At 35.7% G+C, this 72,089-nt stretch overlaps 3 protein-coding genes across 6 annotated transcripts; 2 read left to right on the plus strand and 1 right to left on the minus strand.

Annotated features, from left to right (window-relative positions):
- The first annotated feature begins 7,847 nt into the window (after positions 1 to 7,847).
- LOC141690975 (uncharacterized) lies at positions 7,848 to 9,333 on the plus strand. Its single transcript, XM_074495727.1, has 2 exons — positions 7,848 to 7,964; positions 8,074 to 9,333. Exons 1-2 carry the CDS (start codon positions 7,848 to 7,850, stop codon positions 9,331 to 9,333), a joined length of 1,377 nt encoding a protein of 458 aa, XP_074351828.1.
- Positions 9,334 to 29,011: 19,678 nt separating this feature from the next.
- Positions 29,012 to 31,994, plus strand: LOC141692278 (UPF0481 protein At3g47200-like). Of its 4 annotated transcripts, none has more exons than XM_074497031.1 (3): positions 29,012 to 29,203; positions 30,019 to 30,112; positions 30,338 to 31,994. In XM_074497031.1, exon 3 carries the CDS (start codon positions 30,414 to 30,416, stop codon positions 31,878 to 31,880), a length of 1,467 nt encoding a protein of 488 aa, XP_074353132.1. In that variant the 5' UTR covers positions 29,012 to 29,203; positions 30,019 to 30,112; positions 30,338 to 30,413; the 3' UTR covers positions 31,881 to 31,994. The 4 variants fall into 4 exon arrangements, with proteins under 4 accessions (XP_074353132.1, XP_074353131.1, XP_074353134.1 ...); XM_074497030.1 differs by having other exon boundaries at positions 30,398 to 31,994; XM_074497033.1 differs by lacking the exon at positions 30,019 to 30,112 and having other exon boundaries at positions 30,398 to 31,994.
- Positions 31,995 to 33,158: 1,164 nt separating this feature from the next.
- LOC141690977 (secreted RxLR effector protein 161-like) lies at positions 33,159 to 33,569 on the minus strand. Its single transcript, XM_074495729.1, has one exon. It carries the CDS (start codon positions 33,567 to 33,569, stop codon positions 33,159 to 33,161), a length of 411 nt encoding a protein of 136 aa, XP_074351830.1.
- Positions 33,570 to 72,089: the final 38,520 nt, after the last annotated feature.

The raw sequence follows: 72,089 nt of genomic DNA on the forward strand, positions 1-72,089 counted from the left end.
ACCTTTACTAGGTTGGTAAGTGAGTTAGGTGTTCTTAATTATTCCTAAATTGTTTTGATGTCTAAGCAATTTGTAATGCAACGAAAATCAAATTTGATTTCTCCATAAAGATTAAATTTTGGCTAAGTCAAAATTTACATCTCGACGGATGTTCATTATCCATCGAAAATGAATATCCGTTAAATTTCATTATCTGTTGAAAAATCAAATATTATTCTGGGTACTTTTTATCTCGACGGATATCTGTTTAATCTTCATCCATCAAATTGCTATAATCATAGCCATTAATTCTATTTCTTATCCGTCGAATTTACTTACAGTCTGTAAGTATATCTCGATGGATAACCTTTAGAATTTCTACAGTTTATTTTATTTTTAAATGGCTATTTTGGGCAAATTTCATTGGGTACTTTATTTTACTTTTTACTTGTCTATTTCTGAGAAAATATAAAAGCCCCATTTTATTTTCTATTTTACTTTTTATCTTTCTCAAAGCATTCTAACCCTCTTCGTCTCCAAAGCAAAAATCCTTTTTTCTGTAACTACTTTCAATTACAGCAATGTCACCAGTAGTCAAAATCATGCCTCGAACTGGGTTTGTATATGAAAAGAACAACTTTGTAGCATTGGTCAACAAGGAGATTGCTGCCTCTGAGGACTATTACAAAATGATGGACTTCATTCGTAGCTGCAAACTGAGTTATGCTATGCTTGAATCTCCGGTCATCTATTGTGAAGTTGTTGAGGAAATTTGGACTACTGTAGTGTTCAACTCAAAAGATAAGACCATTGCATTCTCTCTCAAAGGTAAGGACCACTGCATTAACTGTGATACACTACAAGAATTCTTTAAACTGCCTGAAAATAACACTCTTATTCCATACACAGACATACAGGTGAGTAATATGCTTACTTCTTTGGGTTATTCTCTCAAACCCACCAAATTAGGTAAGGTTAGGAGAATGGGCATTAGGAAAGAGTGGAGCTTTCTCTGTGATTCTTTTGTTAAAGCATTTTATGGCAAGATTAGTAATTTTGATGTTGTTAGCTATTATATTGTTAACATGCTTTACATGCTGCTGAGTGATAAGTATTTTAATTTCAGTAATTCTGTAATGTATGAGCTAGGGTACAAATTAGGAGACATTAAGAAAAGGTCTAAGAACATATATTATGCTAGATTCTTTATGTTGCTAGCTAATTTTATTTTTGAAGATCTTGTAATTGAGAACCCAACTGACAAGCTTGATTGTTGGGTTCAAGAGAGGAGAGTTATTGCTGACTTAAACAGGGAAAATCACCACAGTGAGGTTTCCCTCATTTACTTGCCAATCAGGAACCTCAGGTAAGTGAGGTAAACACTTCTGTCTCTACTACTTTCCAACCACCAGTTTCTTTGCAAACTTCTGTGGTAATGGCACCTTTGACAGTGACCAAACAGGTGTCTACCCAAGTCACAAAATTAAATATTTCAAAATTCAAGTCTAAGAAACCCCACTCTAGTTCCTCTCAAAAGGGACTAGTTTCAAAAACTACTAAATCCAAAAAGGGGAGTGTGAAGGGAAGTAAGATTAGTGAGGGACATGGTGAACATCAAAGAAACCCTAAGAATAAGGAGAGTGAGGTGTGTGTAACCCAACCTAGCCACACCGCAGTTTTCCAACAGACTATAGTGCTTAATAAGGATTCTAGCTCATTACTAGTTTCATCCTCCCAAAAGGATGTCACTATTGAAACAAGCTCTCAACCAAGAGTACAGGACAAAAGGGTTAGAGACACAGACCAACCTCAAACTTACATTAGAAAGAAGAAATCTAAAATAATTGGGGATATAGAGGGTGCACACAAAGTGCCAACTGCAGTCAAAGACTCAGTTAATGCACCATCTCAAAGTCAGATTGATGTGACTCCAATAAATGTGGAGTCACAGCCAAAATTTCTTATAATTGAAACACCTCAAACACAAAGTTCTCCCACAAACTCATTGGATGTCAACATGATACACACATCAATTCCTGATTCTTCATCTTTAACTCTCATTGAGGAGCTAAAATCTCAAGCAAATGAGCATCATATTTTTGTTGATATGTTGGATCACTTGCCATTTCTTTCGGATTCTACTGAGAAATCTGTGCATAATCTCAAATCAATCACCACAGATTCTACAGTAGTTTCAACTCCAAACTCTATCATTTTTACTCCCTCGACGGATATTCTTCATCCGTCGACTAGTGATTGTCTCTCGACGGATGTGCTTAACAGCAATTATCCATTGAATTTCTCAACTACTATCTCGACGGATGTCTCTCATCCGTTGAATGTCACTGCACCACTTGAAATTTCCACAATTGTTACAAGTGTAGATGACTTAGTAGTAGTTCAATCACTACTAGATTGAGGGAATGGAGTGAACTGAGTGAGAGGCTGAGTTGCTCTCAGGCAAAAGGAAAGGAAATGAGTGATAAAATGTATGCTATTTCTTCCAGCATGACAATAGTGAGTGAGAGGAGTCCCACCTTAGATGGTGAATGTGAGGGTGTGAGGGTGGGAAGCCAAGGGGAGCCCTTGATGCAACAAAAGAGAGATAATGAGAGAAATGCAGGTACGGATGAAGAATGGAAAGATCCCATTGTTAGTGAGTTAAAGGATGTCAATGAGGCTGAAAAGAAGCAGCTATTTCAGCAAGAATATCAAGCTATTTTAGACTCTGATTCTTTTGAGGCTGAGGCATTTACTCATCCTGTTCCAGCTTATCAAATTCTAGCTGAACAGGGCAATGAGGCTGCTGAGAGGACATTAAACTTGGTACATACAACAGCTTCTATGCTAAGCGCCAATGAGGCAATTAACTCTCTTCCACCTACAGCTGGTGATGATTTTGAGTTAGATTCTAGTGGTACATTTGGACAGCTTCCAATGAGGAAGATGATGGCATGGGTTTAGGGGGAGATGCAGGTCCTAGCCCAAGCACAAACACTCCAGGCTGGATGTTTAGCAAAGACTGCAGTGACCATCATTTCAAATCAACTTTTTTCAAGCTTATCCATCAAACTCAGACAGCTCTTCGAGCCACTAAAGATGCCAACACCAAAAGTATTCTCCAAACCCATCTTGAATCTCTATAATTGCACAAGATTTAATCTCTCAAACAGAGTCAAGATTTAGATGAAATCAAGAACACCATTGGGCAAGTCAAGAAAGATATCAATGAAAGAATGGAGTATAAACTTCCAGAGTCCACTATGAAAGACATTCAACAAAAGCTTAGGAAGGATTCTGACTTGAGTAGCAAAATTGACTTTATGAACACTAGGTTGACAACACTGGAAAATTTAATCACAAAGATTAATGTCAACCAAGTTCACCAAACACTCCTTCTTCCAAAACCGGTGGCTGTTCAAACTTCAACCTCTGCTATACTTGATGATAACAAAAAGGGGGAGACATATGTTATTGTTCAATCAAGTGAGGGGGAGAAGGATGTGCAAATTCTAGTCAACAAAGTAATTGTTCCAGAAATTACTTTCCCTAAGCAACCAGCTCTAGATAGCATTGACTTAATTAATATTGCAGCAGCTGAGCTCAGGCTGAATGAACAAATGAAGCAAATTGATGAAAAAATTGTTTAGGTTTCTGGTCCAATTGTAAAGCAAGATAAATCTGTGAAATACTTCACACAATTGAGACAAATTCCTATCAGTGAAATGAGCTTGATGAATATGGAGAGAGGTTAAATCTTTACTAGAAGAAAGCCAAAGGCCAATGTGATCTTGAAGCCCAAGAAACTTACATCAAAATATTCTATCAAGAAACCTTTGGACCTAGTCTATGCAACTCCTCAGCCTGATGAAAATAAGCTGCTTGGAAACTTCATTGCAAACATCAAAGATCCCAAAGACTCAGTTTTAAAGAAAAGGATAGAAAAAGTCTACATGCATGGAAAAGAGATTTATGTGATGGTTGGACATCCACCATTTGCAGAAGCCAAGAGAGAAGAAAAGTTGAGCTTAAGAATCAGAAAAAGCAGGCTGCCTTAGAAGCTAAGAAAAAGGATGAAAAGGTTTCTACCAAATCAGAAGCCGAGGAGCCTACTACTATCTCTGAAACTGAGAAATTGGAGGAATCAAAGCAGAAAATTGGAAAAAGAATGACAAAGGAAACAACCAAAAGGAAGCTGGATTTTGGAGAAGAAGAAGAGAAAGAAGATGAACCTGAGCCTACCCAGTCTATTACCTCAAATTACCCAACCTTGCCCACAATGGAGCAAGCTGAATTCCAGGTCAATCCTGAGATGAATTTTCATGGCGAACCAATAATTCCTAAGGAGAACCAATAGACTGGGAAAGCCTCCCAATTCCTGATCTTAATCTCCCAATTCCAACCTCCTCCAAGAAAAGAAAGAACATTTCAAGCACGCCAGTCAAATCTGTCCCATCTAAATCCAAAAATCTACCCAAACCCAAACCTACTGTCAACAAAGGAGATCAAATATTCATTTGTGATATTAAGGAATTCTCTGACATCAATCTTTACTTGGATGAGCTAGATGATGTTAGGGCTATTGATGCTTACAAAAGACTTCCAGAAAGATTGGTGTTCAAGTACAAGGGTGGCAGGGAAATCACCTGGCCTATTCATAGGATTCTCAATGAAGGCTTTTCTGTCTTAGTGAAGATTTTCTCCTCAATCAAGAAAAATTTTGGTTTTGACATTGCTTCCAAGAAACAGATACTCAACCAGATTGAAAGAATAAGACAAAGCTGCAAAGACCCAAATGCACTCCCAAGAGTCTTAACTATTCCTTACACTGCGGATAAAGTGTATTTGAGGTCATATTGGTTAATGGAGTTCAAGGATGAAAAGAATATCAGATAATTTTTCATACTAGAAGATCAACTAACGATTTCAAGCAATGAAACTCTCAAGAGAATGAAAGAGATGCAGGATCAATCTAATGAATATGAATCTGAATTTTACAGACAACTCCAACACCAGATTGAAGAGAACAGTGAAAGGCTGGGAAAGAAGATTAGACAATCAAGGACTAAAGACTAATCTGCTCACACTAGAGGAGAATCTTGAAAAATGGCTTGTGAGATTTCGATATTCTAAGTCATGTTGGCTAGTAGATTGATATGCAAAATATGTTGGCTAATTATAAATATTAGATGCCTTGTAATCTTGCATAAGTGAAATAGAGTTAACTGCTATGAAGATACTCTCAACGGATGTTCCCCAAGGTTTTGACGGATGATCAACTAGAGTTTCAACAGATGATCAACCAGACTCTCAACGGATGATTCAACAAAGTCTCAACGGATGATCCAACAGAGTTCCAACAGATGATCAAATTCAAAAAGCAGTTGATAGTGACTTGACAGTCACATGGGTTGATTGTATGTAAATGGAATGTGGCAGCCTATTTACAGGTTTAGAGAAAAAATAAGCATTTCCATTTCCATGCTTACTTGAAGAAAATCAAAGATACTGGATGGAAAAATGAAGAAGCATGTGATTAGACAAAGACACATTTTTTTTATTAGTTTATCTTATTCACTTGTAACTTGGTAATATATAAACCAAGAGTAGCTAGTAGAAAAATAAGCAATCAACTAGAGAAATAGAAAAAGCTGTATCTGTGAATAATTTCTCTGTTCTTTGTGATTCTACTTGTAAGCAGCTGTGTACAATCTTTGCATCACAAAGTTCTCGAAATATATATAGCTCCGTTGGATAAATTCAATCCACCAGAAAGTTTTTAAATACTTGTGTTTAAATTCCTTTGTGTTTTGAATACATCAATACTTTCATTCCGCACTTTTGCATATTCAAACACTATTATGTATATTTGTTAGAGAAGTTCTTAAAATCAAGAAGAAACCAAGAATTACATTCAACCCCCCCCCCCCCTTTTGTAATTCAACTGTTAGATTGTCTGGGATTAACATTATCGCACATGTACATACCTGTAGTTAAATTGCACATTATCTACTTACCATATCGAAATAATACATTATATTTATAATATCTTGAAATAATAAAAATATAATATTTTTAAAATATAATCAATCATTATGGCCAACTCCATCGAAGTAAATCAGCTAACAGGTTCAACAAATTTTACATAATCACTATTTTATGTCATTTGACAATCACTTTAGCCAATACCTTTGGAGATGCTCTAAGACTAATTAGTAAAAAAACATCAAATAATTATCTAAAATTAACTTAAGAATCTTTAAGTATAATAATTATCTAAATAAATATCCTTCACCCACATAATTTATTAACTTTAGAATCTTTAAATTAAATTTTTTTAAAAGGAAAGTAATATAATAATAAAAATTCATATAACATGTACATATATAATCAAAATTGAACAAACGTATAATCTTGAATTCTTCTTTTTTTAAATAAATTGAACAAAATTGGATAGGCAAACGAATGAAGAGATATGTACATTTGTTTTAATCCTGCAATTATTATTTTGAGTAATTGACCATATATGTATTACCATGAAAACTCTTGATATGCTTAAAATTTTATTGACACATACTCTGTTTAATTAATTTATTTGTATTCTCTAATTATATCATAATTCATAATATATATTAATAATTATATTATATAAAATATAAGGAGGAAGTAGATATAATATAAAAAAGTAATAACTGACCAATAAAAATAGGGGGCATGTTAGGGGACACACAGAGGGAACAGAAGATCCGGACTCTTTAAAAAAACGGGAGTATTTATAAATATCTTAAAGATAAAAATACTAATCATTTGAAATGTCATACGTTGGAAATTAACAAAACTGACATATTTCGTCAAAAAAAAACAAAACTGACATATTTTGCTTGTGAGCCCAAAAAAAGGCCGAAGCCCATAACAACAATATAAGGCTCAAACTCGTGGGATATAAAAAACAAACTCTGGCTAGACTGACTAGCCGCCTGTCGACAACATAAATTTTTATGCATCATCGTTGTTAATTTGTTATCGTCTTCTTCGTCTTCAGCTTTCATCATCTCTGCACACGTTTATGTAGGTATATGTCTTTTTATATATATCCCACCTTTTTTTCCATTTAAATTAATTGACATGCATATCATTTTTCATCTCTTTAAACTGATTATGCATGTTGTTTATGACATTTTAATAAATCCGGTTCATGATCAAGCATTGCTTTTGATGACTTTACTCACAGGCGCATGTATTTATCGATTGCGAAATTATTGTTTCCATTCCACGAATCGTAAAATCTTAAAAACCAACTAACTGGAGAAGAGAATTTGACCAATTACAATCTTAATCAAAAGTTCTGGCCTAAAATAGTGGATTTTAATTACAACCTTAGGGTTTAAGGCTATAGTAGAAGCCACTGAATGATTCATATATGAATAACTCCACTTGTCTTCACTCGTAAATCTTGTTAAAAATAAATAATATATTTTTGAATATTAAAATAATAGAATTATGTGGGAGTCTCTAGAATAATCTTGGTACATATATTAGTATTTTTCTATGTTCAATGTATTGGTGTAGGTACATGTAATCTCTAGATACATGTATCTTGGTCAAGTGATGTCTATTGGAATTTAAGAGTTATCTAGATCTTTCTATGGAGTCCTATATAAAGCCTTGTACCAAGTCATTTGAAATCAAGTAATTTTTCAAGTAATAAATTTCTTCCCCTAAATTGTCTTGTGTAAGTTTGAGTGAGATCCTTTCTTCCAACAAAGTGGTATCAAGAGCCAAAGGTTCTACTTCTAATTGTCTTCAAAGAAGGCTTGTGTGGTGTAAAGAAGAAGGAGATCATGGCAAATGGAATGTCTCAATGACAAATGCCAAAGTTCACCAAAGATAATTATGAGAATTGGTGCATTCGTATGAAGGCGATCCTTGGAGCAAATGATGTGTGGGAAATTGTGGAGAAAGGATTGGAGGTGCCCGAAAATGAAGTAAATTTGAATCAAGTTCAAAAAGATCAACTTCAAGCCCAAAGAAAGAAGGATCAAAAGGCGATCATGATCATTCATCAATGTTTGGATGATTCTATGTTACAAAAAGTGGCTTCCGCAACAACGTCAAAGAAAGTTTGGCGATGCTAAAGTAAAGAGAGTTCGGCTACAAACACTTCGTGGCGCGTTTGAGGCTTTGCGAATGAAGGAATCCGAATCAATCTCGGATTATTTTTCAAGGGTCTTGACCGTTGTCAATCAAATGAAAAGCAATGGAGAAGAGGTAAGTGATTTTCGTGTTATTGAAAAAGTTCTTCGTTCACTTGACTCTAATTTTGATTACAAAGTTGTGGAAATTGAGGAGGCTAAAGTTATAGATGAAATGACAATTGATGAGCTTATGGGATCATTACAAGCCCATGAAGAAAAAATGTTAAAGAAGGAGCCAATTGAACAAGCCTTACAATCAAAGTTATCTTTTAAAGATAATAATGGAAGGTATATGAGGAGCCAAAGAGGTCTTGGACAAGGACGTGGAAGAGGATTTCTATATGGACAAGGAAGAGGTCGTGACCAACAAAGGGAGAAAAGTCAAAAGTATGAAAGATTGTACGAGACAAGAAATTCAAGAGGCCGTGAAAGAGGAAGAGTTACACCAAGGTATGGCAAGTCAAATGTTAAATGCTATAATTGTCAAAAATTTGGTCACTATGCTTCCGAGTGTCACGCTTCAAAAAATCAAGTGGAGGAGAAAGCTAATTTTGTTGAAGATAAAGGCAATGTTAATGAGCCCACTTTGCTTCTAGCGCATAAAGGAGAAGTAAATTGTGAAGATAATTTGTGGTATCTTGATAGCGGCGCAAGTTATCATATGTGTGGCAATAAAAATTTGTTCGTGGATCTTGAGGAGAAAGTAAATGGAAAAGTCACTTTTGGAGACTTTTCGGGAGTTCCCATCAAAGGCAAAGGTAACATCTTAATTCGCTTGAAAAATGGAGATCATAATTTTATTTCAAGTGTTTATTATGTGCCTAGCATGAAAAATAATATCTTGAGTTTGGGGCAACTAATGGAGAAAGGCTATACCATCACCATCAAAGATGGATTTCTCAATTTGAGAGATTCTAATGATAATTTAATTGCAAAGGTGCCTATGACCAAGAATCGTATGTTTATTCTCAAAATTCAAAATGATGTTGCAAAATGTCTTAAGGCTTGTGTTGGAGATTCTTCTTGGCTTTGGCATCTTAGGTTTGGGCACTTGAACTTTAATGGACTACATTCACTATCAAAGAAGCATATGGTGAATGGATTGCCTCACATCAACCATCCAAACCAAATTTATGAAGGATGTCCTTTCGGAAAATAATCAAGAAAGAGCTTTCCAAAGGAATCTATGTCAAGAGCAAATGAGCCACTTGAACTCATTTACTCTGATGTATGTGGGCCTTTTAATCCTCCATCTTTTAGTAAGAATTGCTATTTCTTGTTATTAATTGATGATTTTAGCCGCAAGACATGGGTGTACTTTCTCAAAGAGAAGTCTCAAGTTTTTGAATGCTTCAAAAAGTTCAAAGCCCAAGTTGAAAAAGAGATCAAGTATCAAATAAAAGCCATTCGTTCGGATCGAGGAGGTGAATTCAATTCAAAGAAGTTCTTGTAATTTTGTGAAGCTCATGGTATTAGACGACCCGCAACGGTTCCAAGATCACCGCAACAAAATGGAGTCACCGAAAGAAAAAATAGGAGCATTCTTAACATGGCTCGAAGCATGCTAAAGAGCAAGCATATGCCTAAGGAATTTTGGGCCGAAGTGGTAGATTGTGTCGTCTACTTGTCAAATAGATGTCCCACGAGAAGTGTTAAAGACATAACTCCGCAACAAGCATGGAAAGGAAAGAGACCATCTATTGCTCACTTAAGTATTTTTGGAAGCATAGCTTATGCACACGTCGATGATGAGCTAAGAACAAAGTTGGATTAAAAAAGTGAAAAGTATGTGTTTGTTGGCTATGATGCAAGAGCAAAGGGGTACAAACTTTACAACCCCATCATTGGAAAGATTGTTATTAGTCGAGATGTTGTATTTGACGAAGAGAGCTCATGGGATTGGAGCAACACACAAGAAGATTATAATTTCTTCCCATTTGTTGATGAAGAAAGTGAAGAAAATATCGCTCCTCCCACATCACCACGAGCAACAAGTGATGGACAAACTCCTTTATCTTCTTCAACTGATGATGACGAGACACCACCAAGACGTTATAGAAGTCTTAGAGAAATATACGATGAAACAGAAGAGGTTCCCGCTATTTCCGACTTAACACTTCTTTGTTTTCAAGCGGAAACCGAACCAACAAGCTTCAAAGAAGCCGTGCAAGATAAAAGGTGGAAGAAAGTAATGGACGACGAGATTGAGTCTATAAAGAAGAATGACACATGGGAGTTAGCAACACTTCCAAAAGGACAAAAAGCTATTGGTGTAAAGTGGATTTATAAGGTGAAGAAGAATGCCCAAGGTAAGGTGGAAATATATAAGGCAAGATTGGTGGCCAAAGGCTATAATCAAAGACATGGAGTTGATTATAATGAAGTTTTTTGCCCCGGTTGCAAGAATGGAGACTATAAGGCTAATCATCTCATTAGCGGCTCAAAATGGATGGAAAATTCATCAAATGGATGTGAAGTCCGCTTTCTTGAATGGTGTTCTTGAAGAAACCGTGTATGTGGAGCAACCATTGGGATACATCGTAAAAGGACAAGAATGAAAAGTGTTAAAGTTAAAGAAGGCCTTGTACGGATTGAAACAAGTGCCGAGGGCTTGGAATAGTAGACTTGACAAATACTTTCAAGCTTAAGGATTTTACAAGTGTCCTCATGAACATGCTCTATATGCCAAGATTGCTAAAAATGAAGAATTTCTTCTTGCGTGCTTGTATGTGGATGATTTAATATTCATGGGAAATAGTCCAAGTATGTTTGAGAAATTTAAACAAGACATGATAAGAGAATTTGAGATGACCGATATTGGGCTTATGTCATATTATCTTGGCATTGAAGTAAAGCAAATGGATGATGGAATACTAATATCACAAGAAAGCTATACAAGGGAGATTTTAAAGAAATTCAAGATGGAAAATTGTCAAGCCGTAAGCACCCCCATTGAATGTGGAACAAAGTTGTCGAAATTTGAAGAATGTGAGAAGGTGGATCCTACATATTTCAAAAGTCTTGTGGGAAGTTTGAGATATTTGATATGCACGAGGACCGACATACTATATAGTGTTGGACTTATTAGTCGCTATATGGAGGCTCCAACAACAACACACATGAAGGCGGCCAAGAGAATTCTTCGTTATCTCAAAGGAACAATGGATTATGGATTGTTGTATCATTACTCAAATGAGTTCAAACTTGTTGGTTATTGTGATAGTGATTGGGCCGGTGACATTGATGATCGAAAGAGTACCACCGGATATGTATTCTTTATTGGTGACACATCTTTTTCATGGAGTTCAAAGAAATAACCCATTGTTACCCTGTCCACTTATGAGGCGGAGTATGTGGCGGCGTGTTCTTGTGTTTGTCAAGCTATATGGGTAAGGAGAGTTTTGGAAGAGCTCCACATGCCACAAAATGAGTCCACAGAAGTATTGGTTGATAACAAGTCGACAACAGCTTTGGCCAAAAATCCGGTGTTTCATGAACGGAGCAAGCACATTGATACAAAATATCACTTTATTCGGGAATGCATCGAAAGGCGTGAAGTGGAGTTGAATTATGTGAAGTCCCAAGATCAAATTAGTGACATATTTACAAAGCCTCTCAAAAGTGACGCCTTCAACAAATTCCGAAGTCTACTTGGGATAGTCAAAATTAGGGGGGTGTTAAAAATAAATAATATATTTTTAACTATTAAAATAATAGAATTGTGTGGGAGTCTCTAGAATAATCTTGGTACATGTATTAGTATTTTTCTATGTTCAATGTATTGGTGTAGGTACATGTAATCTCTAGATACATGTATCTTGGTCAAGTGATGTCTATTGGAGTCTAAGAGTTATCTAGATCTTTCTAAGGAGTCCTATATAAAGCCTTGTACCAAGTCATTTGAAATCAAGTAATTTTTCGAGTAATACATTTCTTTTCCTAAATTGTCTTGTGTGAGTTTGAGTGAGATCCTTTCTTCCAACAAATCTCGTGTTTGTGTTGTATGTTAAGATAATCCCAAACCCAAGAAAATATAAACCCAAGAAAATATAATTTTCTTGTTAAAACCTTTGGAATCCCTGCTGAAGCCAACTCAGTCACATCACCTCACCTGCATCAGATTCCAAGTTTGCTAAAGTTCCTAGTGATTTTGACACAATTCCTCGTGGATTCAGCCCTTCAATGAGGGGTTGGTGGTATTGTGTGAAAGAATAGCAGACCTAGATAGTTTTACAAAGCTTCGAATTTAATCATAAAAATGCTCATATTTTTATAGCTGGTTGTTGATTGTTTGATCATACTGTGCGATGGCATGTATAATAATGTTTTTGTTGTTGGATGGTCTTAAATCCAATGAGTGGACTCATGGTATGTTGCACGTATTTTAAAATGCTTGAAATTTTTAAAGACGGCGGGGATTTAAAAGACTTGGTGGTTGTTTGGGATATAACTACATTTCCCTTGAATGATATAAAAACAGCTTTCTAGTACTTACCTTGTGTTGGGTAATTAATAAAATGATCTTATTTTCTTCTTTTATGAGCATAAGCAGGATGTTGGAGGGAGTGTACTTTACTACTTTCCCCGTTTCATCCGTCATGCCTTATTTTTCCATGCTAAGAAGTGATTAAAAAATTAAGGAACCTGTATCCTTAAATTCCTATGCACACGTGTATCTATCTCTGTTAGTAACAGGTATTTTAACGTGTTTTTTCAATTTTTAGCTCACCATCTTGCAAAATTTTGTTTATTTAATAAAAAATTATGAATTAAAATTGTTATATACAAAAAAATGGCCCTAAGTACCTGTTTATGAGATTTACCCGAGTACATAGTATATTTCAATGGAAGATTTGTAATTTTTTTAAATAAATTATGTCATTACAACAATACACTCGTGTATTTAATTATATTAAAAAAATTTGTGATCGCCTAAGTTATATGAGTACGTACTTAGGAGTATTAAATCCTATATAACATGACAAAAAATTGTTATATATAAAACAATGTCTTCAAAAATTATTAATGACATTTGAAATTTATATTTCAATTTTAAGCATAAAAATTATAACTTATAAGTTATTATTTACCAAACACGTTATCAACTTATAAAAATAATTTATATATAAATTTATCCAAATACCTAAAAAATTTATAAGTTATGATATTTATATCACTTATACAATACTTTTCAATTTTAACATTTTATAAGAAATCTTAAATATCTTACTGAGACTTGTAACTGATTGATGCACGTGATTTTTATTTACTGATTTAAAGGTAATGCTGATAAACTAGTGGAATAATATGCATCAATCTGTCAGTACTGGCCTTTTAAAGAACTCAAATCAAATCTTTTAAATCTCTTTATCTTTAAGATTTTCGAGAAAGAAATATTTAAGAATACGTGCAACATAAGATAACTCAATTCATTTGGACCTAGGACCAACCCATAACCAAAATATTATTGTCCATGGGGGGTTCTGTTTTTGTTAGAATTAATGTGTTTTTAAAGACGTAGTTATCCTATATAAATCTGCTTTTAATATGCAGGAAAATGAAACACTTCTTTCCCTGGTGGTTATGTAACTCAACAGCCACAACCTTGTAGTATATAAGGTTGTTATTTAATGAAATAACACATACTCTTCCAGTACCTTTTTTTCTCTTATATAATTCATAATATGTTTAACAAATTGGTATCAGAGCTAGATTCGATTAGAAACTGGGCGTAAAGAACAGCAGTAGGCGGAAACAACACGTCAACAATGGCTGCAACAAATCAAGGTGTGAATATTCAACAACCTACAATGCCCATTTTTAATGGTGAAAACTATGATTATTGGAGTTTGAAGATGAAAACACTTTTCCAATCTCAAGACTTGTGGGATTTAGTGGAAAGTGGATATGATGAATCAGCAAATTTAACAAATGCTCAGAAGGAGGCCTTAAAGGAGACTAAAAAGAAAGATGCAAAAGCCCTCTTCTTTATTCAACAAGCTATATCAGAGAGCTTGTTTCCCAGAATTATGAGGGTTGCAACGACAAAAGAAGCTTGGGAAGTTTTGCAAGAAGAATTCCAAGGAAATTCCAAGGTAAGATCTATTAAGCTACAATCCCTCAGGAGAGATTTTGAGAACTTGAAGATGAATGAGTCTGAAAGTTTGAAGGATTATTATTCAAAAATAAATGAAATTGTCAATCAAATGGCTTTGTACGGTGAAGTGGTTACCAATAAGAAAGTTGTTGAAAAAATTCTGATTAGCTTGACTGATAAATATGATGCTATGGTGTCCATTATTGAAGAAACCAAAGATATTAACACATTAAAATCTGGTGAGTTGATGGCATCATTACAGTCCCATGAACAAAGATTGATGAGACACTCTGAAAAATCCATTGAAAGTGCTTTGCAATGTAAGCTCAACTTAAACAAAAAGGAATCACCGTCTCAGAGTTATAATGGAGGAGTATCATCAAGAGGTGGAATGTTCAATAGAGGAAGAGGAAGAGGCCAAAGAGGAAGAGGAAAAAGTAATTATAACAGATGTTTAGGTGATGCAAGTCAATCAAACAAGTGTGAAATATGCAAACGAAGTAGCCATACGGAGAAGGATTGCTGGTTCAAAGGGAAGCCTCAATGTCATCATTGTAAGAAATTTGGACATTTGCAAAAAGATTGCAGGTTCAAAAATCAGCAGCAAGTGAATGTATCTGAAGAAAAAGAAGATGGATATGCAGTCTTTTATGCAAATTGTCAGGTCACAAATGAGAAAAGTAGCACTACTTGGTTATTGGACAGCGGGTGTAGCAATCACATGACCGGAGACAGCACAATATTTACAAAGATTGATAAAAGTATTACCGCTGAAGTGAAAATGGGAAATGGCATATTGGTTCAGGCAAGAGGCAAAGGTACGATATGTATTCAAACAAAAGATGGCATACGATACATTAATGATGTTTTATTAGTCCCTGATTTAGATCAGAAACTACTTAGTGTCGGTCAGCTCATAAAAAATGGATATGCTGCTTATTTTGAGGATGGTACTTGCACAATTTTTGACAAAAATAAAGGCAGAAAATTGGTTGCAAAAATACAGATGAAAAGGGGCAGAAGTTTTCAGCTAATGTTCAATTATGATGCTGATTTGGCCTTAAAAGCACACCTGAAAGATGAATCCTTGCTTTGGCATAAAAGGCTTGGACACATACATTCTCAAGGGCTGAAGGAACTGAAAAATATGGTGTATGGGCTGCCTCAAGTTGAAGATAATAATGAAGTGTGTGAAGGTTGTGCCATGGGAAAGCACCATAGAAATTCTTTTCCAAAAGGAGGATCGTGGAGAGCTGGGGGACTGCTGGAGCTTGTTCACACTGACGTGTGTGGACCAATAAGGACTCCTTCACTTGCTGAAAATAGGTACTTTGTTTTATTTATTGATGATTACTCAAGAATGACGTGGGTTTATTTTATGAAATATAAGTCTGAGGTCTTTAGCATTTTCAAAAAATTCAAGAAATTTGTAGAAAAAAAAGTGGTTGTTACATAAAAGTTTTGAGAAGTGATAGGGGTAAAGAATATACCTCTAGAGAGTTTGATAAATTTTGTGAAGATGAAGGAATTGATAGACAACTCACGGTTGGTTACTCACCTCAACAAAATGGAGTTTCTGAAAGAAAGAACCAAACTGTAGTGAATATGGCCAAATCAATGTTAAAGGAGAAAGGGTTGCCAAATTCATTCTGGGCTGAAGCAATTCATACTGCTGTGTACTTAATTAACAGATGTCCAACTAAGGCAGTTAAAGAAATGACTCCATTAGAAGCATGGTGCAGAAAGAAGCCTTCGGTAAGCCATTTAAAGATATTTGGTTACATTTGCTATGCACATATTCCGAAAGAAAAAAGACATAAACTGGAAGACACGAGTGAAACATGCATTCTTCTTGGTAACAGCTCAAAATCAAAAGGATATAGGTTGTATAGTTTAAAGAAGAAATCAATAATCATAAGTAGAGATGTGTTGTTTGATGAAGGAGCTAGCTGGAATTGGGAGAAAGAAGCATCTCAAAATCAAACTATTACATTTGAAGCAGAAGCTCAAAATAAAGACAAAAATAATGATCAGTCATCACCAGCATCATCACCATCTGATCCATCTTCACCTACTGATCCGTCATCACCTTCAAGTGATAGTGCAAGATCGTCAAGTTCAGGAAGTACTCCGCTGAAAATGAGGTCTCTTGCTGATATTTATGAGTCGTGTAATTTTTGCATGACTGAACCAACGAGTTTTGAGGAGGCAATTAGAGAAGATGTTTGGAAGAAGGCAACGGAAGAGGAGTTTCACATGATTGAAAAAAATAAGACATGGCAACTCGTTGAAAGACCGAAAAATAAAGAGGTTGTGGGTGTGAAGTGGATTTATAGAATAAAGCACAAGTCAGATGGTTCTTGGTTAAAAAATAAAGCGCGTCTAGTGGCCAAAGGATATTCACAACATAAAGGAGTTGATTACCTCGAAACATTTGCACCAGTAGCTCGAAAAGACACAATCAGAACCCTCATTGCTCTTGCAGCTCAAAAAGGATGGAAATTATATCAACTTGACGTGAAATCAGCCTTCTTGAATGGAGATTTAGAAGAGGAAATATATGTAGATCAACCAGATGGTTTTGTCATTAAAGGACAAGAAGGAAAAGTTTACAAGTTGAAAAAGGCGTTGTACGGGTTAAAGCAGGCACCTCGTCAATGGTATACCCATATCGACAACTACTTCCTGGAAAATGGATTTGTCAAAAGTAAGAGTGAGCCAACTCTCTATGTGAAGAAGCAAGGTATATCAATTCTTATCGTTGCAATTTATGTTGATGATCTGATTTTTACTAGCAATGATGAGCATATGATAAATCAGTTCAAAAGTGATATGATGAAGAAGTATGAAATGAGTGATATGGGACTGCTACACCATTTTCTTGGGATTGAGATCCACCAACAAGGTGATGGAGTGTTTATTTGTCAGCACAAATACGCTGAAATGATGTTAAAAAGGTTTAATATGTATGGTTGCAAAGCAATGGCAACACCTCTTGCAGAAAATGAAAAATTGATGAAAGATGACGGTGGAAGAAAAGTAGACAGGACTTTGTATAGAAGCATTGTTGGAAGTTTAATGTATCTTACGACAACTAGGCCGGACATTATGTTTGCTTCTAGTTTGTTGTCCAGATATATGCAAGATCCTAGCGAGGTTCACCTTGGAGCAGCCAAACGAGTTCTTCGTTACATAAAAGGAACTGTGGCATATGGAATCAAATATTTTAAAGGTGAAGAGCTAAAATTAATTGGTTTTTGTGACAGTGATTGGGCAGGTTCCAGAGATGACATGAAGAGCACAACAGGCTTTGTGTTTTCATTTGATTCAGGAGCATTTTCATGGCAATCAAAGAAGCAAGATTCAGTTGCACAGTCATCCGCAGAAGCTGAGTACATAGCTGCTGCCCCGGCAACATCACAAGCTATTTGGTTGAGAAGAATTCTGGAGGATATTGATGAAAGGCAAAGAAACGCAACAGAGATGCTATGTGACAATAAGTCAGCCATATCTATGGCAAAGAATCCTATCTACAATAGTCGTACAAGGCACATTGCTGTGAAACATCACTTCATTCGTGAGAAGATCGAGGAAAATGAGATAAAATTAGTCTACTGCAAGTCTGAGGAGCAAGTTGCTGATATATTCACAAAGGCACTTCCAAAAGAGAAGTTTCAAATGCTGCGTAATCTGCTGGGAGTTCAGGAACAACACATTAGGAGGGAGTGTTAGAATTAATGTGTTTTTAAAGACGTAGTTATCCTATATAAATCTGCTTTTAATATGCAGGAAAATGAAACACTTCTTTCCCTGGTGGTTATGTAACTCAACAGCCACAACCTTGTAGTATATAAGGTCGTTATTTAATGAAATAACACATACTCTTCCAGTACCTTTTTTTCTCTTATATAATTCATAATATGTTTAACAGTTTTCATCACACAGTATAATCAAAAAATGAAGAACCAGCTATAAATTTGAACATTTCTATGATTAAATTCGGAGTTTTGTATAACTATCTAGCTAGGTCGACTCTTCTTTCACAGGTGACAAACCCCTCATTGAAGAGCTGAATCCAGCCTGAACATTGTAGTTGTCCGGATCACTAGGAACTTTAGCTGAATCAGAATTAGAATTTGATGTAGGTGATGTGATTATGTTGGCTCCAGAGGAGATTCCAAAGGTTGGCATAGATGACTGCTTCGGAGTAACATCAAATGTTCCTACTATTTCTCTGCCTACCATGTCAACTTCCATGATGACATCGTCATTAATATCCCTGTCTTACACCATAGTTCTTTCTACCACAATATATTCAAGCTTTCATGAGGACGTCGAAATATTCCCCAGAAAAAGCCATGCTTGTATAAAAGTCAGATGTCAAAACAAAAAGATTCATTATAATCAAGTGCATGTTAATAAAGAAGGTATATATATATATGATCCAATACATCAGCAAAGAAAGTTTTCCTCTTTATATCTTCCCCGACCACGTAAGGCGGCGATACAACTGATATGAATATATGATGGCTAATAGATAGAAATGGACGACTTGCCGCCTCTTAATTTCTTCGATATACTTTTGCTCATTTTATATATATTATTCGAAAACATATTTACATTGCATATACTTTAAAAGTAAGCTAAACAAATAAACATATCAAAAAGGTTATTATAGATCTCACTAAAGGACTTATTTTGGCACAGGAAACTATTGTATTTGAATAATTTCTGACTATATAATGTTAGAATATAGCTGCCTTCTTGAACAAATGACTACTAGGGTTAACTCAACGCTATTTTGGATAATATTTTTCATATATATTTAATTTACTTAACTCTTAGTATAAGTTTCGGCAGGGTGGCCACTAACAACTGGAGGCTCAATCCAAGATGAGAAGAAAGCATGAAAGTGGGAGATTCGAGGTGTCCTATGCAAGCACATCACGCCAAGTATGTGAATCTCAGTTTACTCAATGTTTTTAAGGTCATCAAATTATGTGCATTGTTGTTTATGATTCTTCTACTCATATTTGGGATTAGATAATTTGGTCTCCTGAGCAATTAGTACCATCCCTATAAACCTAATATCTGATTTGGTTTCTGATATTGGATATACTTTTTCGTATTGTTAGTTTTGTTCATAGTCATCTTTTATTTCAGGTTGACATAGCAGAAGTTTTATTTCAGGTTGACATAGCAGAAGTTTGTTCATAGTCATATTCCGATGCGCAAGAATAAAGATGTAAGTCCTTATGAAATATGGAAGAAAAAGAAACCAAGTTACCAACACCTGAAAGTGTGGGGGTGCCTTGTAAAGGTACTGATCCCTACACCGAAGAAGGTGAAGATAGGTCCTAAGACTGTGGATTGTATTTTCATCGGATATCCTCCACATAGTACTGCATATCGGTTTCTTGTTCATGAATCCAAGATTCCTGATATTCAAAAGAATACCATTATGGAATCAAGGAATGCCTCATTCTTTGAGCCGATGTTTCCCTGTAATCCAGAAAACCAACAACCTACGACGTCTAAATGATCTCATGAGTCTGTAGATGACAATAATGAGAGTGACGAAAGTGAAGACGAAAATGTGGGGTAGTGAGAAGGAGCAAAAGACAACGAACAGAGAAATCCTATGGGTCTGATTTTATGACCTATTTGGTCGAAGAAGGTGACCCAAAAACCTATAAGGAGGCAGTTACCTCACCTGATGGACCTATGTGGAAAGAGGCCATCAAGAATGAAGTTGATTCAATTATGCAGAATCATACTTGGGAACTAGTGGACTTTCCAACTCGTTGCAAACCATTAGGTAGCAAGTGGGTTTTCAAGAAGAAGTTGAAAACTGATGGCACTATTGATAAGTATAAGGCCAGACTTGTGATTAAAGGATACAAGCAACAAAAAGGCCTTGATTATTTTGATACATATTCTCCTGTAACGAGAATAACGTCCATAAGGATGATGTTTGCTATTGCTGCAATGCGTAATCTAACTGTACATCAAATGGATGTGAAAACAGCCTTCCTAAATGGGGACATAGATGAGGAAATCTATATAGAACAACCCGAAGGGTTTGTTGTCCCAGGACAAGAAAGGAAAGTTTGTAGATTGGTGAAATCATTATATGGTTTGAAGCAAACGCCTATGAAATGACATGAAAAATTTGACGAGGTCGTGCTGGCTAATGGCTTCAAAATCAATGAATGTGATAGCTGCGCCTATTACAAGGATAACGAGAGTGGCTATGTCATGATGACGCTATATGTAGATGATCTACTTATTTCCAGAAACAATGATAAAGTGATCAAATCTACCAAGGACATGTTGAAATCAAGATTCGACATGAAAGACATGGGACTAGCAAATGTAATTCTGGGAATTCAAATTTCTAGAACATCAGAGGGTCTCGTATTAAGTCAACCACATTATATTGAAAAGATCCTTGAGAAGTTTCTTAAGGATGACTTTGAGAAAGCTAGGACACCTGTGGATATGACTTTGCACCTATCCAAGAACAAAGGTGTAACTGTTTCCCAATTGGAATACTCGAGGATAATTGGTAGTCTGATGTACCTCATGAGTTGTACAAGACCAGACATTGCATACTCAATTAGCAAGTTGAGTAGGTTTACGAGTAATCCGGGAGCTGATCACTGGAAAGCGATCATAAGGGTACTAAGGTACTTGAGGGGAACTCGAGACTATGGACTGCACTATGGCAGATACCCAGCAGTATTAGAAGGATATACTGACGCAAATTGGATATCTAGCAAGAAAGCACTTAAGTCTACGAGCGGCTATGTGTTTACATTAGCTGGAGCGGCAATATCATGGAAATTCTCAAAACAAACGGTGATAACTCATTCCACGATGGAAGCTAAGTTTGTGGCACTAGATAAATGCGCCGAAGAGGCTGAATATCTACGTCAGTTTCTGGAGGATATTCCAAGATGGCCAAAGCCTGTAACTGCAATAGGGATTCATTGTGATAGTCAATCCGCTATTGGCAGAGCGCAGAACACGATGTATAATGGAAAGTCTCGTCATATACGACGACGACACAGTTCCATTAGACAATTGATCTCAACCGGAATTATTACTATTGACTATATATCGTCAAAAGATAATATCGCGGATCCACTAACCAAAGGGTTATCAAAAGAAGTGGTTGAGAAATCATCGAGAGGGATGGGCCTTAAGCCTATTGCTTAACGGCATCATGGTGGACACCCAACCATTGCTGACTGGAGATCCCAAGAACTTGGTTCAATGGGACAACTAAATCATGATGACCAAATCACTGTGGGGGTAACCCTTGGCCTGTTCCTATGATGAACTCAACAGTGAGACCCGTAAGGTACGAGGTTAAGTTTTGAGCTTTTAATGATCTTTGATGAATACATGGAGTTCAGGAGTGAACGCATGGAATTCAGTTGAGTAAACGCGGGTTACTCTATAAGATAAAGATCACCTATGTGGGAGAGAAGTGGGGCCGCTTCAAAGGAGAATTGCGAGGCACAATTCTTTAAAAACTCCTGCAGAACCAGGACGATGTTCCATGGCCAAAATGGACATAATCATGAGAACTGAATGAGTCAGGAAATATATAGTGATGAGTATATCATCGTTTACACAAACGGTCGAACAGTTCAAGGACATCGCGTCATACTGTCTACCAGTAAAGTCGATATACTTATTCGAGCGAAGGTTCAAGGAGCATTCTCTACCTATCGTATGCTATATCTGACCGCCGAAACTATCACCAAGTCAAGTTCCGCGTCTGTCTGTCTATGTGGTGCGTGCTACTGGACCATCAATCTCATTTGTGGGGGATTGTTGGACAAACTTAGTATTTTAGACTAAGTTGTGAATCATTTTGAGACTCTATATGAGCGAGACACATTATGTGTTAGTGGTGTGTATTTATTGGAACGTATTCTCCTCTTCGAGGGGATTCCAATGCATATTTACACGCTCAAAATGAGTAAAAGGTGAATGAGAACTGATGTTCCAAAATTTTACCTTTTAATATGAAAAGTGGTTTTGTACCACATCGAGAGTAGCACAAACCTATTTCTTAGTTTTTCTTATAAATACCATGTACCACATCGAAAAGAAAAACAAGCCCTTTCAAGCCTCTCTTTATAAATAGAGTCTTAGGGCATCAGTTTTATCAAGTCAAGAGAATAAGAGTCCTCTCTTTCATTCTCGGTCTCTTTAGTCTTAAATTTTCCAATACTCCGATGATAGTTCTCAGGCTTAGTTCGCTGAGAGTATATTCGATATATCGATTATACTAGTATCTCATTTTATCCTGGGAGGCTATCGACTCGCACATACGGTGAGAGGCGAAATAGCTTTAAGAAGACAGTTTCAACTGGACTCGAGGTTTTCCATTTGGTTATATTCTGCCTTTCTCTGTTTGATTTTGTTTACTCACGCACACACTTATTTGATTTATATGTATTAATCGCATATTGTATTCATAATCTTAAAGCTATTTATTTTATATACATCTGTGACTGATACATCTGTATCTGCTTGTTTTGTTGAGTAATAGATCGATGGAGAACCAAACTGTGAACGATTCGATGAACATGACGGCTGATCCCAACGCACAGATCACTGGATCTGATGGGGTTCACCAGCAGCCGATTAACCCTAACGCACGGATCGTACGATCTGATGGGGGTCAAACGCCTGCTGGACATGTGCCTTCGGGATATGTGTCTGTGGGACACACTGTCATTGGACAGTTTAGTGTTCCTCTTGGACAGATATCGGCAGGATTCACTCCTCCGATCATACCTGCGGTGCCTACTGGTGTGCATACACCTGTAGTACAGACGCACGTACCATCTGTTCCACCTGTGGTGCCTGCTCCACCTGTTATGCCAATTGTGCCTGCTGCACATGCTAAAAAACCTGAGAAATTCAACGGAACGAACTTCAAACGTTGGCAACAAAAGATGCACTTTTATCTGACCACGTTGCATATGGATCGCTTCCTTAAGGAAGAACCACCGTTGCTCACTGCTGAGAGTAACATGTAGACTGTGTATGCTGCTGATGCTTGGAAGCACTCCGACTACATCTGTCAGAACTATGTGTTAAATTGTTTGTCTGACTCGTTGTATAACGTATACAGCGCGAAGCCAACAGCTAAGGTCTTATGGGAGTCACTTGACCATAAGTATAAAACCGAGGACGCTGGGGCAAAGAAGTGGATTGTTGGCCGCTTTCTTGATTATAAGATGGCAGACTCTAAGACTGTGGTCAGTCAGGTGCAGGAACTGCAGGTGATTATTCATGACATTCATGCTGAGGGAATGGTCATAAGTGAGTCTTTCCAAGTTGCTGCTGTTATTGAAAAGCTTCCACCTGGATGGAAAGATTTTAAGAACTACCTTAAGCATAAGCGAAAGAAGATGTCTATGGAGGATCTTATTGTTAGACTTCGTATTGAAGAAGACAACAGAGGGTCCAAGAAGAAAGTTAATGTTGCCACTGAGAAGGCAAACATGGTGGAGCACGCTCAAAGCTCCAAGCCCAAGAAGACTAATTCTAGTAAATGGGCAAAGCTGGCACCCAAAGGAGGGATTTCGAAGTCGAAATTTCAGGGGAAGTGCTACAACTGTGATAAAGTTGGTCATAGGTCTTCTGACTGCAAGAAGCCCAAGAAGCCCAACAAGAAGAAAGAAGCAAACATGGTAGAGAATATCTCCAAGGATATGGGTGATATAGACCTCTGTGCTACGGTCTCTGAAGTGAACCTGGTCGGTTCTAATCCACGTGAATGGTGGATTGATACTGGTGCTACTAGGCATGTTTGCTCAGACAAGGCGATTTTCTCTAGCCTCAAAGCTTCTGATGCTGGTGAGAAGCTCTACATGGGGAATTCAGCAACTTCTACCATTGAGGGTGAAGGCACGGTGATCCTGAAGATGACCTCTGGGAAGAATCTGACTTTGAAGAATGTACTTTATGTGCCTGATATTCGCAAGAACCTTGTGTCTGGTTCTCTGTTGAGTAAGCATGGCTTTCGCATTGTAATAGAGTCAGATAAAGTAATTTTGTCTAAGAGTGGTATGTTTGTAGGCAAGGGTTATTTAACCGATGGGCTTTTTAAGCTCAATGTAATGTCCGTTAAGGACGATAATGTAATGAAGAATTCTTCTGCTTACTTGCTTGAGTCTCCTAATTTATGGCATGCTAGATTAGGACATGTAAATTATGACACTTTACGATGTTTAAGTGCAAAAGAATACATACCTAAACTTACTATCGATTCAAAACATAAGTGTGAGACTTGTGTTGAGGTAAAATTAATGAGATCATCATTTAAACATGTGGAAAGGAACACCAAAGTGCTAGACCTAATACATAGCGACATATGTGATTTAAAATTCGCTCCAACAAGAGGAGGAAACAAGTATTTTATTACATTCATTGATGATTGTACAAAATACTGCTATGTATATTTGTTGAAAAGCAAAGACGAAGCTATAGATAAATTTAAAATCTATAAGGAAGAAGTTGAGACACAACAGACTTAGAAAATCAAAACGATACGAAGTGATCGTGGAGGTGAATATGTTGAACCATTTGGAGAATTCTGTTCACAACATGGTATAATCCATGAGGTCACTGCACCTTACTCCTCTCAGTCAAATGGTGTGGCTGAAAGGAAGAATCGCACTCTGAAAGAAATGATGAATGTGATGTTGTTAAGCTCTAGACTTCCACAATCGATGTGGGGAGAAACCATCTTAAGCGCAAATAATATTTTAAATATTCCGATGCGCAAGAATAAAGATGTAAGTCCTTATGAAATATGGAAGAAAAAGAAACCAAGTTACTAACACCTGAAAGTGTGGGGGTGCCTTGTAAAGGTACTGATCCCTACACCGAAGAAGGTGAAGATAGGTCCTAAGACTGTGGATTGTATTTTCATCGGATATCCTCCACATAGTACTGCATATCGGTTTCTTGTTCATGAATCCAAGATTCCTGATATTCAAAAGAATACCATTATGGAATCAAGGAATGCCTCATTCTTTGAGCCGATGTTTCCCTGTAATCCAGAAAACCAACAACCTACGACGTCTAAATGATCTCATGAGTCTGTAGATGACGATAATGAGAGTGACGAAAGTGAAGACGAAAATGTGGGGTAGTGAGAAGGAGCAAAAGACAACGAACAGAGAAATCCTATGGGTCTGATTTTATGACCTATTTGCTCGAAGAAGGTGACCCAAAAACCTATAAGGAGGCAGTTACCTCACCTGATGGACCTATGTGGAAAGAGGCCATCAAGAATGAAGTTGATTCAATTATGCAGAATCATACTTGGGAACTAGTGGACTTGCCAACTCGTTGCAAACCATTAGGTAGCAAGTGGGTTTTCAAGAAGAAGTTGAAAACTGATGGCACTATTGATAAGTATAAGGCCAGACTTGTGATTAAAGGATACAAGCAACAAAAAGGCCTTGATTATTTTGATACATATTCTCCTGTAACGAGAATAACGTCCATAAGGATGATGTTTGCTATTGCTGCAATGCGTAATCTAACTGTACATCAAATGGATGTGAAAATAGCCTTCCTAAATGGGGACATAGATGAGGAAATCTATATGGAACAACCCGAAGGGTTTGTTGTCCCAGGACAAGAAAGGAAAGTTTGTAGATTGGTGAAATCATTATATGGTTTGAAGCAAGCGCCTATGAAATGACATGAAAAATTTGACGAGGTCGTGCTGGCTAATGGCTTCAAAATCAATGAATGTGATAGCTGCGCCTATTACAAGGATAACGAGAGTGGCTATGTCATGATGACGCTATATGTAGATGATCTACTTATTGCCGGAAGCAATGATAAAGTGATCAAATCTAGCAAGGACATGTTAAAATCAAGATTCGACATGAAAGACATGGGACTAGCAAATGTAATTCTGGGAATTCAAATTTCTAGAACATCAGAGGGTCTCGCATTAAGTCAACCACATTATATTGACAAGATCCTTGAGAAGTTTCTTAAGGATGACTTTGAGAAAGCTAGGACACCTGTGGATATGACTTTGCACCTATCCAAGAACAAAGGTGTAGCTGTTTCCCAATTGGAATACTCGAGGATAATTGGTAGTCTGATGTACCTCATGAGCTGTACAAGACCAGACATTGCATACTCAATTAGCAAGTTGAGTAGGTTTACGAGTAATCCGGGAGCTGATCACTGGAAAGCGATCATAAGGGTACTAAGGTACTTGAGGGGAACTCGAGACTATGGACTGCACTATGGCAGATACCCAGCAGTATTAGAAGGATATACTGACGTAAATTGGATATCTAGCAAGAAAGCACTTAAGTCTACGAGCGGCTATGTGTTTACATTAGCTGGAGCGGCAATATCATGGAAATTCTCAAAACAAACGGTGATAACTCATTCCACGATGGAAGCTAAGTTTGTGGCACTAGATAAATGCGCCGAAGAGGCTGAATATCTACGTCAATTTCTGGAAGATATTCCAAGATGGCCAAAGCCTGTAACTGCAATAGGGATTCATTGTGATAGTCAATCCGCTATTGGCAGAGCGCAGAACACGATGTATAATGGAAAGTCTCGTCATATACGACGACGAAACAGTTCCATTAGACAATTGATCTCAACTGGAATTATTACTATTGACTATATATCGTCAAAAGATAATATCGCAGATCCACTAACCAAAGGGTTATCAAAAGAAGTGGTTGAGAAATCATCGAGAGGGATGGGCCTTAAGCCTATTGCTTAACGGCATCATGGTGGACACCCAACCATTGCTGACTGGAGATCCCAAGAACTTGGTTCAATGGGACAACTAAATCATGATGACCAAATCACTGTGGGGGTAACCCCTGGCCTGTTCCTATGATGAAGAAACAGTGAGACCCGTAAGGTACGAGGTTAAGTTTTGAGCTTTTAATGATCTTTGATGAATACATGGAGTTCAGGAGTGAACGCATGGAATTCAGTTGAGTAAACGCGGGTTACTCTATAAGATAAAGATCACCTATGTGGGAGAGAAGTGGGGCCGCTTCAAAGGAGAATTGCGAGGCACAATTCTTTAAAAACTCCTGCAGAACCAGGACGATGTTCCATGGCCAAAATGGACATAATCATGAGAACTGAATGAGTCAGGAAAGATATAGTGATGAGTATCTCATCGTTTACACAAACGGTCGAACAGTTCAAGGACATCGCGTCATACTGTCTACCAGTAAAGTCGATATACTTATTCGAGCGAAGGTTCAAGGAGCATTCTCTACCTATCGTATGCTATATCTGACCGCCGGAACTATCACCAAGTCAAGCTCCACGTCTGTCTGTCTATGTGATGCGTGCTACTGGACCATCAATTTCATTTGTGGGGGATTGTTGGATAAACTTAGTATTTTAGACTAAGTTGTGAATCATTTTGAGACTCTATATGAGTGAGACACATTATGTGTTAGTGGTGTGTATTTATTGGAACGTATTCTCCTCTTCGAGGGGATTCCAACGCATATTTACACGCTCAAAATGAGTAAAAGGTGAATGAGAACTGATGTTCCAAAGTTTACCTTTTAATATGAAAAGTGGTTTTGTACCACATCGAGAGTAGCACAAACCTATTCCTTAGTTTTTCTTATAAATACCATGTACCACATCGAAAAGAAAAACAAGTCCTTTCAAGCCTCTCTTTATAAATAGAGTCTTAGGGCATCAGTTTTATCAAGTCAAGGGAATAAGAGTACTCTCTTTCATTCTCGGTCTCTTTAGTTTTAAATTTTCCAATACTCCGGTGATAGTTCTCGGGCTTAGTTCATGTTCGCTGAGAGTATATTCGATCTATCGATTATACTAGTATCTCGTTTTATCCTGGGAGGCTATCGACTCGCACATACGGTGAGAGGCGAAATAGCTTTAAGGAGACAGTTTCAACTGTACTCGAGGTTTTCCATTTGGTTATATTCTTTCTTTCTCTGTTTGATTTCGTTTACTCACGCGCACACTTATTTGATTTATATGTATTAATCGCAGATTGTATTAACAAAATGTTGGGGGTGTTCTAATAAGCTCCGACTGGTTTTATATTTTACTGACAGGTCCAAAGACTATACCACGTAATCCCGATGATATAATAATTGATGCAATGCAGGGAAAGGACCCTCCTCAGTCCTTGTGAATTGCAACTTGCAAGTAGACATGATACCATTGAACCAAAGTTCCTTTATTGCGCATATTACAGGATGTTTGCATCAATCCCATCCATACTTTTTCAATCGGATGGTATTAGAATTAATTTAATGATCCATAACGCTTCCCTTGAAGATGAATTTCAAATTTGATTTCATGTAATTCCCTCTTAAGCATTTTTTACTTTTTAATATCATTTATTCTACCTAAAACATTTTTGTCTGTATTCATCATTTCTGCATAGGGTTAGTTATCAAAGTCTATCATTTAATATAACTAAAAATCTGAAATTCACCACTCAACTAAAACTGATTTAAGTCGATTCACCAATCTTACTTCGTTAAAAATTTAACGGATCTTTTTAAAATATTATGATGAAAATGTTATCTTTTTGAAGGATGAAAATTTTAGTGAGAATGATGAGTTTACTGGTACTAGTTTTAGTTGGACGGTGAATTTGGGACATTTAGTTATACGGAGAGGCGACTTTAATAATGAACCCTTTCTGCTTTAATAATAAACTCTTTATGCATGTGGCTTGAGTTTGGACATTTTTGGGCATAGGGAAGTTAATTAGACTTTAAGAACATACTAAAATCTTGTATATGTGCTTGCAGTTGCAGAGAGGAAGCTAACTTCATGTGTTGATATCATATAGATATAAGCCAAGCATATTTGCTCACTCCCCTTACTCTCAAGTTAAGAGGTAAAATTTGGATCTCAAACTTTGATACTTTCTGTTTCTTGTATATTTACATAATAACTCTCTGCTCTCTTAGACACTTCAAAGTTTATATAGGACATTGCGTACGATATCTGTACAGTGTCCGAGTGTCTTGTTCATAATATAATTCAGTATGTTTACATGGTTAAAAATTAGTCTAATTTGCAGCACATTCACATGATTCCGTGTATTTTAACACTCACATGCATGATCCGTTATATTTCGGACCCTCACATCTGCTACTCGGACTAATGTTTGATTTCTTTTTGGTAGCAACTACTGTTTGTTTAAAAAATGGATGTGCCTGCAAAATTTTTGTCTGTATTTCCTATATCTTAGATCAACTGTCTCTTAGATCGATGATAGGATAAAGAAGAAGAAGAAAGGACCAACCGACAGATGTGTTTGGACATTCCATTGTCCAGGTTCATTAGTTAGGCATATCCACATGTTTTACACCACAAATATCCATACACCACAGTTCACAAATATCCATATTTATGTCAGATCTGTTATTTAAAAATTTACTGTATTGCATAGAAATGTTACTACACTTCCCCCATCATTTACATTGTATATTTCAATAAACCGAATGATTTGCCTTATATTTCTTAAAATGATAATTAAATTAGTATAAATGACATTTATTAATTTACATAAAATTAATTAAATATTTTAAATTATGCTGTGTCCTCGTACCCCTGTTCAAAATTCAGACAAGGTTCCCGGGTCCTAATTTTTCAAAATTATCGAATTCGACACTCGGATATGTGTCGTATCCGACACTCTTAATACAGATTCAAATGGAGATCATGAAGCCTCGTAGATACATGCCAAGTTCATAAGAACGAAATTTAGCTTGACAATACCAACTCGTCAGTTAACTAACAGGTACTAATTCTCTCTCATAAACTTTAAGATAGTGGGTTCTTAATTTTTTTAATAATGAGCTTTGCTGATCTGTATAATCTGTTTATAGAAGTTACAAGCGCTGTAAATAACTAAATATGCATAAATTGTCTGTGTATTTGTTGCTTTTTTATTTTTTATTTTTGAAATTTGACGAAGGAAGTTTATAATATTTGTTTGTGTGCATTGCTGTCCTTGTGCCGTTAGAGATATGATTCGCAAATTTAGAAATTAGAAGTACAAATGCATTAAACGAGCGTAGTGCAGGATACAAAGAATTGAGATGGAGCCATCACCCGAATTCAGAGTGCGGATTGCACAGAATTACTCATCAACTGATATTGACAACTATGGGAAATGGATTCGATCTGTTGATTCTACGCTAAATCTACTAGGGATACCCAAGGACTCGTGTAATTATCGAGTACCGAGTAAACTTCGAGCAGTAATGCCAGAAGCGTACACACCTCAAGTGGTATCCGTGGGTCCTTTCCATCGAAACAAGCCTGAGCTGCGAGGTATGGAGGAGTTTAAATGGAGATACATGTTATCTTTTCTTGATGGACTAGTAGAAACAGATATTGGAAACATGCACATCAACGTGTCACAAGGCGAATCTAGTGAAAACTCACCTCGATTTTTGGCTTTGGATAAGTGTTGCAGAGTTATATCAGAACTGGAAGCAGAAGCTCGAGCATTCTATGCTGAAGAAATCAATTTAGACAAGCATCAGCTAATGGAAATGTTACTTGTTGATTCTTGTTTTATCCTGGAACACATTAGAAGGATGAATACAAAATTAATACCTTCGGAGGAAACAGTTCCAATTGATTTGCCAGCTGGTAATCTAATGATGAGGTTGGCTTTATGTCAAGATTTCCTGCTACTCGAAAACCAAATTCCATACATCATTCTGCAAAAGCTTTTTGAGTTAGTACCGAGTTCAAGGAAAATATGTAATGCAAGTGGTGAAATGTCGCTTCAAGAGTTCATTTATACCTTGTTCCGTCATATTCCAATGTTGAGGTTAAATATACCAGTCGCTACACCCATTCCGGATGCCACCTTCAGTAATATACTGGATATGTTGTACCGAGTTTCGGTCACTGCCCCTGAGAAGTTACCAAATCTTAGTAATATCCCTTTAAAGTGGGGACTCAAAAGCTGTGCAGCAGAACTTATAAAATCTGGTATTCGAATTTCTTTACATAGCAGTAGGGTGAGCGCAGTGGACATAAAGTTCTACGAAGGAGAACTTATCCTTCCAATTTTCACAATGAATACATATAGTATTACATTATTAAGGAATCTCATTGCCATGGAGCAGACCAGGAATATCAGACATGTTATTATCTCATATGTAGTACTTATGAGCTCATTGGTTCGTTCTAGAGAAGATGTTTATTTCCTGGAGCGGGCAGGTATCATATTAAAAGTTCAGAGAGAGTTTGAATATGGTGAAAATTATTTTCAAACTTTAAGCAAGGAAGCTAATTGTGCGGATTTTGTCTTCAGAGGTTTGTGCGAAGAGGTTGATAATTATAAATTAACTATGTGGAGGTGGGACAGAGTAAAAGGATTTACAATTGTCACGTGGCACAGATGGATAGAATCAATCAAGGATTTGAAACGAGATTATTTTAAAAATAGGTGGAGTTTTATAACCTTCTTCGCTGCATCTTTTATCATCCTCCTCACTGTAGTACAGACTTTTTATACCATTCGTGCTTATTATCCTCCTTATCACTGAAACTTGGTTCTGTTTACTTGGTGTAATTTCTTTATATATGTATTTGCACTTTTCCTTTCAATAGTGTAAAAAAAAGAATATCAAAGTATGACGATTGAATCAAGTTTTGTGTGACCAGCGTTTTATGCATTTCAATCTTTTTAACCTTGATATCATATATTGAACTCAAGTCATGGTTTGTGTAATATGTAATTCCTTCATTATTTAATTTTTAGTTTGAGTTATGCATTTCATACATAAACATTTCGGACACAAACTCGGTATCCACTTTTAACATTAGTATATTCAAGTTTAAAATTTTATATTTAACTTTAGAACTTAGAACTTTAGATAAATCGAAATATATCAGTTGTCGTGTAAAAATATGATGATTGTTGTAAATAATGTATTGTAAATCTTGAATTACTTGATTATGAATAACTTAACAATTGCACATATAAAGAGAATAAAAGTTAAAGTGAGAATTGTGTTTTAATATGTTTCAGTATATCTGATTTCAATAACTGAAGGTCATATTTATAGAGGCTGGTTGACAAGTTTTAAGTAAGCTATCTAAGTCTTCTTTGAAAGTATCGTAGTTCTTTACTAGTAAGTTTCGTAAGTCTTGCTTAATAAGCTTTACAATTCTTCCTTACTAAGTTTCTTCTCTAAGAAGCTGCGCAAGTCTTCCTCGATAAGTTTTGAGAATCTTGCTCGATAAATTTTATTAGTCTTCTTGATTAAGTTTTGACGATCATTATTATATCATATTATAACACTCCCCTTGATTGTCAAATGCGAGTTTACTACAGAGATTAACTGCCTCGTTAAAATCTTGTAAGGGAAAACCCAGTGGGATAAAAATCTTGACGAAGGAAAAAGAGTACAACCTTTCCCTAGATAACACGTCTCATGATTTGGTATCTTGTTGTAGCAATGATTTCAGCCTTCGCATTCCAATATTATTTCGCAGCTTTTCAAAAGTTGAGTTGGGTAGTGATTTTGTGAGCAAATCAGCCAGATTATCACATGAGCGCACTTGTTGTACATCAATATCACCATTCTCTTGTAGTTCATGTGTGTAGAAGAATTTTGGCAAGATGTGCTTGGTTCGGTCCTCTTTAATATATCCTTCCTTTAATTGTCTAAATACAAGCTGTATTACCTTCAAACAAAACTGTACGACTATCTGAAATATTTGATAATCCACATGATTTTTCGAATTTGTTGGATAACAGTCCTTAGCCAAATACATTCCCTGCTTACTTCATGAATTTCCAATAATTCTACATGGTTTGATTAAATTGTCGTCATAGTCTGTTTTATATATTTCCAAGACATAACAGTGCCACAATATGTGAATAGATAACTTGTTTGTGATTGTCCAAAATGAGCATCTGACATATACCCAACATCTGCATATCCAACTAGCTGCGATGTTGAACTGTTTGGAAAAAATAGTCCAGTATCAATTGTCCCATGAAGATATCTGAATATATGTTTGATCCCATCCCAATGTCTTTTAGTAGGATCAGAACTAAATCTTGCCAAAAAGTTCACATCAAAAGCAATATCAGGTATTGTGTTATTTGCAAGATACATTAGAGCTCTAATAGCACTATGATATGGAACTTCAGACCCAATTGAATCTTCATCTTCTTTTCTAGGTTGTAATGAATCCTTTTCAACTTTGAGTGATCGAACAACCATTCATGTCGTTAGTGGATGAGCTTTGTCCATGTATAACCGATCAAGAATCTTTTCTGTATAAGTGGAATGATGAACAAGTAAACTTGAAGATAAGTGTTCCATCTTTATGCCTAAACAAAATCTTGCCTTTCCCAGATCTTTCATTTCAAACTCAGTTTTCAAATAAGCAACAACATTAGTAATATCCTCGGAAGTACCTATAATATTCAAATCATCCACATATATAGTAATAATAATAAAACCAATTGATGGCCTTTTTAATAAACACACATGGACCCACTTGATTATTAACATACCCATCATTTAAGTCTTCTTTAATAAGTTTTACAATTCTTCCTTACTAAGTTTCTTCTCTAAGAAGCTGCGCAAGTCTTTCTCGAGTTTTGAGAGACTTCCCTATAAGTTTTATGAGTCTTCTTGATTAAGTTTTGACAATCATTATTATATCATATTATAACACTCCACCTTGATTGTCAAATGCGAGTTTACTACATAGATTAACTGCCTCGTTCAAACCTTGCAAGGAAAAATCCAGTGGGATAAAAACCTTGACGAAGGAAAAAGAGTACAGCCTCCCCCTGAATAAAAACATCTCATGATTTGGTATCTTGTTGTAGGAATGATTTCAGCCTTCGCATTCCCATATTATTTCGGAGCTTTTCAAAAGTTGAGTTGGGTAGTGATTTTGTGAGCAAATCAGCCAGATTATCATATGAGCGCACTTGTTGTACATCAATGTCACCATTCTCTTGTAGTTCATGTGTGTAGAAGAATTTTGGCAAGATGTGCTTGGTTCAGTCCCCTGTAATACATCCTTCCTTTAATTATCTAATACAAGTTGTATTACCTTCAAACAAAACTGTAGGACTATCTGAAATGTTTGATAATCGACATAATTCTTGAATGTGTTGGATAACAGTCCTTAGCCAAATACATTCCCTGCTTGCTTCATGAATTGCCAATAATTCTACATGGTTTGATTAAGTTGCCGTTATAGTTTGTTTTGTAGATTTTCAAGAGATAGCAGTGCCACAATATGTGAATAGATAACCTGTTTGTGTTTGTCTAAAATGAGGATCTGACATATACCCAACCTCTGCATATCCAACTAGTTGCGATGTTGAACTATTTGGAAAAAATAGTCCAATATCAATTGTCCGACGAAGACATCTGAATATATATTTGATCCCATCCCAATGTCTTTTAGTAGGATCAGAACTAAATCTCGCCAAAAAGTTCACAGCAAAAGCAATATCAGGTATTGTGTTATTTGCAAGATACATTAGAGCTCCAATAGCACTAAAATATGGAACTTCAGACCCAATTGAATCTTCATCTTCTTTTCTAGGTTAGAATGGATCCTTTTCAACTTCGAATGATCGAAAATCCATTGGCGTCGTTAATGGATGAGCTTTGTCCATGTAGAACCGATCAAAAATATTTTCTGTATAAGTGGACTGATGAATAAGTAAACCTGAAGATAAGTGTTCCACCTGTATGCCTAAAGAAAATTTTATCTTTCCAAGATCTTTCATTTCAAACTTAGTTTTCAAATAAGCAGCAGCGTTATTTAATATCCTCGGAAGTACCTATAATATTCAAATCATTCACATATACAGTAATAATAATAAAACCAATTGATGACCTTTTTAATAAACACACATGGACACACTTGATTATTAACATACCCATTATTTAAGTCTTCTTTAATAAGCTTTACAATTCTTTGTTATTCCTAAACAATCTAACAATAGAATTACAAAAGGGGGGGTTGAATGTAATTCTAGTTTTGTTTTGAAATTTAAGAAACTACTTTATCAAAATATATCAGTGTTTGAATATGCAAGTGTGCGGAATGAAATATGAATGTATTCAAAACACAAAGTTACTAAACACAAAGATTTAAAACTTTCTGGTGGATTGAACTTTCCACCAGAGATATATATCTTGCTTGAGAATTCTGTGATGCAAGAATGCACACAGCTGCTTACAAGTAAATTTACAAGGAGAGAACTAAAAAATTCTTAACATATTATGCCTTATCTATTTCTCAGTTCTTTTGATCGATTTATCTACTTGTTACTCTTGGTTTATATATCACCAAGTTACATGTGAGAAATACAAACTAATAAAACAAAAATATCTAAGTCTAATCACATGCTTCTTCATTTCTCCATCCAGCATCTTTGTATTTCTTAAAGTAAGCATGGAAATGAAAATGCTTCTTTGTTCTCAAAATCCTGCTTATAGGCTGCCACATTTCTTTTGTATACAATCAACCCATGTGACTGTCAAGTCACTATCAACTCCTGTTTGAATTTGTTGTCCGTCGAGACCCTGTTGGATCATCCGTCGAGACTCTGTTGGATCATCCGTTGAATGAGACTTCGGTCATCCGTCGAAGCCTTGTAAAAACATCCGTTGAAAGTATTTCCATAGCAGTTGGATCAATTTTAATTATGCAAAATTACAAGGCATCTAATATATATAATTAACCAACCTATTTTATATATCATTCTTGTAGTCAACATGACTTAGAATATTCTACAACTTCTAGTTCTCTAATGCATTACAGTACACATGTGTGCTACAATATATTTCTACTAAGGTGTTTTGGTAAAATATCAACAAGCCTACAACATATTTCTAACAATCTCCCCCAATTTATGTCTCCTAGAGTTGCAGGCATAAATTTAGAAGGGCTTGATGATAACAAAACACCCTATACAAAAAGATCGTTTAATAATAGATAAAATGACAAGTGCTGCAAATTTTATTGGAAGTTGATAAAAGAAAGTTCATACAAGTTTTACAAGATTTGTTCAAGGTGCTCCTCTAGTCTGAGCAAATTAATCTTTTCTCCTTGAGTTTCTAATCTTCTTTCCCAGTATTTTATTGTTCTCTTCTGTATGGTGTTAGAGTTGTCTGTAGAACTCAGATTCATCTTCATTAGATTGATCCAGCATCTCCTGCATTTCCTTGAGAGTTTCATTGCTTGAAATCTTCAGCTAGTCTTCTAATCTGAAAAATCTTCTGGTTTTATTTTCATCCTTGAACTCCATTAACCAATATGGCCTCAAGTGCACTCTATTCCCAGTGTAAGAAATGGTTAAGACTCTTTGTAGTGCACTTAGGTCTCTCCGGCTTTGTCTTCTTTGTTCAATTTTGTTGAGTATCTCCTTTTTAGCCACCATGGTGAATCCAAAATATTTCTTGATTGCAGAGAATACTTTAACTAAGACAGAGTAGCCTTCATTGAGAATTCTATGAAGAGGCCAAGTAAATTCTTTTTCACCCTTGTATTTACACACTAATCTTTCTGGGAGTCTGTTGTGGGCATCAATAGCTCTCACTTCATCAATCTCATCCATGTAAAGATTTATGTCTGAAAACTCCTTTATGTCACAAATAAAGAGCTAATCTCCTTTGTTGACTGATGGCTTGGGTTTAGATAAGGTTTTGGATTTAAATGGGATAGACTTGACTGGCTTGCTTGGTATGTTCTTTCTTCTTTTAGAGTTGGTTGGTATTGGGATATTCAGCTCAGGAATATGTAGGCTTTCCCAGTCTATTGGTTCATCCTTGGGAATGATTGTTTCTACATGAAAATTCACACCAGGATGGACATTGATTTCAATTTGCTCCAATGTGGGCAAAGTTGGTTGATTTGTAGTAGTATATTGAGTTGGCTTTTGTTCTTCCTCTTCTTCTTCAAATACTAGCTTCCTTTTTGCTCTTTCCTTCCTATAACCCTTTCCTGATTCCTGCTTTGGTTCCTCCAGTTTCTCAGTTTCAGTTAAGATAACAGGCTTCTCACTTTCTGACTTGGTGACAGGCTTCTCAGCTTTTTTCTTTGCTTCTAAGGCAACCTGTCTTTTATGATGCTTGAGACTCAATTTTTCTTCTTTCTTGGCTTCTCCAAATTGAGGATGTCCAGCCATCACACAAATTAGTTTTCCATGCCTGTAGATTTTAGCTATTCTTTTCTTCAAGACTGAGTCTCTTGGATCTTTATGATTGGAAATGGAGTGTCCAAGCAGTTTCTTTTCATTAGGTTGAGGAATTGCATAGACTAGGTCCAAAGGATTCTTGTTTGAATATTTTGATGAATGATTCTTGGGCTTCAAAATCACAGTGACCTTTTGATGTCTTGTAGTTAGGTTTGACCTATTTCCATATTCTTCAAGCTCATTTCACTTATTAGAATCTATCTCAATTGTGTGAAGTGCTTCACATATTTGTTTTGATTTTCAATTGGACCAAATACCTTTTCAATTTTCTCATCAATTTTCTTCATTTGATCTTTTAGCTTGAGTTCAGCTGCTGCAATGTTGATCAAGTCAATGTTGTCTAAAACTGGTGGATTTGAGAAAGTAATGGTTGAAACAATTAATTTGCTGACTTGAATGTGCACATCCTTCTCCCCCTCACTAACTTGGACAACTGCATCCTTCTCCCCCATTTTATTATCATCAAGTAATGCAGGGGTTGAAGTTTGAGAAACCACCAATTTTTTAGAAGGAGTGTCTGATGGACTTGGTTGACAAGCACCTTGGTAATAGAATTCTCCACTGCTGTTAGCCTAGAGTCCAAAGAATCAATTTTGCTACTCAAGTCATAGTCCTTCCTTATTTTCTGGAGGATGTCTTTCATTGTTGATTCAAGAAGTTTATACTCCATTCTGTCATTGATATCCTTCTTGACTTGCTCAATATTGGTCTTGATGTCATCCACATCTTGACTCTGTTTGAGAGATTGAATCTTATGCAGTTGTAGAGATTCTAGATGGGCTTGGAGAAGACATTTGGTATTGGCATCTGTAGTGGCTTGAAGAGCTGATTGAGTTTGATGGATAAGCTTGAATATAGTAGATTTAAAATGATGATCAGTGTAGTCCTTGTTAAACATCCAGGCTGGAGTGCTTGTGATTGAGCTAGGTCCTGCATCTCCCCCTATGTTCATGCCATCATCTTCCTCATTAGAAGCATCTCCAAGAGAGCCACTATAATCTAACTCAAGATCATCACCAGCTGTAGGTGGAAGAGAGTTGATTGCATCCTTGGCTCTTAGCATAGAAGTTGTTTTGTACACCAAGTTTAAAGTCCTCTCAGCAGCCTCATTATCCTGTCCATCTAAAATTTGATATGCTGGAACACAATGACTAAATGTCTCAGCATCAAAAGAAACAAAATCTAAAACAGTTTGATATTCTTGCTGAAATAGCTGCTTCTTTTTTCCATCACTGACATCCTTTAACTCATTAGCAGTGGGCTCTTCCCATTCTTTTGTTCTACCTGCTTTTCTCTTATTATCTCTCTTTTCTTGCATCAAGGGCTCCCCTTGGCTTCCCACCCTCACACCCTCACCTTCACCATCTAAGGTGGGACTCCTCTCACTCACTTTTGCCATGCTGGAAGAAATAACATGCATTTGATCACTCTTTTCCTCTCCTTTTTCCTGAGAGCAACTCAGCCTCTCACTCAGTTCACTCCCTTCCCTCGATCCTAAGAGTGATTGAACAACCATAAAGTTATCTACACTAGTAACATGTTTGGAAATTTCAAGTTGTGTAGAAACTTCCAAAGGATGAGAAACATCCGTCGAAATAGTAGTTGTGAATGTCGACGAATAATTGATGTGAAGCTTATCCGTCGAGAGATAATCACTAGTCGACGGATGAGGAATATCCATTGAGAGAGTAAAAATGATAGAGGTAAGTGTAATATCCGGGATATATCGTGTAATTATTTTTGATATTATTATGTGTGCCCAGTATCTATTCTGTGAGTTAATTGTTAAGTGTTATCTGTACTTGAATATTCAAAAATAATATTAATTGAGTATTTTAATTTTTATATGTCCAAAATAAAATATAGATAATTGTCATATCTTCCTAATTATTTTTATGTTGATTTATGGATTTATAAGAATCATATGAAATTTCTAAAATCTTTTTCCGGGTAATTAAAATCTATTTTATAAAAACAGGAACCAACCGACGTCAACCGTTGTTACGTTTTTGGAACCCGAAACTCTTTCGAGAACTCCTTCCTACCCTAATTGTAATATTCCGAGCATATTCCATGTTTCGACTTTTTCGATCCGGCGTACGGGTTGTCCTGCGTGGGTCCCGGCGCAATATTTTCGATACAATATTCGTTTCGGTAAATCAATAAAACCCGTATTTTCGATAAACGGGAGCTTTTTATTAAACTATCCCAATTATCACTTCGTAATACGTGTAACCAGGCGCTGAGACCAAGACCGCAGTACAAATTGTACTAATTTGGATAATTATCCCGAAAACCGATACCGTTTGGATCAGTTTTTACAAATAAACGTACCGTTTTATATCCGGAATGATCCAACGGGATACTAATTTTCCATAATTATAAATAGCCTTTTACCGTATTTTATTTCGTATCAAAATCATTTGCAGATAGTTAATTATATAATTTTCAGAGAAAAACCCTAATTACATAAACTGTTCTAAGAATCAAACAGCAAAACGAAGGCGTTACCAATCTCTGTTTTTAAAGCTTGAGTAACCAAAACGAAGGATTTGAGGTGTTCTATCAGATTCTGAGCTTTGTTTCACTGCAGAAATTAAGGTTATTTTTCTAAAAATTTAATTATTTTCGAATTTATTTTATTAAAAATATGAATTTTTGTTCGGATGATTGTTTGTATGATTTGATGATTTCATGTTGTAGAGCTTGTTTTCTTGATGATTTTCATATGTCATACGTCTGATTTGGAGTTCAATAACATGTTCAAATTTGAGTTTAATTTTCGAATTTCAAAATTAGGGTTTATAACCCGTATGAATGTTTTCAATTGAAATTTGGGGGTTTTTGATTCTGGGGTTATTAGCTGTTGATTTATAGTGGGTTGTGTTCCTTATAAAATTTGCAATCGATTGATATATAGCTCGTTAACAGAGGATGCTTGAATCGAAGGGAGTTGTGTTTTAAAGATTTGCGATGTTCGCCGGAAACCGGCGATGTTCCTGGCCAATTTCCGGCCAGAACAGGGATGATTAGAATATTTTGAATGCATGAACAAGTTCCTGGTGTTGTGTAGTGTTGATCTGGAGGTGTTGGTGGGGTGAGGACGCCGGGAACGTGTTCTCCGGCCACCCCCGACTTTTTCCGGCGACTGGACTGCAAAATTTCAGTTTGGTCCCTACAGTTTTGAAAACGATACAGTTAGGTCCCTGAAGTTTCCAGACTTTGCAAATTTAGGATTCCTTTTTATAAAATGTTTAAAAATCATATTTCCTATTTATTTTTATTATAAAAATTCATTTTTAATATCTAAAAATTCTGAAAATTATTATTTTAATTCAAAAATAAATCTGAATTAATTAGTTAATTAATTTCAGTTAATTAATTTCAGTTAATTTTTAATTGATTAATTAGTCAATTAATTCGAAAATTAATTGATTAATTGATTTAATTAATTATTAATTGATTTTAATTAGTTATTTAATTATTTAAAAATGATTTAAAAATTCCGAAAAATAGTTTCGAGCTTTAAAATATTATTCTAAATTATTTCCAAGGCTCGATAATTATTCTAAAATTGTTTCGGAGCCAGAATGGGCCAACCGAACCCTGTTTATTAACCCGAAATTGATCCAACGACCCGTTTTAATTCCGAAAAATGTTTTAAAAATCATTTTAAATACCCGAAAGCATATTTATGACCCGAGACTTCTTTATAGATGATATGTCAATGATTACGTGATGTATTATGTGTTATACGTGACCTGTTGTTTGACTATCGGTCTATATATTCGGTGTTTACTTGGTTATTGCATAGATTTCAATCCGTTAATCGGATTTGGGTAAAACGAAGGGTAGATAGAAGTATGTGTTGAATAGAATCCTGTGAGTTGATGATTGATAGATGCTTATGATATGTGAGTAGAAGAGGCAAGGCGTAGGAAAGGGAAACAGGTAGTTGAGGAGTAAGACGATTGTGATTGAAAGCAAGTGCATGATAATAAGCTAATATCAGGCAAGTGTTCTGAACTTTCTCGAGATATTGTAATTCTTGATAATCTTGTTGACATTACAAGTGCTTTGAAGAATGGAAACCTAAATCCTGATTTCAGTTATTGTTCTTGAGCTATGAACCATATTCTTTCTAAGCCATTGATTATTGTATACCCAAACACGAACCACAAATCTACGATACTACTCCACAAATACATATAAACTAAATATCAGACACTGAACTGAATTATTATATACTCAATCCATGATATCTTATGCTTTGAAAGCCCAAATCTTTGAAACCTTGAAACGTTGATTCCTTTGTTATCCAATTCTTTCATTACCCAGCATTCAAGCTTTGAAAGTACCTTGTTGATCCTTACAAGGATTGAAACCCTTTCATTGTTAAACATTTATTATTGTTAATGATTTCGGTTATTGTTTATTATTGCATATTCTGTTATTATGTTAGAATTAGATTGTTTTTATAAAATTGTGGACCAGATTCGTGGTCAGACCATATAATGGTCAAGTTAGGCCAATGTGTGCCTTGGATCCAGTAGTTAGAGCAATGCTGTGTGCCTTGCTCGGGGTTAGTGCGTGACTGATCAGCAGCCTAACCTTGGTTTTAAATTAAAAGTATAATATCCAATTCTAAATCATAATCCATTGTTCACTTGATATCATAACCATATTCACCTGATGATCATTATTCTCAGTTTTGTCATTATGACTTGCTGAGCTAGTTAGCTCATTTGTGCGATGTTGTTTATATTCTTTCCAGTTAAAAAGGAACCAGTTGGTAAAAAGGATCCCCAGTCCAGCGCGAGAGCTAGGGGTTCAGGTTGAGAAAGCTGAGTTAGTAGGCTTCTTTTGGAATAATTTAAGTTTGTAGAAAGTTGTAATAATGTTTAATACTCAATTTGAGTTTGAAATAGTTGGGATTTGAACGGTTTATAATATATTAGTGTGTTTGGCTTGTGTGCATACTTTAACCTGTTGCGGTCCGTGATGGTTGGTAAGTAGGGTCATTGCATATATTATTATTATCTTTATTATTGTTATAAGTAGGTTATAATTAAGGTGTGTGTGTGGACCCCAAACATCTGACCCGGGTTTGGAGGGCGTCACAGTAAGAGTTGAAACTACTGTAAAATCTGTGATGATTGATTTAAAATTATGCATAGATTTCTCAGTAGAATCAGAAAGAAATGGCAAGTGAGCCAACAAATCATCTATAAGATGATACTCACTTGCTTTGGATTTTGGCTCCTCCATGAGTTTCAAAGATGGAGAATTAGAAATTGATGTGTTAATCATGTCCACAGCCCGCGAGTTTGTGGGATAATTGTGTGGGTGGGGTGTTTCAATTGTTAGAGATTTTGGCTGTGACTCCACATTTATTGGAGGCAAATCAACTTGACTTTATGATGGCGCAATAACTGAGTCTTGGACTACAGTTGGCACTCTGTGTGTGCCCTGTGACTCCCCTATAGGTTTAGATTTCGTCTTTCTTATATAAGTTTAAGGTTGGTCTCTGTCCCTTCCCCTTTGGCCTGTGCTCTTGGTTGAGATCTTGTTTCAATAGTCACATCCTTTTGGGAGCATGTAACTAATAATGATCTTAATTCCTTATTAAGAACTACAGTTTGTTGGGAGACTGCAGTGAGGCTGGTTTGGGTCACACAAACCTTACTCTCCTTATCCTTAGGGTTTTTTTGATTTCACACTGTCCCTCACCTTCTTTACCACCCTTCACACCCCCCTCTTGTTCTTTGGTAGTTTTTAAAACTAGTTTCTTTTGAGAGGAACTAGAGTGGAGTTTCCTTGACTTGGATTTAGAAATTTTGGATTTTGTGTCTTGGGTTGGCATCTGTTTGGTCACTGTCACAGAAGCAATAGCCATAGTTGTTTGCAAAGAAACTTGAGGTTTGGAAATAGTAGAGACAGAAACATTTACCTCACTTACGTGAGGTGCCTCCATGATTGGAAAGTAGTTGAGAGGTACCTCATTGTGGAGATTATTCCTGTTAAGATCGGCAAGTACCCTCTTTTTTTGGACCCAACAATCAAGCTTATTTGTTGGGTTCTCAATCAAGAGGTCCTTAGACACATGGTTTTCTAGCATCATAATAAACCTAGCATAGTATATGTTTTTAGACCTCTTCTTAATGTCTCCTAACTTATACCCTAGTTCATACATGACAAAACTACTGAAATTGAAGTACTTGTCACTTAAAAGCATGTAAAGCATGTTAAACATAGAGTAATTAACTGCATCAAAATTGCTAATCTTTCCTAAAAATGCTTTAATAAAAGAGTCAAAGAGAAAGCTCCACTCTTTCCTAAGGCCCATTCTCCCAACCTCGCCTAATTTGGCAGGATTTAGAGAATAACCCATAGACACAAGCATAGTGCTCACATTTGTGTCTGTGTGTGGAACAAGTGTGTTGTTTTCAGGTAAATGAAAACATGCTTGAATTTCATCACAATTAATGCAATAGCCATTACCTTTGAGAGAGAAGGTAATGGCCTTATCTTTAGAGTTGAACACTACAATAATCCAAATCTCCTCCACAACTTCACAGTGGATAACTGGAGATTCAAGCATCGCATAGCTTAGTTTGCAACTTTGAATGAAGTCCATCATCTTGTGATAATCCTCATAAGAAGCAATATCTTTGTTCACCAGTGCTACGAAGTTATTATTTTCATAAACAAATCCAGATTGGGACATAATTTTGACTACAAGTGCCATTTTTGTGATTGAAAGCAGTTACAGAGAAAAGGGGTTTTGTTTTGGAGACGAAGAGAGTAAAATGCTTTGAGAAAGATAAAAGTAAAATGAGAAATGAAAGGGGGCTTTTATACTTTCTCATAAATAAACAAGTAAAAATTGAAAAGTACAATAAAGTACCCAAATAAATTTTCCCAAAATAGCCGTTTAAAAAAGAAATAAACTATATAAATTCTAGAGATTATCCATCGACATATACTTACATACTGTAAGTAAATTTGAAGGATAAGGTATAGAATTAACGGTCATAATTAGAGCAATTCAACGAATATAGATTAAACAGATATCTGTCGAGATAAAAAGTACCCACAAAAATATTTTTATTTTTAACAGATGATAAAATTCAACGAATATTCAATTTCAACGGATAATGAACATCCGTCGAGATATAAATTTTGACTTATCCAGGACACTAACTTATTTCCTTGAAATTGACAGGTTCCTGTTGTACTTTTTCTATCTATTTTACAACCTGCATAATCTGCATCTGAATAACCAATTAGATCAAAACCAGAATCTCTAGGATACCAAATGCCAAGTTTTGGTGTTCCTTTGAGATATATAAAAATTCTATTAATAGCTACTAAATGTGATTCTCTAGGATCAGCTTGAAATCTAGCACAAAGACAAATATTAAAAATTATATCCGGCCTACTAGCAATTAAATATCAAAGTGAGCCAACCATGCCTCAATAAATTGAAATGTCCACAAACTTTTCAGTAGTGTTCAATTAGTTTAGTGGCAGTGGCCATAGGAGTTTTTGCAGATGTGCAATCCATTAAGTCAAACTTCTTTAAAAGATCATAAATATATTTGGTTTGACTAATGAATATTCCATCACTAACTTGCTTAACTTGTAAACCAAGAAAGTAAGTTAGTTCTCCCATCATGCTCATTTCATATTTACTTTGCATCAATTTGGCAAACATTTTGCAAAGTTTCTCATCTGTAGAGTCAAATATAATATCATGTACATAAATCTGAATACGTATACTAGAGCCATTAACATTCCTAACGAAAAGAGTTTTGTCAACAATACCTCTTGTGAAATGATTTTCTTAAAGAAACCTTGACAAGGTGTCATACCAGGCTTTAGGTGATTGCTTCGAACCATACAGTGCTTTCAAAAGATGGTTGATATAATCAGGAAAGTTGGCGTCTTCAAAACTAGGAGACTGACTGACATAGACTTCCTCCTCCAAATCTTCATTCAGAAATGCACTTTTTGAAAGATATATGTCCTAAGTCCAATCATGTATGAGGATTTAGGAATAACTTTTATGTAATCTGTTTTAATTTCATTGATATTAATAAAAGACTTGTTTTGTTTTTATTGCAGGCTCTATCAATTTTAAGTGTTTAAATAAAATATAACACAGTTTAGAGTAAAGCTTTTCATGGATTGTGATGAGATCATAATAATGAGACCTAAAAGATGATAACTCTAAACTTAAATAGTTCCTGGTCATAGGATTACTAACTGGTAATTAATAATCTGCAAAGATCGGTACATACTATGTTTGCTTCATTATGAAGGATGTCTGTTCTCATAGACATTTGTGTGGTGACACTATAGCTAGTATGTAGGTGCTTATTATAGAATAAGTTCACTGAACATGACTCACACAGCTGAACAACTGATGGAGTTCACTCGCGTGTCAGCAGTTGTTCACATAGTGATAGTTGTACAAGTATCCTTAGACTTGAGGTCATCATAGTCATCTTATGTACACTGAACTATGCTTTGGTTTAGTTCTTAGTCTCTAGGGACAATTATAAGGGCTCTATTGGGTATAGGAATTTGTACACGAAGATAGTGTATGATCAATAAAGGATCTACCCCTTCCAGTGAAGGAAGAGAATGTTCAATGCTGATCCACTTATGCTAGTTCAGGAATCTCTGGCCAGAGTGAATGAAATTAGAAAGGAGTTTCTAATTTACATTAAATAGAACTAAGCATAGTGAATGGGAAAGCAAGTGATTAAATAAGATAGGCTTGACACAAGTTCCATGCCTTATATTTAATCGTGACATTGCAGGGTAGAAGGAATTGATTGTACAGTAACTACTCATTGAATAGGTTCTTGGTATTCTAAACAGTGAATTCGTATTATCCGGATAGCCGCGATATGCTCAGAAGTATCCCTCACGATGTAGAATAAATATGATTAATTAATTAATCATATTTAATGAATTAGAGAATTTATATAAATAATGATAAAATAGTTTTATTATTATTTATTTCTACTACCGGCTTAATATTGAACCTACAGGGTCACACCATAAAAGAGAATGATTTAATGATGGAGGAATTAATTAATAATGGCTGATAATTATTTATTTATGAAATAAATAATTAATTGGCAAATTTAATAATTGATTAAATGAGATTTAATTGATTATAAATTAATTAAGAAAAAGTTCTTAATATTATTAATTAAGAATTTAATTTTTGGAAATTAAATCGAGAGAATTATTTCTAAAGTGTTTTAATTATTAGTGAGAATAATAAAGGGTTAATAATAATAATAATAATATTTTATGGGAAAATTTTCACCTGAAAATTTTGCGTATAAATATACTATTATAAACCCTATTTTTGCCTCAACCTAAAAAATTACAAAACCCTAATTCTCTCCACCTCCTCCTCCTTCATTACATCGATTTCTTGGTGGATACCGGTGGAGTGCTTCACACTTGAGGAGCAGCTGCTAGGGATCTCCGCTCGTTGTTCTTGGATCACTTTAAATGTTAGAAATCGATCCCCTATATTTTAATCACGATTTGTATGCTTTTATTTGGATTTTATAGCAAGAAAATTATTTTACCATGCTTCTGTGATAGATAAAATCCTACAATGGTATCAGAGCATAGGTTGTATGCATATAGATCTGTGATAAAAATTTCAGAATTTTATATGTTTGTATGAATTAATTATGATTTTTACAAGTTATATCACGGATTAATTATGACTGATTAGAAATTGTTTCTCAGAATTATTTTGACTGTAGATCTGGGTTCTACAAGTGTTGTAGATCGTCTGGGTATTTTTTTTATAATTTTGTGATGTATGGATTAATTGTTATGAATTTTTGAAGTTGTTTTAATTAAATTTGTAATTAAATAAATATATATATATATATAATCTGTAAAGTGTATATATATGGTTTCTTGGTGCTGTGGCTTTTAAAGCTTTAATGGTGGCACGGAAAGAGAGAAGGCAGCACATTTTTCTATGCGAAACTAGAACAGCGGCTTTAATGGTGTCAGACACGCGCAGGTCAATGGTCAGCGTAGTGCTGACGTCATGCTGACATCATCAGATGACGTCATGCTGACATCAGCTCAGGGTTTTGGGCGCGTGCGGTGCATGTGCTCGTGGAGGCGCGTGGACGACAGTCTGACACGCGCCCGATAGCGCGTGTTGGCGTGGCGGCGTGTGGGTTTTCTTCTCGGGGCGCGTGTGGCGCGTGCTTGGTCAGAATGAGGCGTGCTTGGTGCCGTTGGATTCGTCTTTTCGAGACGCATCTAATGGTATATTATATGATATTTTCTGAAATTATTTCGAACTGTTTATAGCTAACCGTAGTGTTATAAAGCTATTTTTGACTGTTTTAATTGCTTTTAAATGCCTCATGTGATACATAGAGATGTATAATGCTTAGACCAATATGCTACATGATGTAACATGCCTACCTTTACATTTATTCATGCTTATATATGTGATATATGCTTAGTTTATCATGCGATGATAGATTTAGGTGAACTTAATTAACATAAGGCGTTTATTAGATAATCTAGTATAGTGAAATTGTTTCATGACCTTAATATAAATATTATGAATACGATCATGAGATTCTTGTGTTTATGAAACACGTAATTGAATATGAATTTTCAATATTTAGAGAAAGGATGATTCTGTCAACAACAGATTTCTATCTGTAAGAAAGGGTTATTAAGTGACGCCTCTTGACAATGCTCCACCCGATCTGGGAATCATCTGATTATCGATTATTGATTTGAAATATTTAATTTAAAAGGAAGAATCTCTTTATAATATGATTATGATTGTAACGTAATATAATCCCTTTAAAATTAAATAATATCAAGTAGTAAATGGCCAATGACACAACGAGCTTGTGTCGGTCATAGCCTTCCAACATGATAGAAAGTGGTTCTTATTTTTAAATCATTGTCGTTTCGTGCTACAGCCGAGGGCTTTGATTTCGAAATAAGAAATACTTGTCTATTACATAGAGATGTGTACATTGAATTAAGATCTAAAGGTCGTTACGTGCTACAGCTGTGGGCCGTTGGAGACTGATTCAATTGTATGAAATGTTGGGTTAAACTTGACTTAGAATATTGAGTTTATCGTGCCACAACCGTGACTCAATTATTCAAGAGGCTAAAGTTATATTAGGGAATAACATAAGATGTAATTGACAAGGGTTGTCTGCCTATTGAACATCACATGATGTTTCGTGCTACAACCGAGGTTGTGTGATGGAATGTAGGATCCCTATTCCCGCTAGCATTATGAATGCTTAATTTTCACTTAGGGGTTGAATAAATTAGATAAACTAGTGGGAGACACTTATGAATAAAGACCCGATTCATATATTGTTTTGAAATAAAATTGAATATTTGCTAAGTGTTGTTATATGTTTATCATTTACAAATTTACTATATTCGTCATGTCTTCTGCACTATCACTCCTGAGCATACTAGATGCTCACAAGTTGATTGGTCCTAATTTAGCTGTTTGCTTTTACTGTAACAAGTTAGGGCACTGGAAGAGGAACTGTAAGGTTTACCTTGCAGAATTGAAGAAGAAGAAGGGTAGTGAGACTACCGCTTCTGATTCAGGCATGTTCATGATCGAAGTTAATATGTCACTAGGTCAAATTTCTACTTGGGTACTAGATACCGCCTGTGGTTCTCATATTTGCAATTCGTTGCAAGGACTAAAGGGAAGTAAGACTCTTGAAAAAGATGAGGTGATTCTACGTATGGGCAATGGAGCAAGGGTTGCGGCCATATCTGTAGGATCATTTAGTTTACATATGCCTACGGGCAAGACTATTATTCTGAATAATTGTTATTACGTTCCCTCTATTGTGAGGAATATTATTTCTATTCCTATGTTGGATTTGGATGGTTTTTCATTTATTATTAAGAATAATGAATGTTCTATTCTTAGAAATAATGTTCTTTATGGACGTGGTATTTTAAATAATGGTATGTATGTATGTGACGTAGAGCATGATTTACTTCAGATTGAACAAACTAACAAAAGAAAACGAGATGATGAAAATCTGACCTATTTATGGCACTGTAGGCTAGGTCATATTAGTGAAAATAGACTTCAGACATTGCATAAGGAAGGGTTACTTGACCCCTTTGATTTTGAATCATATCCTACATGCGAGTCTTGTCTATTGGGTAAAATGACCAAATCTCCATTTAATGGACATGGAGAGAGGGCTGCAGATTTGCTAGGATTGGTACACACAGATGTATGTGGACCAATGTCTACGCAAGCCATGGGTGGATTTTCATACTTCATTACTTTCATAAATGATAGATCTAGATTCGGATATGTGTATTTGATGAAACACAAGTTTGAAGCCTTTGAAAAGTTCAAAGAATATATACATGAAGTGGAGAAACAAACCAAACATTGTATTATAACTCTTCGATCAGATCGAGGTGGTGAATACTTGAATGGAGAGTTTCTAGATTATCTCAAAAAATGGTATAGTCTCCCAGTGGACTCCTCCATATACTCCACAGTTGAATGGGGTATCTGAAAGGAGAAATCGAACTTTGTTAGACATGGTTCGGTCCATGATGAGCTATGCGAATCTTCCAGTATTCCTATGGGGTTATGCATTGGAAACCTCAGCATATTTACTGAATAAGATGCCTTCCAAATCTGTTCCTCAAACTCCATATGAGATATGGAAAGAAAGGAAACCGAGTCTTAAACACGTTAAGATTTGGGGATGTCCAACTTATGTCAAGAAAGTTGACCCAGATAAGCTGGAATCTCGATCCGTAAAATGTAATTTTGTGGGATATCCTAAAGAGACTTTGGGGTATTACTTTTACACCGATCATCGGGTGTTTGTCTCCAGACATGCTACCTTCTTGGAAAAGTAGTTTGTCCTTGAAGGAAACAGTGGGAGCAAAATTGAACTTGATGAAGTTCAAGAAGCACAAACTATTACGAATCAAGTGGAAACACCTGTTCAGACTGAACAACCTTCTGTGGAACAGCCTATTCGTAGGACAGGGAGAGTGTCTCACCAATTTGAAAGGTATTATGGCATTGTCATTGAGAATGGCAATGAGTTGTCAATCATTGATGATGACGACCCTGTGTTTTATAATGAGGCTATGAGTAGTGTTGACTCAGAGAAATGGCATAGTGCCATGAAATCCGAGATGGAATCTATGTATACCAACCAAGTATGGACTCTGGTTGAGGCGCCTGGAGGTGTTAAGCCTATTGGGTGCAAGTGGGTATACAAAAGAAAGATTGGAGCAGATGGCCAGGTGGAGACCTATAAGGCCAGACTCATGACAAAAGGATTCAAACAAAGGCAAGGGATTGACTTTGATGAAACTTTTTCGCCTGTAGCCCTGTTAAAATTAATTCGGATTTTGCTTGCGATTGCTGCTTACTATGACTATGAGATCTGGCAAATGGACGTGAAAACGGCCTTCCTCAATGGGGAACTTGAGGAGGAATTGTGTATGACACAACCGGAGGGTTTTCTTTCCAAGAGAAATGAACACCTAGTGTGTAGGCTGCTGCGAACCATATATGGTTTAAGGCAAGCTTCTCATAGATGGAACATCCGTTTTGATGAGACAATCAAAGAGTTTAGTTTTATAAAAAACATAGATGAACCATGTGTCTACAAGAAGGTTAGTGGGAGCACGGTAACATTTCTTGTATTGTATGTAGATGACATACTTCTTATAGGAAATGATATACCGATGCTGCAATCAGTCAAAGTATGGCTATCAAAGAACTTCACCATGAAGGACTTGGGAGAAGCATCCTACATTCTCGGTATGAAGATCTATAAAGATAGATCTAGAGGAATTGTAGGTCTTATTCAGGGTACATACATCCAGAAAGTGCTTAAAAGGTTTAGCATGGAAAACTCCAAAAGAGGTCTCATACCGATGAGCCATGGAGTGTCCCTTTCCGAGAAAATGTCTCCTAAGACACCTGAGGAAAGAGAGCGTATGAGTATGATTCCTTATGCTTCAGCAATAGGATCTATCATGTACACGATATTGTATACTAGGCTTGATGTTGCTTATTCAATTAGTGTGACGAGCAGATATCAGTCCAATCCAGGTGAAGACCACTGGAAAGCAGTGAAAAACATCCTTAAGTACTTGCGAATGACTCATGACATTTTTCTTGTTTTTAGTGGTGAATCTGAGTTGAAAATAGAGGGTTATACTAACTCTAGTTTTCAATCAGAAAGTGATAGCAAATCCATGTCAGGGTACGTGTTTACTCTGAATGGTGGTGTGATTAGTTGGAAGAGTTCCAAACAGTCTACAACGGCTGACTTCACAGCGGAAGCAGAATATATAGCTGCAAGTGAGGCTGCAAAAGAAGCCGTTTGGATGAGGAAATTTGTTTCTGAGTTGGGAGTTGTTCCTAGCATTGAAGAGCCTATTGTGTTGTATTGTGATAACAACGCAGCAATAGCACAAGCCAAGGAACCTAGGTCTCATAAAAATTCCAAACATGTCTTGCGGCGCTTTCATCTGATTAGGGAGATTGTTGAAAGAGGAGATGTCAACGTCGAGAGAGTTGACACACAAAACAACATAACAGACCCTTTAACAAAGCCACTTTCTCAAAGTCACTTTGATCGTCATAAAGACAAGATGGGTATTAGATACCACAGTGATTGGCTTTAGTACAAGTGGGAGATTGAAAGAGATATGTCCTAAGTCCAATCATGTATGAGGATTTAGGAATAACTTTTATGTAATCTGTTTTGATTTCATTGATATTAATAAAAGACTTGTTTTGTTTTTATTGCGGGCTCTATCTATTTTAAGTGTTTAAATAAGATATACCACAGTTTAGAGTAAAGCTTTTTATGGATTGTGATGGGATCATAATAATGAGACCTAAAAGATGATAACTCTAAACTTAAATAGTTCCTGGTCGTAGGATTACTAACTAGTAATTAATAATCCGCAAATATCGGTACATACTATGCTTGCTTCATTATGAAGGATGTCTGTTCTCATAGATATTTGTGTGGTGACACTATAGCTAGTATGTAGGTTCTTATTATAGAATAAGTTCACTAAACATGACTTACACAGCTGAACAACTGATGGAGTTCACTCACGTGTCAGCAGTTGTTCACATAGTGATAGTTGTACAAGTATCCTTAGACTTGAGGTCATCATAGTCATCTTGTGTACACTGAACTATGCTTTGGTTTAGTTCTTAGTCTCTAGGGACAATTATAAGGGCTCTACTGGGTATAGGAATTTGTACACGAAGATAGTGTATGATCAATAAAGGATCTACCCCTTCCAGTGAAGGAAGAGAATGTTCAATGCTGATCCACTTATGCTAGTTCAGGAATCTCTGGCCAGAGTGAACGAAATTAGAAAGGAGTTTCTAATTTACATTAAATAGAACTAAGCATAGTGAATGAGAAAGCAAGTGATTAAATAAGATTGGCTTGACACAAGTTCCATGCCTTATATTTAATCGTGACATTGCAGGGTAGAATGAATTGATTGTACGGTAACTACTCAGTGAATAGGTTCTTGGTATTCTAAGCAGTGAATTCGTATTATCCGGATAGTCGCGATATGCTGAGAAGTATCCCACACGATATAGAATAAATATGATTAATTAATTAATCATATTTAATGAAATAGAGAATTTTTATAAATAATGATAAAATAGTTTTATTATTATTTATTTCTACTACCGGCTTAATATTGAACCGACAAGGTCACACCATAAAAGAGAATGAATTAATGGTGGAAGAATTAATTAATAATAGCTGATAATTATTTATTTATGAAATAAATAATTAATTGACAAATTTAATAATTGATTAAATGAGATTTAATTGATTATAAATTAATTAAGAAAAAGTTCTTAATATTATTAATTAAGAATTTAATTTTTGGAAATTAAATCAAGTGAGAGAATTATTTCTAAAGTATTTAGAAAAAGGATTAATAATTAAAAGGTGTTTTAATTATTAGTGAGAATAATAAAGAGTTAATAATAATAATATTTTATGGGAAAATTTTCAGCTGAAATTTTTTCCTATAAATATACTATTATAAACCCTATTTTTGCCTCAACCTAAAAATTTATAAAACCCTAATTCTCTCCACCTCCTCCTCCTTCATTACATCGATTTCTTGGTGGATACCGGTGGAGTGCTTCACACTTGAGGAGCAGCTGCTTGGGATCTCCGCTCGTTGCTCTTGGACCGCTTTTAAAGGTTAGAAATCGATCCCATATGTTTTAATCACGATTTGTATGCTTTTATTTGGATTTTATATCAAGAAAATTATTTTACCATGCTTTTGTGATAGATAGAATCCTACACTTTTAACATCCATTTGATAGAACTTGAAATTGGCATGGGCTGCATAGGCTAGAAAGATTCTAATGGCTTCAAGTCTTGTAACAAGAGCAAATGTCTCATCAAAATCTATTCCTTCTTGTTGACAATAGCTTTTGGCAACCATTATAGCTTTGTTCCTGACTACTATGCCATTTTCATCCATCTTATTTCTGAATACTCATTTGGTGTCAATAGAATTTTTGCCTTTAGGTTTGGGTACCAGCTTCCATACCTTATTCCTTTGAAATTGGTTTATCTCTTTCTGCATAGCTAAAACCCAATCAGGATCCAACAAAGCTTCTTCTACCTTCTTTGGCTCTTCCTGTGATAGGAAGCTGCTAAATAGACATTCTTCTTGAGTTGCTTTTCTTGTTTGTACTCTTGAAGATGCATCACCAATAATTAATTCAAACGGGTGATCTCTAGTCCATTTTCTTTTTTGTGGTATATTAGCTCTAGATGAAGAGGCCTCAAAGTTGTAGTGATGTGTGACTGAGTTTTGATTAGAAGAAACTCCCCCTGAGTTTGTGGATCTTTGACTTAAAGTTGGGGTTCTTACCGTGTGTGATCTATATTGACTTTCAACTCCTATTGATTGCTCAACAGATGTTGAATTTTGCCTTTCAACGGATGATATAGTTTTTCTATCAACGGATGATGCACCTTGTCTCTCGACGGATGTAGAATTATGTGCTTCATTTATTTCTGACTTTTCTGCTTTATCTTTAGAGATTATTTCTTTATCACTTTCATCATCACTATCATCATCGTTCATCTCAACATTGCCAAATTTGAGGCTTTCATGGAAACCTTCATCTTGCAGTCCTTCGATCTTCTTATCATCAAACATAACATGTACAGATTCCAGAACAATGTTGGTTCTGAGATTGTAGACTTTTTATGCTTTTTCAACTACATACCCAACAAAAATACCTTCATCTGCTTTGGCATCAAACTTTCCATGCTGCTCAGTTTAATTCCTTAGAAAATAGCATTTGCATCCAAAGACATGAAGAAAGTTTAGTGTTGGCTTCCTGTTCTTGAATAATTGAGAAGGAGTCATACATTTTGCTTGATTGACCAAAGAAAAATTCTGAGTGTAGCATGCAGTATTTACATTTCTTCCCAAAAGTAAGTTGGTAACTTTGATTCTTCTAGCATTGTCCTTTCCGCTTCAGTAAGAGTTCGGTTCTTTTGTTCCACCACTTCATTTTGTCGTGGAGTCCTTGTTGCTGAAAACTCATGCATGATCCCATTTTCTTCATAAAATAACTTTATTACAGAATTCTTGAACTCAATTCCATTGTCACTCCTGATTCTTCTAACTTTGAGGTTAGGATGATTGTTGACTTGCCTTATATAATTGATAATGATTTCACTAGCTTTATCTTTAGATTTTAGGAAATAAATCCAAGTGAACTTTGAGAAATCATCCACAATCACTAGACAATATCTTTTCTTTGAGATTGAAAACACATTGACTGGTCCAAACAAGTCCATGTACAATAATTATAGAGGTTCTTCAATTACAGATTCAAGTTTTTTTGAATGATGCCTTGATTTGTTTTCCTTTCTGACAGGCATCACATAGTCCATACTTTGAGAACTCAACTTGAGGAATGCCTCTTACAAGATCTTTCCTGAGTAGTTCATTCATAGTCTTTAAGTTCAGATGGGATAGTTTCTTGTGCCACAACCAACTATCATCTTGAATTGCTTTTTCGAAAAGACAAGTAATAAAATCTGCACTTGATGAGTTGAAGTCAGCTAGATACATATTTCCTTTTCTTACTCCAGTGAGAACCACTTTGTTGTTCTTTTTGTCTCTAATATCACAGGCTTCTGAATTGAAAGTTACTAGGTTTCCCTTGTCACAAAGTTAGCTGACACTCAAAAGATTATGTTTGAGTCCATCCATTAGAGAAACTATTCAATGAAGAAATTATATTTAGAATCAAGCCATATCCCACAATTTACGCTTTGCTGTAATCTCCAAAAGTGATACTTGGGCCAACTCTCTCCTTAAATTTAGTGAGCAGGGTATATTCTCCAGTCATGTGTCTTGAACAACTACTATCCAAATACCAAAGATTCTTTTTGTTTCCCTGCACACATCAAAATCAGATTAAGTTGATATTGGTACCCAAGTTTCCTTGGGTCCTACCTTGTTAGCCTTCTTTTTAGGTTTCTTAGGCTTGTCCTCATTTGACTTAGGTGATTGAGATTCAACCTTGGTCATTAGAGTAGGGCTTTGAAAACCATTCATAATTGCGAAATTATCATGCACAAGTTGGTTAACATGAAATGGCATAATATTTGTGTTAGGAAATAAATTACACACAGAGGGGGGGGGTGAATGTGTTTTAGTATTTTTATGCTTTTCTTGAAGTATTTATGATTGTGAACAAAGTAAATCAAATCTTGTAGTAAACTGTGTTAATGCTGAAATTAAATATGCAACAATGAATAAAACAGATCTTTCAAAACTCACTTAATTTTATATTACAAGTAAGAATGTTTTGCTACAAAGTTTCTAGGCTCTTTGTTGATAAAGAGCTTAGCTTCTTCCTTGAGAGAGTACAAGATTTTATTCTAAATTGTTATAACTAACAAGGGACTAGTGTTAACCTTATATGATAGTTAACTACTTGTTTAGACAGTGTATAATAAGAGATGCTATTCACTTTAGTAAACTGTCACTTATCATTTCCATTTTAGGAAAAGTATATCTTCCAATTCTGGCTTAGCATATCTTTGCATACTGTAATAACCCCAAAAATTTAGTACTTTTTGTAACCCTTATGAATAGTGATTTTGCTGATTATGCTGAATAAGAAAACTTTTCATGCCACACTGTGTAGCAGTTCTTTTATTGATATTCTGAGATCTTATTAGTACTCTATATGGTATATAAGTGTATGTAAAGATCGTCAGAATCCAAATTCGAACACTTAGATTTTTCCCGAAAATCCGCCAGATACCGAAAGAATTGAGTATAAGGTAACATGATTAAAAGGATTTAAATTCAAGGATTATAAGAGATGATCATAAAAGGAATATAATATATTGAGAAAGGTTAAGGGAACCCAAATAATGAGATCCCGGATATGATCCCTCAAACGATTAAAAAGAACAAACGAGAAACGAATCGTAAAATAATTTAACGACAAGTAATGCAAGAGAGATTAGTGTAAGGATTATGGATGATAATCAAGCATTTAAGCAAGGATTAGCATAAGAAGATGCTTCCACCACCAAGTGATGACAAGTGGCAAATGATGAAGTCACCAAGATGATGTCATGCTTAGTCATACTCCACTCACTTTAATTAACCAACAAATCATCCAAATATCCCATTCACTTCATTTTCCACCACAAAAACATTCAACAAAGAAAACACTCACCCAAGAACACCTATATCTCGGCTTTTTCATCTCTTTAAGAAGAAAATTTCCAAAAAATCAAGATTCTAGCTTTGATAAATTGTAAGGTAATTACCCAAGGTCCCTTATGATTAGATAAGCATATCCTAGGAGTTTAAGCTTCTATTTCTTCATGAATCTCTTCCAATAAATCAAGGAAGAAGATGATTAATAGTGTTTTCAAGATTACCAACTTCATTTTCTTTGATTTCCTTTAAGATCCAAGCATTCCTAAGCTATCTCAAGGCTTCTTAAGGCTTTTTAGCTACTCTAATCACTCCAAGGAAGGTATAACCCCTCCATACCCTAACTTTACTTTGAGTATTAGGTTTGGTTTTGTTGTTATAGTTCATGAGAGCATGATTCATGTATATTTAGAGTTTGGTTGGATTTGTAATGAGTTTGAGTTGTAAATCTTGGTTATTGGTTAATTAACCTTAAGTATAGTTAGTAGCTCTTGTTGTGATTGAATAAGATGGTTAAAACATGAAGTAATGGACTGATTTAATAGGATTTTGATGAAGTTTGGTTGTATGGTCGATTTGTGGTTGATTTGTGGTTGATTAGTGGTTGATTGGAGTAGTTTAAATTTTGGTAATCGCGTAAACATAGCCATCGTAATGCCCGATTTACCTTAGACTGTTTTTGTTCTTAACTTCAGGACCCGTGAACTCACTCTTAGATTCTGATCATTGCCATGTTTAGATAGTTCATGTTACGAGCTTCGTTTTGATATGTAGTTCGCTTAAATCCGATGTACGGTTTAGGAGAAACGACCGTTTTAAGTAACGGCGTTTCGCGAACGAACCATTACCCCTCGCCTTAATTTGAAACCTTGGTTAAGGCCCTTAAATGACTAATTGGAGTATGAAACATTTATGTAAAGTGGATTAGGCAGTTGGTAGAGTACTCGTGAAAGAATCGCCTTAAAATTCTTAATGGTTACTTTATTAAAAATGGTGGAGCCGAGGGTACTCGAGCGACTTAAGTAAATCATTAAGCGCAAAAGCGAACGTTAGAGTCTAATTGGTTAAAGTCTAGTTTCTTAAGCGACTTTGGTTTAATTACAACTTATATGTTGTTTATAGGTTATCAGACTCGTCCCAGGCCTTTTACCAACCCCAGTTGCTCAGGCAAGTTTTTTACCCATATAACTGTTGTTGTGATGTAAATATGTATATGCATTATCTTGTGATAAGTGCATAATTGTTATTAGCAAATCTTGCGATATATTGGAGCATGTTGATAGGATATATATATATATATATGCATGCCTGTTTTGTAATCTTGCTATTGTATTATCAATTCAAATGCTTATAAACTGCATAATACCTATGCTAGAGATAAGCAGTAGTTGCGTATACCCTTAGTATAGGGGACCCAAAGGTGAACATTTTTCTAAACCGGGAGTCAATGTTCCCGAGTATATTATATATATATTTTTTTATATATATATATACATATAGTTTTCAAAACTATTAATCGAATAAGGTTTATTCGATAACCTTATTTTATTTAATGAATATTATTTTGAATATTCATTCGAGGACTTATGACTCCGCTTATTTTATTTAATGAATATTATTTTGAATATTCATTCGAGGACTTATGACTCCGCTTATTTTATTAAATAATATTCTTTATTTTATTAAATAATAATGTTTCGATAATCAAACTTATTTTCGATTATTCAAATAAAGATCGTACTTTTGTATAAGTATATCTTTGGTTATTTATTACTCATTTCAAGTATGAGTTTTAAAACTTCTACTTTAATTATTTTTATAAAGATTATCCTTATGGTAATATTATTTAAATAATAATATTCAGATATTCTCCAACATATCGAGACTGATTTATTTTATTAAATCAGCATTACTCCAAACATTCTTAAAAATGTTTTCGAGTCTTCAAAATGATTTTAAAAGTTAGAACGGATCCCAAAACTCGTTTTCAAATTTAAGATCTTCCTTTCGAAGGGGACTTAAATACTCGCTCAAAAATCTGAGGGATCTGGCTCTGTGGTGTATTTTATTTCCGCAAAGAGGTTGCTGTTTTGAGAAAACAATTTGATTACTTGCCCAACGTTCGGGAAGTAAGTCCATATAATTGAGTCGATATACGCGACAGGCCGGGGTACGGTCTATGAAGGTGTAAGAGGCTAGGTCACAGTCCATCCACACGTGAGTGGCCGGGTAACGGTCTAGCGCGAGGTCCTAATGGGGCCAGGGTGATGACCGGCGAGGAATTCATCCATCTACAGTAGAAAATGTTACTTATTGGTATCATTGCCTGATCAACAAGATATCGGGTTTATGCCAAAATTCTTTTCTTTCCAAATTCATTGGATATTGCAACTCTGTTCATACTTTACATGACAAAGGTTTTCAGGAAATGTATATATATATATATATATATATATATATATATCGGGACTTAATGAAGTATCTCGTAACTTCATTTCATTCAATAATATTTCAAAGATTGAATCTATTCAAGTCTTATGTTGTAGTCCCACCTATGTGATAAACTTCGAAAACTTATTATACTTTGAACGATGATAGTTCATGTAGTTTATAAAAAGATATAAGTATAGTGAAGTATTTGGTAACTTCATCTTCCTTTAAGCTTATATCCAGTAAGTAATTACCTTACACTTGATAAAGGTTTCCAGTAAGTTATCTATTTAGATACTTGCATTATTGATTATGCTATATATTATCTTGCGAGCTGTAATGCTCACTCTTGCTTCATTTCTTCATCACACAACAATAGTTAGGAAAGATGGCCAGACTCAAGCAGACCCAGCGCAAGAGCGTGGGAAGCGTCCCGCATCTTCCCGTTGATATCGTAGCTGCTATAGCTGCAGAGATAGATCTATTTGTAGATCATGTATTCTACTTTTAGGAATCAATTATGTATAATTATAACTTGTGGCTGATAATGGCAATTAACTGTAACTTATCAAGTAATCATTTTGGGTTGTAATAACTTTTATTTGTGGATTCTAGGACTTGTACCTATTTCAATTTCATCTCTGAGACTATAACAGGTTGTGGTGTGTGTTATTGTGGGGTCACAACATGAGGTTATTTATTTTTAATTAAGTTAAGTGATATTTATGGAAAGAAAGACCGTAACGACCCGGATCCCCGACCCCGGATCTAGGGGTGTTACACATATTGTGTTAGCTTTGATCTTCCTTTGTCAGTTAATCTTCACCCTTGATCTTGCATACTCTTCAAGCTGCTTTTTGTAGACTTGTCAATCCAACTGATTGGATTGTTTGTTGATTGTTAATCTTGAATATTGAACTGATTTGTAATTTGTACTTTGAGATTTTACCTCAAGATCTCCAGTTAGGCATATAGAGAACTTGACATCTCAATAAGTATATTGGCTTATCAAGATATCTAATCCCTCTATTGTTGTTTTGACTTGTAGAGGTCTATGAGTTCTCTATAAGAGAATTTAGCTTGTCGAGATCTCTCCACTCCACATCATCACTTTGGCTTATAGACATCTCTGAGTTCTCTAGTGAATTTTGACTTGTCGATAACTCAGAGTTCTCTAGTGAACTTTGACTAGTCGATAACTCAGAGTTCTCTAGTGAATTTTGATTTGTCGATAACTCTGAGTTCTCTAGTGAAGAAATGACTTGTCGATATCTTCAATCTTCATGTCTTCAATTTGGCTTGTCGATATCTCGGAGTTCTCTAGTAGCTTTCCTGAGTTCTCCATAAGTCATTCTGGGGTTCTCGAATGACTTCTCTATAACACTAAATCTGTGACTTGTAGAGATATTGACTTAGAACATTTTTCTCAAAATATATTTATTCAACTCCAAGCTTCTTCATAATTCTTCTGAGGCATGATCTTCTTGATCTTCTTCTTGATAGAAGTCTTAGGCTTGATACTGTTTACAGAAAAAAACTCCAGTCAGCTCTTTGACATTTTTACAGACTTTAAATGTTACAATACAAAATGCAAACTATGATAACAATACAACTTACTTAGGGTTGTCAATTTGACTTAGTCTTGTTATTGTACATGCATGTCTTGCACAACAATCTCCCCCAATTTGTGAGAAGATTGCTTAATTCAAATTAATGCCTGTAACAAGACTAACCCCAAGTTATAATGGAAAATAAGATTAATACATAAAAATTGACACAATTACAGATTTTTATACATTAGGAGATTTACATATGTTTAAATAGTTACAAGCATCAGGTAAAGACAGCTTTTGCTTCTACTTCTTCCCTAATGAGATCCTTTAAGTAAACAAGAATTTCAAGTTCTTCTAAAATAGGTTTCCCACTTAGAGCTTCTACAAGTTTGATCCTGTCTGCCTTTGGATAACCACTGCCTAGTAAATCAATCCTAAATCTTGAGAATTTGCTAGCTTTAATGTTTAGAAACTTTCCATCCTTAGAGATTCTGCTCATTCCTTTTTCTTTCAGTTCTTCTGATCTTTTTATGAACAATTCAATCTCCTCATCATACTTCCTTTTTCTTTCCTCATATTCAGCCTCATTTCTTGTTCTTCTTTCTTCCCTTTCAATCAACCACTCAGCCAAAACTGATCTCCATGCTCTTGTAGCAGTATCCTTATCTTTTAGCAAGCTTATCACTCTTTGATTTCTGTGGGAGAGAGAGAATCCATTAAAGCACAACCAAGGAATGCGAAGGACCCATCTTCATAACAAATTCTGTCTTCCCTTAGAGATACAACCCAGACTCTAATTATTTCCTCAGCTAGTTTTTGAAAATAATCTTCATCCGAGATGCACCAATTTAAAGGCAGAAAGTCATTTTGCTTGAGACAATTCCAAAGGGCCCTTTCAGTGACTTCTACTTTTTCTATAGGCTTGAATTTCTTAGGTTTCCTCCCAACAGACTTGTAATTGATTTTGAGTGAAGGCTTGTCTTAAGGTAAGTTTGTGATTTTCTTGAGAGTGGTTCGGTTTGAGGTGATTGGTGTTTTAAGAAAGGTGTTTGCAGTTTGTTTGTATAGAAACTTTGGCTTAGAGGTTAGAGGTGGTTTGATGTTTGAGATTTTTGGCTTTGAAGGTTGAGCTAGAGTTGTTTGGATTTTTAGGGTTGGTTGATGTGGTTCTGAGCCATCATGTTTCTTCTTGATTTTCCTCTCACTTCCTCTTTTCTTCTCATCATCCTTCTTATTTTCACTCTTGCTTCCTGCTGCCTTAGAGGATTTACATGGATTTGAGCCAGAAGGTTTTTGTTCATCATCCTTCTGCTCATCATCATCCCTGTTTTTCCTTAAATTATATTGAGTATTTGGCAGCATGGTGTCAGGATTTACAATATATATATCCAAAATCTTTATCATCTCAACATCCTCATGCTTCTTGTTCCTTTTAATTTTTTAAATCAGACTGCAAGGTCATGATCGGCCTCATGTTTGATCTGACATAATATTTAGGAACAAGGAGATGTATGGCTTGTTTGTTTTTTAAAAAGACATAAACTACTCCTTGGTTTGGATATAGATAGGCTTCTGGAAAAGCTGCTATCTGTGCCTTTTTGAGCTCTTGGAGAAGTTGAGTGTCTTCTGGAATAACTGGATTTACTCTGTCAATCATTATATCCAGTTCAGATGCTCTTAAAGTTCGAAGATTTGTGAGAGTCACCTGAAGACAACTATACACACCACCATCATTGATGTTCATGACAATCCTTTCTCCAAAAAGTCATTAATTTTCACCACCACTGCCCTTATAAAGTTGATGTTCTTGGCCAAAGCTTTCTTGCAGGTCACATAGTTATTTTGAAGAGACACTTTTAGTGCTGCAAGAAGGTCATTGAATTCCTGATCTTGATTGGGTCCTTCTGCAGCCCTTTAAAGTCTTTCCTTTCCAACATCAATTTGAGTATGTGAGCTTGGACCAACCTGAATAGGCTCTTTAGATTTTGCCTTAGCATCCCTAGATTATTAAATCCTAGCCTCAATCCCCCCTTTGTCTTAGTAACAGGCATGAGGAGGGGAGTTGGTAACTCTGGCCTTATTTATTCAGGTAAATATGACAGTGGTATATTGAGCTTCCCCATGATGGCCCTCAAAGCAACAGAATTCTGCATTGAAAGATGCTTGTGAGAGTCCACCAGGGTCTGGATATCTAATTGTTGACTCTTGACTAGAGAAGTCAAGGCTTGAACTTGTGCATTGAGAGAAGCATTAGAGGTCTGCAAGTTTAAGACTTGTTGTTGAAGAGATTGGATTTGAGTATTTGTAGAGGTTGAGCCAGGCTGATGTGAGCTTGTAGATGATGAGGAGCCAAAAGTTACTTCCACATCATGTTTGATGCCTTCTATAAGCAAGGTAGAAGGCTCAAATCTGCTCTGGTGAAGCTGTTCCAGTTTGACCTTTGAGTCATTTGTATTGGTGATTTGCTTATGGACTACTTCATGAAGAGCAATGAAGGATTGTTTTAGATTTTTGACCTCTTTTTCAATGGTAGTCAAATCCATCCTTGACATTTGATCACTAAAGTGCTTGAACTTGGATGTGATCTACACTTGAGATGGTATGATCTCATCTATTTTCTGCTTCACCGGCTTCCTTATCTTATCTTCATGACCAGTCATCTTGTGTTCTAGAGCTTTACCAAATAGGTGAAAAGCCTTGAGTTGAGCTTTGTATACCTCAGTGACTGTATAATAGACATCTTGTGGAGTGAATACCTTGGCATTGGTTTCAAGAATAGTGACATATTCATCCCTAAACCTGGCCAAGACTTGATCCATCTCCAATACAAAGTCCTGAGATAGCCATGCATCCACGTTCCCATCTAGTTCTGCATCATTCACAATCTTCTTCTTCTTCTTCTTCTTCTGTTTTTCATCATCTTTATTTTATGTGAGTATAATGGATTGATAGTCTTGATTGCTCATGTATGAAGTGAGGAGATGCTGTGAGATATTTGCTAATCCAGATTTCTGCTCAACAAGAAGATCATCTACATATGTAGGTTGAGAGTCAGATTCTTGCAGCTATTGAGAGAGAAAGTGTTGTTGTTGAGGTTGTGAGGTTGAAGGTTGATCAGCACCACTTGTGACAGAAGTCATCGTTTTATTCACAGATTGCTCTATGGTTATGACAAGTTGTTTTTCCTCACATGTAGTGGGAACCTCCAATTGAATTGGAGGGAATTTGACTGGGTTACTGTCATGTGCACCAGTCTCAAACCCTTGTGCTTCTTGCAAAGCACTGTCATATGAATATGATAAACTTGCCTCCCCCATAGCAGGATCATTGGCAATTGTATTCCTAGCATCAACTGCTAAAGAAATTTATGCTAGGGTTTTGAGGGGAGTTGTTCCTACATGAGGAACCTCCAACTGAATTGGAGAGGATTTAGATAGCTCCCCCTTAGGAGTACTACCCTCAAACCTAACAGCATGTGAAGGCTGATTTGCACATGAAGGTGCATTTGTGACATCTATGAGGTCTTCAGTAAAAACTGATGTATCCCCCATGGTTTTGATGGTGTCATCAAGGTCTACCCCAGCTAGTAGGCTCTCACCATCTGATTGTAGTGTCTGGGTGGTGAGCAAGGTTTCTTGAACCAAGTCACTTGATTTAGCTTGCACTTGAGAAATAGATTCAAGTACTGTATGGGAAGAAGAAATTTCAGAGATTAGAATTTGTTGTTCAGAAGTGAGTGTTGGAAGCTCCCCCTGAATAGATGAGGGAGCTTCAATAAATATGCTCTCACTGTGTGTTCCATCCTTATTTCTTCTACCATACACTTGAATTTCTTCAGGTTCAGGCTGTGCAGACTCTATACATGATGTATTGGGGTGAATTCTCTTTTCAATAGACACATCCTGTTGAGAGAATGTATTTAGAGTCTGTTTATTCCCCACTATTACAACTGCATCTTTTTGGGAGAATACAGAGGTGGCTTGAGTGGTCAACTCATATTTCTTACTCTTCTTTATTCTCTTGACCAATGGTGACTCAACTTCTTTTTGTTCCTCACCACTCTCATTCATAACTGTCAAGGTTATCTCCTTCCTCTTCTTTTTACTCACCTTATCCTTTTGAGAAGATGATGTGGTTGGTTTCCTAGCTGCTAGTTGGTTTGAAGAAGTGGTTTCAGCTTGGGAAGGTCCCTGTTGTTGTTCTTGTGTTTGTACTTCCACAGGTTCAGGGACCATAGTTATGCTAGACTGTGCATTTGATCTCATGTCAGGCATTGGGTAAGGGTAAGTCCTAAATCTCTCCAGCATAAATGGAGTGATTTTCAGACTCACATTTACCTTATTCTTTGTAGTAAGTGAACCAAATATTATTTTGGACACTTGCTTACAATTGCCTATTTTAGTGCTGTCTATACCATTCAACAAATGTATCTCTGTTACTTTATGATTTAAAGTAGACATAATGAAACGAGGAAAGAAGGTTTCCTTACTTCTAGCAGACAGGGGCATGGTCAGCCTGGTTGCAAGTTCTTCTAGGATCAATAGACCAACATTCAAGTATTTTTTGTGGGCTATTGAGTACATCAGCTTTTGCACCACACTTGAAATGTTGTCATACCCTGTCTTCCTACATGTGAAGGCCCTCATTACAGAATCAAACACAAAGGACCATTCTTTCCTTAAGTTTGTCCTGTCCATGCTTGACAAGTTGATTCTTCCACCATAGTTGATGAAGTTCATAAACTGAGTCAGTTCATCCTGGGTTGGCACCTCCACTAGGTTGGCAGTAGGAAGACCCAAAGCTATATTCACATCTTGCTCATTGAACTCAATCTGTTGGCCTCCAACTGAGCAAGTTATCACCAGAGATACAATGTTGTCATTCATAACAGTCCTTACCACAGTTTTTGTCCAAAACTCATGCAGAACATCCAGGTACAAAACTGGGTTAGCAGTTAGAGCTCCTGCAAGGTAGGATTCATACAAGAATTTTATAAACTCCTTGAAATTATCAGGGGCTTGATTAACATCAGTAAAAGATAGGTAGTTTGTTCCTTTCTCTGGATAGTAGCTCTAACGATATTGAGTGCCATTGTTGTTTAGTGAGAGTAAATGGGTAAGAAAAATTAGTGAGAAAGGAGTGAAAATGAGAGAGAAATCGGTTTTAAATTGTTAAGCTATGTCACTTAAGATCTCGAATGTGTAAGTATGTATATGTATCGAGATGTCTGGGTATTTATAGTAAAAGCAAATGACTTATCGAGAAGTCAAAAATAGACGTTTAGGTTATACTAATCGAGAAGTCAATTTGGAAAAGAATTACACATCGAGAAGTCATTTTAAATTACTCTTTTAGAGAACTAAAAATTAACTTATTGAGATGTCAAATAAATACCCAGTTTGTCCAGAAATGGACTGAATTAGATTCTAATTTTGAATAAATCAAAATAAAATTAGAATAAATTTGCCAAAAGTATTTTTCCAAAATAATTTATTGAATTAAATTGTTTTAGTTCTGAGTTATATATAAGTTTAAAAAGATACTTGTAGAGAACTCTGTAAGTTAACACTACTAGAGAACTCTAAAATGACTTATCGATAAGTCATAATAATACTTATCGAGAAGTCACTCGAGAAGTTAGTAAATTGACTTATCAAGAACTCACTCGAGAAGTCTTAAAATGACTTGTCGATAAGTCAGTTAGACTTATCGAGAACTCAGTTCTCTATATACTTTTGATCAGTTTAAGTTTGCCTTGTGTTAATTTTACATATTAAAGATGTAAATTAACAACTTAGCAGTTTACTTAAAATTTGAAAAATTCCAAGTTAAAATTTTGTTTTTGAAGAATAAATATGCAGAGATTTCTGAAATATTTATAATTCATATTTCAGATAATTTCCAATTAAATCAAATTAATTTTGATTTACTAGAAATTAATCTGCTGCAACACATTAGCTGAGTTCTTGCCTTAGGATGAAGAATTAAGCATTCCAATTTTACCTACAAGTCTAGTGAAAGTTGCTTCATCCAAAGATTTAGTAAAAATGTCAGCTAATTGTTTTTCTGTTGGAATAAAAATGAGCTCAATAGTACCATTTATAGTATGTTCTCTAATAAAATGGTACCTTGCATCAATGTGCTTTGATCTAGAATGATTAACTGTATGAGCTACTACAGATATAGCACTAGTATTGTCACACATAATAGGAATTTTGTGTAACACTAGGACATAATCCATTAGCTGATTTCTAATCCAAAGCACTTGAGCACAACAACTTCCTACAGCTATGTATTCAGTCTCTGCTGTAGAAGTTGACACAGATTATTGTTTCTTGCTATACCAGAATATAAGTCTTTGTCCAAGAAACTGACAGCTTCCACTAGTGCACTTTCTATCAACCCTGCATCTAGCAAAATCTGCATCTGTGTAGCCAACAGCTTCAAAACCAGTTCCCTTAGGATACCACAATCCCAAGTTTGGAGTCCCCTTCAAGTATCTGAAAATTCTCTTTATAGCCATCAAATGTGATTCTTTTGGATTGGATTGAAATCTAGCACACAGACATGTAGCAAACATGATGTCTGGTCTACTTGCAGTTAAGTAAAACAATGATCCAATCATCCCTCTATAGCTTGAAATATCTACAGTTTTGCCTTACTATCTTCATCCAACATTGTTGTTGTAGACATAGGTGTAGATGTAGGTGAACAATGAATCATACCAAAATTTTTTAATAAATCTTTGACATACTTAGTTTGGCTGATGAAGATTCCATCACTTATTTGACTTAATTAAAGTCCAAGGAAATAACTTCATTTTCCCATCATACTCATTTCATATTCACTCTGCATAAGCTTTGAGAATCTTTGACAAAACTTTTCATTTGTAGAACCAAAATTGATATCATCCACATAAATCTGAACTAGGATCATATCATCACCATGGCTTTTGTAGAAGAGAGTTTTGTCTAGAGTACCTCTAGTAAAACCATGTTTAAGTAGAATTCTGACAATGTATCATACCAAGCTCTAGGTGCATATTTTAGTCCATATAGAGCCTTGAGTAACTTGTACACAAAATTTGGAAATTCTGGATCTTTAAAGCCAGGTGGCTATTGCACATACACTTCTTCTTCTAACTCACCATTTAGGAAGGCACTCTTAACATCCATTTGATACACTTTAAAATTTGAATATGCAACAAATGCTAGAAAAATTCTTATTGCTTCAAGTCTTGCAACTGGAGAAAAAGTTTCATCATAATCAATTCCTTCTTCCTGAGAAGCCTTTAGCAACCAACTTTGCCTTGTATCTGGTAACTATACCATTTTCATCCATCTTGTTCCTAAACACCTATTTTGTTCCAATTATACTTATGTTCTTTGGTGCAGGAACTAACTCCCAAACTTTGTTCCTTTCAAACTAATTCAACTCTTCCTGCATGGCAGATATCTAATCAGGATCCATTAGAGCTTCTTTAGTTTTCTTAGGCTCTACTTGATACAAAAAGCATGCATGTAGGCACTCATTAGTAGTTGCACTTCTAGTTCTCACACCAACAGTAGAATCACCAATAATTGCTTCTCTAGTGTGACTCCTATCCCACTTCCTTGTGTGAGTTTGTTGACTTGTGCCTTCATCATTTTCTTTATTATTGGCAGGACTGGTAGATCCTTCTTCTCTTTCTCTCCCTGAGTTTGTGCTCACAAATTCAGGTGTTGAGATGAGCTTCCAATCCCATGATTTTCCTGTTCAATTTTCTCTTCATTCAACATCTGTTGTGCATTTACTTCATCTTCACCATTAGAATCACTCTCAATGTTGAGGTTTTCAAATGCAAGGGCTTCAACTTTATTTTCATCAAGGCATTCCAAGCCTGAACACTTGTCATCATCAAAAGTCATATATGTGCTTTCCATAATCTTCTTTTGATCAATCACATAGACCTTGTAGGCAGTTCTCTCAATAGCTTCTTCCCAAAAGCTTGTTGGCAACTTGGCATCTTGCATCAGTATTTTAGCAGCCTCTACCAATGTTTTATTCTTTCTTTCAACTACCCCATTTTTTTGAGGTGTTCTAGCAGCAGAGAACTCTTGAACTATGCCTTTGTTTTTGCAGAATTCACTTAATGTTGCATTCCTGAATTCTGTTCCATTATCACTTCTCAATCTCTTTACACAGTTTTGATCTTCAGCCTATTTTCTATCTTCTTTGTGTGCTCAATTATGATATGTGGAGTCTCATCGTTAGAGTGCATTAACTCTACCCAAGTATATCTTGAGAAATCATCCACCATCACAAGTGCATATTGGTTCCTTGAAATTGATAAGACATTTACTGGGCCAAACAAGTCTATGTGAATTAGTTGCAATGGTGCACTTATAGAATTCACAGTTTTTGACTTGTGACTTGATCTTTTCATTTTCCCTTTTTGACAAGATTCACAAACTTCAACTTGGGCAAACTTCAGATTATGAATGTCTCTTACTAACTCCTTTTTGACCAAGGTGTTATATGTCTTGAAATTCAAGTGAGACAACTTTTTATGCCATAGCTTGCTTTGTTCTTCTGATGCCTTGGTGTAGAAGCAACAAAGTCCATCCTTATTTGTTGAGTCCAAGTCTGTAACAAATAAGATTCTTTTTCTTGCTCCTTTCAGAGTAACTTCACCAGTTTTCTTTCTGATAAAAGTGTATTCTTCTTTGTTGAATAAAACTTCAAAGCCTTTGTCTGCAAATTGGCTAACACTGAGAAGATTCACGTCAAGACCAGCTACTAGTGCTACATCATCAATGACAATATTTCCAGAAACAATCTTGCCATATCCCATTGTGATTCCTTTGCTGTTGTCTCCAAAGGTTAGCAAAGGGCCAGCCTTCTCCTCAACTTATGATAGCAGGGCCTTGTCACCTATCATATATCTGGAGCATCCACTGTCTATGATACATATGACCTTCTTCATATTTCCCTGCACACAATGAGTTTAAGTGTGTTTAGCAACCCAAGTAGTGTTGGGCACTTTCTTCTTGTTAACTGATTTAGCAGATGTAGAATGAGTTCTTTCAGATAAAATAGAATTCAGTGCCTGTTGTGCATTTTTCCTATCTGCTGTAGGCCCAATTTTTATTTCTTTAAGGTCTACTCTCACCTTGTGGCAACTTTTCATTACTTTCAAGTTGCAAGGAATGCAATCAAACTTGTCACAAAATGAGTAGGGATCATTTGCGCCTGCTTTATGGTACTTGTTGTTAGGGCTAGAATACGCGCTAATAATTCACGTAAGTTTACACGTTCGCAAGTAATATAGAATTAATTCTACTTCGTTCCGACAGAGACACTATTTGTTAACTTAATAATTTATGCGCTTATGAAACAATGATATGGCTATTATTCAATGCTAAGACGAATAACAAGTTGGTTTTGTTTAAAACTAAGGACTAACTAACATGCATGTAAATAAGAGAATAAAGGGTTAAATTATTATATGAGACAAACATGGGATTCTAACTTCATTAATTACTTCATTCAAAGCCTTCTTGTTCTTAACCTTAGCATGCAATGGTGATGACACTAACCAGATAACACGAAACTGATAAACGCCAACTTTCGTAGCACAAAAAACATACTACCAGACATCCACAAAAGAGATAGAAGCTGAATAACCAAATATATTGAGACCCTATATGTCTATAGAATTTGAAAACACAAAGGTTTAATGCACAAGTTATCCATCATGATTACATAGGGCAAGTAAGATTCTTAAAATTACCTACGAATCATGCATAACAAATACATGAACCTATGCTAGCATGGCAAGTTCTAAACCTCTAAATTCACTGTCGCTTCATTAGAGATTAACACACTATTTTATATGTTCACGACACACATAAGACGAATAAGCACAACCAATACTAGGTTATCATACAATCACCATACACTAAAACATCGAAACAAGATTAACTATTGAAATCCATAAATAAATCCGTTAGAACCCCACGATAACGATTAGCCTATAATCGGACTCATCATGAACGTGGGTTCCGATGAAAGCATGGTATAATAAACGTAGTCTTTATACTGAATAAATAAACCAAGTACATGAAATAAGAGTATAGGTTCAACAAATAAGAAAACTAGCATCTAAAGTTACAACTTAAAATAAAGAATCGCAAGAATAAACTAGATCCTCTTTGCCTTTGTTGAATTGTGCTATACATTTTATTTAAGCCTTCAACTTAAGCTCTGGTACGTCTTGTTATGAAAAAGATCATAAATTATGTATATATAGCAGCCCATGCAGATTAGAAGACCATCAGATCAAAATCAAAGTAGAAACATGATTCCTGGAATTCGACCCTGCGCGACCGCACGCTTCACCTGTGCGGGCGCGCTACACCAGAGCGGGCGCGATGCAATTCTATATCTCGGCGCGACCGCGCGCTACTACAGCGCGGGCGCTGACTCTCTGGAAAAAAATCCTAACTTCTGTTCTTCTTGCTAGTTTGAGCTGGTCTTTTCACGAGTAATCTTCTTGACATATTCCTAACACCAAATTAGCATCAAAATAATGCCAAATCATTTGGATCCCTGATAAATGCCTGAAATGCAAAACACTACAAAAACACGTTAAAAACACCAACAACTTGAGTACAAAACACCAATTCAAAGCTTTACGGGGCATTATAAGATGACATAAA

This window comes from Apium graveolens, chromosome 10 (assembly GCF_009905375.1).
Source record: "Apium graveolens cultivar Ventura chromosome 10, ASM990537v1, whole genome shotgun sequence".
NCBI classification, from domain to species: Eukaryota; Viridiplantae; Streptophyta; class Magnoliopsida; order Apiales; family Apiaceae; genus Apium; species Apium graveolens.

What these genes read in the sequence shown, in the direction of transcription:
- LOC141690977 (XM_074495729.1), bottom strand. Translation starts at nt 33,569, where the DNA reads ATGGTTGTTCGATCACTCAAAGTTGAAAAGGATTCATTACAACCTAGA.
- LOC141692278 (XM_074497031.1), top strand. Translation starts at nt 30,414, where the DNA reads ATGGAGCCATCACCCGAATTCAGAGTGCGGATTGCACAGAATTACTCA.
- LOC141690975 (XM_074495727.1), top strand. Translation starts at nt 7,848, where the DNA reads ATGCCAAAGTTCACCAAAGATAATTATGAGAATTGGTGCATTCGTATG. An exon ending in TGGAGGTGCCCGAAAATGAA is followed by an intron (nt 7,965 to 8,073) that starts GTAAATTTGAAT and finishes TGTTACAAAAAG; the next exon opens with TGGCTTCCGCAACAACGTCA.